The following is a 71,712-nucleotide window of genomic DNA, read 5'->3' as shown; positions in this document are numbered from 1 at the left end:
TGTGAAGACATACTGGGCGGACATGGATGCCACCGCTGTTGCATCCCGGGGTTCGGACAAGAGCCGATTACCCGCCGAGCACTATTTTGAGGAAGTCCTGCAGGGCGCTCGTTTAATAGAGTCGCAGTGCTCGAAAGATGTCATGTTCAAATGACGTGTATGATTTGTGAGATCATGTTTATAATGCAATAGCTTTTTATACTTGTGCGTTCAAGTATTGAACTATCTCCTGTGCGGCCGTATATGTATGAATAACCTGAAAGTTGCAGTCTTTGGCTTCAGCCCCCACGCACATGGTGCGGGGGTGTTTGCAAAAAAGAAAAGCGCTTTTTCACACTTAATCCAACGTCTTGGTCCTTTGAAGGAGGTGATAGCATAGCAAACTAGGCAACCGGACTATAATGCTTTATCACTTTCACTTAGCCATAGGAGCTCGATGGTGGGGCTACTATATAGCCCCTAGAGGCACCGCGCTCTCCGAACTCGGGGCGCGTATGTGCCTGACCGGGAAGCGGTCCTTCGTCAAAGCGGAGGAATTCTAAACATTCCAATAGTCGATCGAGTGGTTGACCAGTCTCTCGCTATATCATGACAGTCAGTTTTCGGCTTTCTCTACTGAGGTGCTCGCCCGGCCGAACCGGGGCACAATCGCAGTAGTTCTCCTGGTGCCGCGTTAGCCGATGGAGCGGAACGTAAGGCAGCAAAACACAGGAGCCGGGCAAACCCAACATTTGACCAAAGACATGATTCGGAGCTGATGCATATAAGGCCTAACTCGAGACGCCGAACACTCCCTGAGGTGTTCGGTCTTTATGATACCGGGCAGAACAATGCCCTAAGCCCCTAGTGTCCAGGTACAGGCGGGAACTTCTGACGCGGCCGATGCCAAAACGCCAGCCTCCTCCTCGGTTATGGTAGAAAACCGGGGGATGTGTATCAACAAGAGACAGTAAGAAAGGTTTACGCAGGGTCTTAATCTGAAAAGAATCCTTGCAACGGGTCCCTGCTGCACGTCTGCGCCTGTGTCTCCGTTGTGCTGTATCCTGGACGGGTGTAGCACGTGCTTCATCTGTAAAAGAGAAGGACTTAGTTTGGAAGAAATATCGTGCAAAGGATGTATTGAAAATAAAGTATAATTTGGAAGATGAATAAAGTTGAGCTTTATTGGCTCTCATCGTTTATACGCGCAGCCCCTTGTAAAGGGGTATGCGGCTGGGAAGCCCCTTGTTTATTTACGCCGGACTCGCCTAACCGTGTCCGAGGTCTGAATGACCTGTTTTTAGGGGCTTTGACCTGCAAGGTCGGATTAGTGTGTGGCTGTCAAAGCAGTCTCACGTTCTCCGTGGTCGAGGAACACTCGGAGTTACTCTTTAATGAGATTATGCCGCGTGGACCGGGCATTTTAAGCGTAAGAGACGCGTAATGTGGTATTGCATTAAAGCGGGCGAAAGCTTTGCGTCCTAGTAGTGCTTAAGGGCTACTATTAAATGGGGCGATATGGAGAGTGAGCTTTTCGCGGCCGAGGTTGTCGGATGAACCGAACACAACCTCTAGTGGTACAGAGCCTGTACAATTGGCTTGAAGGCCTGGCGTCACTCCTTTGAAGGAAGTGCTGCTATGGAGAATTTTGGTAGGGTCTATCCCCATTCTGCGGACGGTGTCCTGGTATGGCAGGTGCCGCACTGTGTTTTCGTGTTATCACATGAAGTGAGTTCACTGTTTTGACTTCTAGTGGGAAAGTCTTCTGTTTTCCGGTGTGCTGCTTGTGGGGTTCATCGTCGTCTTCGCTTTGTGTGTCGAGCCCCTTGCGTTCGGCGTTAAGTCGGCCGGACTGCTTGAAGACCCAACAATCTCTGTGGGTATGGTTTGCAGGCTTCCCGGAGGTACTATGTATTTGACATAGCCTATCCAGAATTTTGTTTAGGTTGGATAGCTCGTCACTGTTATCCTTGAAGGGCAGTGTTTTGTTATTCGGCCGAGAGCTTTTGAATCCGGCGTTGACCGCCGTGCTATTTGGGCCATTTTCCTTATTCCGGCGCTGATCTTTTCTGCGTCGTGATTTCCCATTTCCATCCCTGACTTTGGATGTACTCGGGTCGCTGGTGTTGCATATAGCCAGCCAGCTATCCTTCCCCTGCGCAAAAGCGGGTCATGAGGCTTGTTAGTGCGGCCATTGTTCTTGGTTTTTCCTGGCCGAGGTGTCTGGCGAGCCATTCGTCTCGGACGTTGTGCTTAAAGGCTGCTAAGGCTTCGGCGTCCGGACAGTCGACTATTTGGTTCTTTTTGGTGAGGAACCTGTTCCAGAATTTGCGTGCTGATTCTCCGGGCTGTTGAGTTATGTGACTTAAATCGTCTGCATCCGGAGGGCGGACATAAGTCCCCTGAAAATTTGCTCGAAACGCATCCTCGAGCTCTTCCCAACTTCCGATGGTATTTTCTGGGAGGCTTTTGAGCCAATGACGAGCTGGCCCTTTGAGCTTGAGGGGTAGGTCTTTTATGGCGTGGAGATTGTCTCCTCTGGCCATATGTATGTGTAGGATATAATCTTCAATCCAGACTCCGGGGTCTGTTGTTCCGTCGTATGCCTCTATGTTTACGGGTTTGAATCCCGCTGGAAATTCATGATCCAGCACCTCGTCGGTGAAACATAGTGGGTGTGCGGCGCCCCTGTATTTGGGTGTGCCGTTGTCTTCAAACGCTCGGCGGGTTGTGTTGCTTCCTGGAGTCTTCTTTTTTGGCCCATAGATAGACCTGACCGGGTCATCCTTTTTCCGAGGATCTTTATGCTGATCGCGTGCCGGCTTGTGTGCGGCGCCCCTTGCTGCTCTAAGCCTGTCATCTGGTCGTCTATCCGGCCAGGCGGCCTCTTTCTTTTTTGACTGCGGGGGCTCTAAGGCCTCCTCGTCAAATTCGGGCAACAGCTTGCGCTTCGGGTAGCTCTTTGCCTGGTTACTAGCGCCATATTTATCTGCGGTATTGAGTACTTTGCTCCATCTCATTCTGAGTGCGTCCTCTGCTGTTTTGAGCTTCCGCTTTTGCTCCTTCAAACTTCTTGCAGTGGCGACGAGCCTTTTATGAAGGTTCTTATGCTCTGGTGATGTGTTCGGCGTGAGGTCGTCTATGCTCTTGTTTTCGCCGGGGATGGGTTGCTTGTCTAGTTCATCCTGTTCGGATGGTTGCTCAGTGGCATGTTCGCCATCCACTTCTTCGCCCTGCTCTAGGGCCGGGTCCGTATGGGTGCCGTTTTTATCGAGGCGGGACTTCGGGCGGCACTTGCGTCGCTGTTTTGGTTGTTTATTGGGGGAGTTGTCCTTCGCCCCGTCCCGTTGTTCTTCATTGTCGCTTCCTTTTGGTGTATCCACCATACATACGTCGTAAGTTGGGGTGGCTTTCCAGTGCCCGATAGGCGCTGGTTCTTGGTCGTCTCCGGCATCGTCGTCCATACCGTCGATGTCTTCAGAGTCGAAGTCTAGCATGTCGGTTAGATCGTCGACAGTGGCTACTAAGTGGGTGGTGGGTGGGCGTTGAATTTCTTCGTCGTCCGCTTCCCCACCGTCCTGACCGCAGCCCGGCTAGGGCTCTCCTGATAACGAGAGACACTTTAGCGAACTCAAGATGTCGCCGAAAGGTGAGTGTTGAAAGATGTCCGCGGTGGTGAACTCCATGATCGGCGCCCAACTGGATTCGATTGGAGGGGGCGCGGGAGGCTCGGAGTCCGACGAGGAGTCCGGCACCTCGGAGTCACGGGCCTCATGAGGGACAAGATCAGTGTTCGGCTCTATCGCTGTAGAGGTTGCAGCCCCCGAGGCGGTGTCTAGCCATCCGTCCTCGATCTGCGCAGCCAGCTTCGAATTGAAGATCGGAGCGGACTCGAGTGCGGCCTCCAGGGTACTATCCGACTGCAGAGCTAAATCATGCCCATCGTGACAGTGCGGCGCGCTTGGCTGCGGCTCGAATCCATCGAGGATCAAGTCCCCGCGGATGTCAGCCGTGAAGTTCAAACTTCAAAATCTGACCTGACGGCCAGGGGCGTAGCTTTTGATCTGCTCCAGATGGCCAAGCGAATTGGCCCGCAGTGCAAAGCCGCCGAATACGAAGATCTGTCCGGGGAGGAAGGTCTCACCCTGGACTGCGTCGTTGTTGATGATCGAAGAAGCCATCGAGCCTATCGGTGACGACACAGAGGAACTCTCAATGAAAGCACCAATGTCGGTGTCAAAACCGGCGGATCTCGGGTAGGGGGTCCCGAACTGTGCGTCTAGGCGGATGGTAACAGGAGACAAGGGACATGATGTTTTACCCAGGTTCGGGCCCTCTTGATGGAGGTAAAACCCTACGTCCTGCTTGATTAATATTGATGATGTGTGTTACAAGAGTGGATCTACCATGAGATCAAGGAGGCTAAACCCTAGAAGCTAGCCTATGGTATGATTGTTGTTCGTCCTATGGACTAAAGCCATGCGATTTATATAGACACCGGAGAGGGCTAGGGTTACACAGAGTCGGTTATAATGGTAGGAGATCTACATATCCGTATTGCCAAGCTTGCCTTCCACGCCAAGGAAAGTCCCATCTGGACACGGAACAAAGTCTTCAATCTTGTATCTTCATAGTCTTGGAGTCCGGCCGATGATGATAGTTCGGCTATCCGGACACCCCCTAGTCCAAGACTCCCTCAACTGGGCTGCAGCTAAGCCCCCGAGTGGGAGGTTCGCTCTCCACTCGGTAGGATTTTCAAAAACTTAGGCGAGCACCGGGCTTCAGCTAAGCCTCCGAGTGAGAGGTTTGCTCTTCACTCGGTAGGATTTTTTGTGGCACACCTCCGAAGGAGAAGGTAACAGTCGACCTGCACCTCGCCCTCCTTGTGGGACGCACATTGTATTTGTGGCGTAGCTCGGAAGGAGTAGCAGTCGACCTGCACCTCGTCTTCCTTGCAGAGCGCACATTGTATTTGTAGCGTAGCTCGGAAGGAGTAGGCAACAGTCGACCTGCACCCCATCTTCCTTGCGGAGCGCACATTGCATTAAGTACTTAGGCGAGCACTGGGCTACAGCTAAGCCCCCGAGTGGGAGGTTTGCTCTCCACTTGGTAGGATTTTCAGAAACTTAGGCGAGCACTGGACTGCAGCTATGCCCCCGAGTGGGAGGTTTGCTCTCCACTCGGTAGGATTTTCAGATACTTAGGCGAGTACTTGGACTACAGCTAAGCCTCCGAGTGGGAGGCTGGCTCACCACTCGGTAGGATTTTTAAAACTTAGGCGAGTACTTGGACTGCAGCTAAGCCTCCGAGTGGGAGGTTTGCTCTCCACTCGGTAGGATTTTCAGATACTTAGGCGAGTACTTGTACTGCAGCTAAGCCTCCGAGTGGGAGGCTGGCTCACCACTCGGTAGGATTTGAAAGTACTTAGGCGAAACAGATTCGCAGCTAAGCCCCCGAGTGGTAGACTGGCTCACCACTCGGCAAGGATTTCTTTTACAAACTTAGGCGAAACGGATTCGCAACTAAGCCACCCACTTGGGGACTTCTCATATAAACAAAAGTAACAACAATCACTGGGAAAATTATAACACTCTTGTCTTTGATAAATAAACTACAGAAGTACTTTTATTACATCTCATCCGAGTCAACACTTAAGTATAAAAGGGGCGGAGCAGCTCCGCGTTCCAAGCTTGGGGTTCGTCAATCTGGTGAGCAACATTGTAAAGGCGGTACGCTCCATTGTGGAGAACTTTGGTAACGATGAAGGGACCTTCCCAAGTAGGAGCAAGCTTGTGTGGCTTCTGCTGATCCACTCGGAGAACCAAATCTCCTTCTTGGAAGGCTCGACAATTGAGGTTTCTTGCATGGAAGCAACATAAGTCCTGATGATAAATGGTTGATGAAGTTCTTACTCTTTCTGTTGTTTGGAAAGATCAAACACACGATGTTCCTATTTCAGTGGGAGGGGAAAGTGATCTCTGACTGCGTGCCTGTTGAAGAATGAGCCGGCGACTCATAGGCAGTGGCTTGTATTTCTGCATTAATAGAGCAGACGAGTAAAAAAAACCTATTTAGGATAATAATTGGATAAGAGAGCCTCTACCCTGTCAACGGATAGGGAGAGAACAAAATCTGGATAAATACTAATTCCTATTACTGGTAAAAAGATACAGATTAAAATAAAGAGTTCTCGTGGTCCAGAATCCACAAAATTTGCGTTTGGAACATTAAATAGCTTGAGGTGATCCAGCCGCACCTTCCAGTACGGCTACCTTGTTACGACTTCACTCCAGTCGCAAGCCTAGCCTTAGGCATCCCCCTCCTTACGGTTAAGGGTAATGACTTCAAACATGGCCAGCTCATATAGTGTGATGGGCGGTGTGTACAAGGCCCGAGAACGGATTCACCGCCGTAAAGTCCCCAAACATTCATATTGAACTTCAATCGGAACTTCTCTTGACCCAATGACGCGTTGATCCAGGTTCCATCATAGCCACAAGGGACTATCTAAACTGATTAGTTTTTGTCTATAAGCTCCCAGTGCATCATAAGAACTAGAAAAATGGGGTTCTTTATCTTTTCTATATTTAGAATTATTATTATGAACTAAATCCTTTTGTTTTTCTTCCATAAAATAAAATGTCTGATCTATAGAAATAAAACATAAAGAAAAAAGGGAATTTTTTTCTAATCCATATCTCTCTCATTCCTTTCTTACAAACAAAAGAGTTTTTCTTATTGAAGGCTAGATTATTATCCATTTTTAGTGATAAAAAATCACGACATACTAGTTATGTCACTCTCACTATACCCACGTATAATATGTGGGTATGTAGTATATGATTCGTCTATTTCTTGGAGTACGAAAGACGAATCGAATCTTCTTATGGTTCTATTTAAGAATGGGTATGCCATACACCCCGCGGGGATTGTAGTTCAATTGGTCAGAGCACCGCCCTGTCAAGGCGGAAGCTGCGGGTTCGAGCCCCGTCATTCCCGAACTAGGGTTCAATGAATGGAGAAATTTATATTTCCTTTTTCCATGAAAAAAGGGGCAGGGAGCAAGATCAAATACCCACACGGCACCCTTACTTCACTTTTTTATTTTGCATCTCTCATTAAAGAGGCAGGGAAGGCGTATAGGAATTTTTTTCACTACTCCCGCTACTGGAAGAATTCCTCTTTGGCTGATAGGTACTGTAGCCGGTATTGCTATGATTGGTTTAGTAGGTGTTTTCTTTTATGGTTCATATTCTGGATTGGGTTCATCGCACGAAAGCCAGTTAGAAAATGGATTCCTATTTGAAGAGTGCCTAACCGCATGGATAAGCTCACATTAACCCGTCAACTTTGGATCCAATTCGGGATTTTTCTTGGGAAGTTTCGGGAAGAAATTGGAATTGAATAATATAAGGCTTCCTTATTGCTTATGCTGTCAAATTGCCAATTATACCCCTACATACGTGGTTACCAGATACCCATGGGGAAGCACATTATAGTACATGTATGCTTTTAGCGGGAATATTATTAAAGATGGGAGCATATGGATTGATTCGGATCAACATGGAATTGTTACCTCATGCTCATTATCTATTTTCGCCCTGGTTAGTAATAATAGGAGCGATCAGCTCCCTACCCTGCAGAAAATAAAAATGAAACGAAAGGGACAGTCTACCTCTCCCTTCCCTTTAAAAACAGTTTGCCCGTTGTTTGTCTCAGTTAATACCCAATTTTTGGAGCTCTCTTGGCGAGTTCTATTTCTGCCTCCAAAGCGCCCTTTTTTTTGAGTGGGATGCAAAGGAAGGGTAAGATAGTAAGGGATACGACACTAGACTAACACCTAATTAATACTTAATTTAATATAAGTAGTTAAACAGTTAACTAGACTAAACTTTTTATCATAGTACTTTGAGAAATTAAGCGGGCGAGCGGCGGGAATCGAACCCGTGGAAAAATATGGGTACATATATTTCCCGACAAACCGGTATTCCCCTTCTTTTTTCTATGCAAAAAAATTCTATGCAAAAAAAAGATATAGTAAAGTAAGTGATTCCATAAATTTACGCAGTTGCTATATGACAAAGGTGGAGTCTTGGAGTATTTCGATCGATCGGTCATATACGCCTGAGTCAGACATCAAATAGCTTCGATTTGCATTATCCGTAGGACACCTTATATGTATCAAAATCGATTGAGGCTTTAGCATGGGCTCATGAATGCACACCTTTAGCTAATTTAATTCGCTGGAGAGATAAGCCCGTGGCTCTTTCCATTGTGCAAGCAAGATTGGTTGGATTAGCTCACTTTTCCGTGGGTTATTATCTTATTTTGATTTAATAGAAATTAGAAATTCTCTATAGCAAATTACTGTGGTATGTAAAATACACATAGAGGAAAAAAGAAAAAAGGATCCTAATCCTAGGGTTAATCAATTTTAGCTAGTTGATGGGAAAATACGAATTAATGGTAATGGTCTTAGGGCGATTTAGTTCGGGGAAAGGGGAAGGGGAAGAAAATTCTATGAACCTTTCCTTTTTTCGTTAAGTTCAAGTCTGACGAGAGTAATATTCTACAACTAACAACTCATTTATTTTGAGACCGACCCACTTCCTATCTAGGATTTTATTTACTAGTCCTTTATATTCCAACGTGTCAATCGCCAAATGCTTTGGCAATTTCCCCGGGTCCGATGAAGCAATATAATTTTGAACCAGAACTTTTGATCTTTGGTTATCTTTCGTAGTAATAATATCTCTGGGTTTGCAACGAAAACTTGGTATATTGACTATACGACCATTAACTAAAATATGTCTATGGTGGACTAATTGGCGGGCCCCAGGAATGGTTGAAGGAAGTAGAAGGTGCTCTGGTGCAATCCTTACCGACAGAAAAAGATTGCAGTCAGGTTGATAATACTCGACTGACATTACTTCGTCGGTCCAAACTAAGGAATATGTTAGAAATGTTTTGAAATGGATATTATTCTTCCATTTTCTTTTTCTTTAGTTGCGGGAAAACCCAAATTAAAACTGTTATTTTATAGCGAGCGCAATTTCTAGTAAAAAATCATGTATCCTTCCACTTAGATCAAAAGGAATTTAATGTCTGATCTATAGAAATAAAAGATAAGGAAAAAAGGGAAATTTTAGTCGAGTGACATTACTTCGTCGGTCCGAACTAAGGAATCTGTTAGAAATGTTTTGAAATGGATATTGTTCTCTCTTTGATCAGGGATTGCTATATGAAAAGAAGTGGAGTTTGAAAAAGGGAACGGAATGCTCAAACTGGAACTGCTAGAGGAACGAATTTTAGGTGCTCCATTTTCCCATTGAGGACGAACCTCAACCTGTGCTCGAGAGATAGCTCTCCATACACTGATAAGGGATGTATGGATTCTCGAGAAGAGAGGAGCCGTGGTGCCCCCCCCCCCGGACCGCCCGGATCCCACGAGTGAATAGAAAGTTAGATCTACATGGGATCTCACCTGAATCGCCCCATCTATCCTCCTGAGGAGAAGTTTGTTTGGTTTCAAACTCCGATTCAAACAGGAGGAGTACACCATGCTAATGTGCCTTGGATGATCCACATCTTAGGGTCAGGCGCTAATGAGCACATTGAACTATCCATGTGGCTGAGAGCCCTCACAACCCAGGCACAACGACGCAATTATCAGGGGCACGCTCTACCACTGAGCTAATAGCCCGTCGCACGGGCCTCCCAAAGGGAGGCCTGCTACGCCAAAAGCGAGAAAAACTCCATCCCTTTCCTTTTGACATCCCCATGCCGCCACACCACAGGGGGGACATGGGGACGCCAAAAAAGGGATCCTATCACTATCAACATAGATGGTACTTCAACAGCAGCTAAGTCTAGAGGGAAGTTGTGAGCATTACGTTCGTGCATTACTTCCATACCAAGGTTAGCACGGTTGATGATATCAGCCCAAGTATTAATAACGCGACCTTGACTATCAACTACAGATTGGTTGAAATTGAAACCATTTAGGTTGAAAGCCATAGTAGTAGTACCTAAAGCAGTGAACCAGATTCCTACTACAGGCCAAGCAGCCAAGAAGAAGTGTAAAGAACGAGAGTTTCTTTGAAACGCGTTCAATTGATTCATTATCCCCGAATCTCGAAAGGAGAATTGAGGATTGGAATGAGCGTATACCAAGAATTCTTGGGGTCCCTTGGGGATTCTTGATTGGAGCTGAGCTAACCATAGCCCAAAGTCGTATCTCTTTAGTTAATAAAATCCAAAAGGTTTATCGATCCCAAGGGGTACAGATCCATAATAGACATATAGAGATTATTATACGCCAAGTAACATCAAAAGTGCGGGTTTCCGAAGATGGAATGTCTAATGTTTTTTCGCCTAGGGAATTAAACGGACTATTGCGAGCGGAACGAAATGGGCGAGCCTTGGATGAATCGATCTATTATCGGGCAATCTTATTGGGAATAACAAGGGCTTCCCTGAATACCCAAAGTTTCATATCTGAAGCAAGTTTTCAAGAAACTGCTCGAGTTTTAGCAAAAGCTGCCCTACGAGGTCGCATTGATTGGTTACTCATCACCAATATATTGCAAGGTTCATCATGACAGGGGCTTTTGCTCATGGAGCTATTTTTTCATTAGGGATTACAATCCGGAACAGAATGAGGATAATGTATTGGCAAGAATGTTAGACCATAAAGAAGCTATCATATCTCATTTAAGTTGGGCTAGCCTCTTTCTAGGATTCCATACCTTGGGCCTTAGGCGCTTATGACCTCTCCCTCTATGCCTTGCGGTAATGATTCCTCTGGAATTACGACCTTTACCACAACGGTGTCGTCCGTGGATCAAACAACCCACTTTAGTAGAGGGGCGTACTATTTCTTTACACCCATTAGTGTGTAAGAGTTTCAATGCGGACTTTGATGGAGATCAAATGGTTGTTCATCTACCTTTATCCTTGGAAGCTCAGGCAGAAGCCCGTTTACTGCTAACCGCTTTTGGTCCCAAATCTTTGGTGTTGTTTTTTCCAATAAACATTGGTTACATTTCTTTATGCTATTTGTACCCGTCACCGGTTTATGGATGAGTGCTATTGGCGTAGTTGGCTTGGCTCTGAACTTACGTGCCTATGACTTTGTTTCCCAGGAAATCCGTGCAGCGGAAGATCCTGAATTTGAGACTTTCTACACCAAAAATATTCTTTTAAACGAGGGTATTCATGCGTGGATGGCAGCTCAGGATCAGCCTCATGAAAATCTTATATTCCCTGAGGAGGTTCTACCAAGTGGAAACGCTCTTTAATGGAACTTTCGTTATAAAGCCATAATATTTTATTATGCCATTGAAGGGGGGGAGATAATTCTACCACGTGGAAACGCTCTTTAATGGAACTTCCGTTATAAAGCCATAATATTTTATTATGCCATTGAAGGGGGGGAGATAATACCGATTTAAGAGTAGTTCACTACTGCAATAAAAAAAGAGAATTCTAGTTAACGGTTCCAGATGGAACTGGTATGAAACGACTTATTAGCAGATTAATAGATCATTTTGGAATGGGATGTACATCCCATATACTGGATCAACTAAAGACTCTAGGCTTCCATCAAGCCACTACTACATCGATTTCGTTAGGAATCAAGGATATACATTTGTTTCTTCTATTTTGTTTGCATATTTTCTCATTTTCTATTGAATCGGATTCTAGAATGGCGTATCCAACCCTTTTTTATTCATTAGCTCCCGACCCTAGAGGGCAAAATTGAGCGGATCATTGCCATCTCTCATTCTTCTTCTTCTAAGAGGTCGACTGTGTCTTGCGGGCTTGCTCTGCTTCATCTTCAGTGTAGAGTTCGACTCGGGGTGCGTTATGAAGCAGGTCACTTGGCAAGACTGCTTCGGCTCCGTAGACCAAGAAGAACGGAGTTCTCCCAGTCGACCGATTAGGTGTGGTCCTTAATCCCCAAAGTACTGACGGAAGTTCGTCGACCCATGCACCAGCCGCGTGCTTGAGATCGCACATCAGTCGGGGTTTCAGCCCTTTGAGAATTAAACCATTTGCTCGTTCTGTCTGTCCATTCGACTGGGGGTGAGCGACTAAAGCATAGTCGACTCGTGTGCCCTGAGATGTGCAAATGGCTCTGAATTCTTCGGAATCGAAGTTTGACCCATTATCAGTGATGATGCTATGTGGAACTCCATATCTGAATATCAACTCCCTGATGAAGCTGACAGCAGTGCCGGCGTCAAGGTTCTTGATGGGTTTAGCTTCAATCCACTTAGTGAACTTGTCGACTGCCACTAGCACATGGGTGAAGCCGCTTCTGCCTGTTCTCAGTGGTCCAACCATATCCAATCCCCATACAGTGAAAGGCCAGACGAGTGGAATGGTCTTCAAGGCTGAGGCGGGCTTGTGTGACATATTGGAGTAAAACTGACATCCTTCACACTTGTCGACTATCTCCTTTGCCATTTAATTTGCTCTTGGCCAGTAAAATCCCGCTCGGTATGCTTTAGCCACAATAGTCCGAGAGTACGCATGATGGCCACAGGTCCCCGAGTGGATGTCGTTGAGAATTATTCGACCCTTTTCCGGCGTTATGCACTTCTAACTGGCTCCAGTCGCGCTTTCTCTATACAACTGTCCCTTCATGACAGTAAAGGCCTTGGATCGACGGACGATCTGTCAAGCCTCTTCTTCATTCTCTGGGAGCTCTTTCCTTAGGATATATGCAATGTAAGGCACTGTCTAGTCGGGAGTGATAACCAAAATTTCCATGATCAGGTCGACCACGGCTGGGACCTCGACTTCAGTCGGATCCATGGTACTTTTTGGCTGCGGGGCTTCTTCGGTGAAAGGGTCCTCTTTGACTGACGGCGCGTGGATATGTTCCAAAAACACACCACTGGGAATGGCTTTTCTCTTGGAACCTATCTTTGCCAAATCATCGACTGCTTGATTCTTCAGTCGGGGTATATGATGAAGCTCTAGCCCCTCGAATTTCTTTTCCAGCTTTCTTACCACATTGCAGTAACCAGTCATGGCTGGGCTTCTGACGTCCCACTCCTTCATCACCTGATTGACCACCAAATCTGAGTCGCCATAAACCATAAGGCGACGGACACCGAGTGAAATGGCCATGCGCAACCCATACAAAAGTGCTTCATATTCTGCTTCATTGTTGGAGGAATCAAAGTGGATCTGGAGCACATATCTGAGCTTATCTCCTCGGGGGGAAACCAAAACTACCCCAGCACCGGAACCATTCAACATCTTAGAACTGTCAAAGAACATGGTCCAATGCTCCGAGTGAACCTGAGTCGGTAGTTGCTGTTCAACCCACTCGGCGATGAAATCTGCTACTGCTTGGGACTTAATGGCTTTCTTTGCCTCAAACTTGATATCAAGGGGAAGGAGTTCAATCGCCCATTTTGCCACTCGACCAGTTGCATCTCTATTGTGCAGAATCTCTGACAATGGGGCGTCGCTGAAGACTATAATGGAATGATCAGAGAAATAATGAGCAACCTTTTTCGTGGTCATGTAAATCCCATATACAAGCTCCTGATAATGAGGGTATCTTTGCTTCAATGGGGTTAACACTTCGGAAGGATAATATACTGGGCGCTGAACTTTGAAGGCTTTCCCTTCTTCTTCCCGCTTGACCGTAAGTACTATGCTGACGACTTGTCCTGTGGCTGCAATGTAAAGCAACAAAGGCTCTTTCCTGATTGGAGCAGCAAGCACCGGCTGGGTGGAGAGCAGAGCTTTTAGCTCTGCAAACGCTGCATCAGCTTCTGGAGTCCACTCGAACTTGTCTGACTTCTTCATCAGTCGGTAAAGAGGCAATGCCTTTTCACCGAGGCGAGAGATGAATCGACTTAACGCGGCCAAGCATCCAGTAAGCTTCTGGACATCGTGCACACGCACGGGGCATTTTATTCGGAGTATAGTGCCAACTTTTTCTGGGTTGGCGTTGATTCCTCGTTCGGAAACGAGAAAACCGAGTAACTTTCCACCAGGAACTCCGAATGTGCACTTTGATGGATTAAGCTTGATATCATACCTCCTGAGATTGGCAAATGTTTCAGCGAGGTCAGTTAACAGGTTGGAACCCTTCTGTGATTTGATCACAATATCATCCATGTATGCTTCCACGTTCCGACTGATTTGAGTGAGTAAACACTTCTGAATCATCCTCATGAACGTGGCTCCAGCATTCTTGAGGCCGAATGGCATGGTGACGTAGCAGAAGCACCCGAATGGAGTGATGAAAGCTATTTTGATTTCGTCGGGTCCATAGAGACGGATCTGATGGTAACCGGAATAAGCGTCTAAAAAAGACAGGCACTCACACCCGCGGTTGAATCGACTATTTGGTCGATGCGGGGGAGAGGAAAATGATCTTTTGGGCAGGACCGATTGATATGTTTGAAATCAATGCACATGCGAAGTGACTTGTCCTTCTTGGGGACCATGACAACATTGGCAAGCCACTCAGAGTGGTAAATTTCTCGGATAAACTCTGCTGCCAGGAGCCGAGCCACCTCCTCGCCAATGGCCTTTCTCTTCTGGATGGCAGACCGTCGAAGATGTTCTTTGACAAGTTTTACCTTTGAGTCGACTCATAGACGATGCTCAGCCAGCCCCCTGGGAACACCTGGCATGTCAGCAGGCTTCCATGCGAAGATGTCCCAGTTCTCATGGAGGAACTGGATGAGCGCTTCTTCCTATTTAGAGTCGAGTGTTGTGGAGATATGAGTCGGGGCAGCGCTGGGGTCGGTTGGGTGGATGTGAACTGGCTTTGTCTCACCGGACGATTGAAACGCCGACTCTGTAGAAAGCTTCTTAGCTCGCAACAAATCACTTGGGTCTGCATTTTTCTGGTGTTCCTGCCACTCTTCCGCTACCATCTGAGCATCGGCAATCTTTGAGCCTTTCTGAAAGCACTCTTCCGCCTTCTTGCGATTACTAGTAACAGTGATCACACCTTTGGGGCCGGCCATCTTCAATTTGAGGTATACGTAACATGGTCGAGCCATAAAACGTGCGTAAGCTGGCCTGCCCAAAATAACATGATAGGCACTCTGGAAATCAACAACCTCAAATGTCAGCTTTTCCTTGCGGAAATGCTTTGAATCGCCGAAAACCACATCAAGAGCAATTTGGCCGAGTGACTCAGCCTTCTTCCCAGGAATGACTCCATGGAAACTCATGTTGCTGGAACTGAGTCTGAACATCGGAATGCCCATTCCCTTCAGCGTCTCCGCATACAATATATTTAGGCCGCTGCCACCATCCATCAGAACCTTAGTCAGTCGAGTGCCTTCGACGACTGGGTCGACCACCAAAGCTTGCCTCCCAGGGGTGGCTATGTGTGTCGGATGATCAGACTGGTCGAATGTGATGGCGGTCTGGGACCATTTCAGATAACTGGGTGTCGCCGGAGCAACCATATTCACCTCACGGATGATAACTTTCAGTCGACTTTTGCTCTCAACATCAGCAAAAATCATCAGGGTGGAATTGACATGGGGGTATCCTCCATCAGTGTCCTCTTTTTCCTCAACCTTGTCCGACTCTTTTTCCTTATCCTTGGGATGTTTCCCTTGAAACTGCTGGATTAAGAGTCGGCACTGGCGAGTGGTATGTTTCAGGTAAATGAAGTTATCCTCCTCGTCTTTCTTCGTGTGGATGTGGCATGGAAAATCCATCACGTCGTTTCCTTCCTTGTCCTTCACCTTCTTGGGGTTCCAAGATCCTTTGGGCTTCCCTTTAAACTTTCCCTGAGTCACGGCCAAGGCTTCTCCAGGAGAAGCTGGCTCGGCTTTCCGCTTCTGCTTCCGACTGGAGTTCCCTCCTCTGGTTTCATGAGCAGTCGGCTTGTACTTGCCACTCCGGAGTCGATCCTCTTCTTCACCATTGGCATATTTGGTGGCAATCTCCATCATTCGACTCAGAGTCATGTCTCCGGTCCGACCGAACTTCAAACTTAACTCCCTGTTCTTAACGCCTTCCTTGAAGGCACAGACTGCTTGGTGATCAGATACATTCTCCACTGTGTGATGCCATGTGATCCACCTCTGGATGTAATCCCTCAAGGTCTCATTCGACTTTTGCACGCAAACCTGCAGCTCTGTCAAACCTGCTGGTCGCTTGCAAGTTCCTTCAAACGTCCTAACAAACACTCGGGCAAGATCTTCCCAAGTGTAAATGTTGCTTGGTGCCAACTGATTCAGCCATGCTCTGGCCGAGCCCTCCAACATAAGAGGTAGATGTTTCATGGCCACCTCATCATTGCCGCCACCAATCTGCACAGCCACTCGGTAGTCCTCAAGCCAAGTATCGGGCTTGGACTCACTAGTGAACTTACTAACTCCAGTGCCAACCTGAAGTTGGGAGGGATCACCGCGGCCCTGATGGCTCTGCTAAAACACTCTGGTCCTGAAACATGAACTCGGCTGCTGGTGGGCGCATCTCTATCATGACCGTCTCGGTGAGCTCTGTTTCGGTCGACTAAACCCTGAACGATAATGGATCTCGCATCAAAGCCTGGTTCTCTGGGGTCGACTAGAACCCTTCGTCCAACACTGTGCTGGCGCCTGTCATCTTGCTGTCGAGGGGCGTACGACCCACCCCTTGGTAGAGGAGTGGGCACTCGACGCCGATCATCGCGGTCAAATCGGTCATCGTACTGATCACGTCGACCTCCACGTCCCTCACGCCGCGGGGTCGATCTTGGGCTATTGGCCGACTGGACTGAATTCGTAGCGACGGATCTGCTGTGAATCATGTTCCGCAACTGTGATACGGCTGAATTTTGATCTCCTGTCGCCCGGAGCAAATCCCTGATCTGCATCAAGCCCCTGCCAGCCTTTGACTGGGAAGGCTGAATTGACTCTGCTATACGGGCTGCAGCCGCTAAATTCTGGATCGGAGTTTGATATACCTGAGTAGGTGGTGGAAAGAGCTGGCGTCGACTGGAGTCCGAGACCCGTTGCCATGCACGCTCGTCGAGTGCTCGCTGGAGGTTCTCCAGTCGAGTGCGCTCAGCCAGGTTGGCCAAACGCGCGTCCTCCAAGGCGCGAGCCTCGGGGGTTTCTCCAATGATAGGAGTATCCAGCGCATCCATGTTCCGGTGGCAAAGATCTTCTCTTTGCAGCAAAGTGAGTGGCTCAGGTTGATACTCCTCGTGGACCTGCGCTGGGTCGCCTCCACCGTCGCCTCCGTCAGCACGGGGGAAGCCGGGAGGACTGCACGGTCCATTGACCATCAGAACCTCCACCGCAGGATCACTGCTGTCGCACTCGGATGCAGTCTCTACGGAGCCAGTCGGACAGGCCGTAGAGAGATTCGTCGGGCTCGATTGCCGCAACTTGGGGGGTGGTTGACTGGCGAGCCACTATGTGCCTCACCACCGCTGAAGCCTCGACCGACCGGAGCGCTTGCGCCGGCGGGAAGCAGGGAGGGAGGATGACACAATGACCAATCGATACTGAGTCGACGGTTGCCGCAGGAGGACGCAGCGGACACACGCGCGAAAGTATGTCGCTCCGCGGACCGGGAGCACGTCGATGTCGAGTGGAGCCTCCTGAAGCCAAGCAGAGTCGTCGGCGATGAACGTGAGCGCGCTGAGATGGATCTCGCGGCCCTCGACCAAAACTCCGCCTGAAACCATGATGAAAGAGACCGGAAAAATTGCAACTTCTCCAATAAGTCGCTAAGACACCTGCCCCACGGTGGGCGCCAACTGTCGTGGTTCTAAGTCTGACAGTAGAAAGGGGGGTAGGTATGGAGAGGCAAGATCCTAGCTATGGAGTAGTTGTATACGCGAGAGATTTACGAGTTCAGGCCCTTCTCAGAGGAAGTAACAGCCCTACATCTCGGAGCCCGGAGGCGGTCGACTGGATTATATGAGTATGAATTACAGGGGTGTGAACCCTTTACACTGAGGAGGGGGTGGCTTATATAGAGTTCGCCAGACCCCTCCGGTCCTCAGTTATGCAGGGTTTAAAGTACATTAAGACAGGGGGTTACTGGTAACGCCCACATAAAGTGCTATGAGTACCATAAAAGCTACTTAATGATAGACCGTTGCGTGCAGAGTGACTTTAGATCTCCTGGCCATCGAGTGGTTAACTTCATGGTCGAGTGGTTATCTTCGTCGTCTTGTGTCCTCGAGTCCGTCGAGTGGAACACCTCTAGGTCGACTGACAGGTAGTTTCTTTTAGAGATGTCCTTAGGTAGGGTAGCTTAGACAGGTCCATGACCCTACCCTAGCACTACAAGAAATATGTTATCTTGTGACCTCCACTATTGGTCACTGAAAGGTCATAGTTTTTCATTTGCGACCTTTTTGTGACCAAAAACAGAAGGTCAAAAGCTGAGGGTCGTAAACTGACTATAGCGACCTTCTCTGTGAGAAGGTCGTGGACGTTTATGACCAAAATATTCCTACTGTGGCGTTTTGGTCACTAGCAGCCTCCCCAGTCCACGTAGGCATCCAGCGTGGCAAGCTGATGTGGCACAAGATTCAGCCCGGTCCGATTCGGCGTTTTACATGTGCCGAGCCCAACAATTCGGCCTTTTTATATATTTTTTCTGTCAATTTTTTATCGGCTTCATGGGCCAAGCCCAACAATTCAGCTTGTTAGTTTTTGAGGCCCTTGAGCTTTTTGCAGTCCATTTCTTTTTTCTGTAAGACTTTTCATTTCATTTTTGAAATTGTTTGATGCTTGTTGGTATGTGGCCTATTTCAGCCCAATTATTTGTCCAGTTTGGCCCAAGCAGACTTTAGCCCAATCACACACATGCATCCAACATTATTTCATTCAAATTAGGAAAAACCCCAGGTTTACATAACACAAAAAGAAAATATCTCCCAGGTCTACATAACACAAAAAATCATCTCAGGAATACATTTCCTTACACAAGAATATACAATAAGAAAATGATGGCACATCTGCTACTATCATAACAGCACAATGTACTTTTTTTAACGGAACAGTACAATGGATTTCATTGCTCTCTCTTATGCGACATGCTCCAGCTGCCACAACTTGCCATCCTACAATGAGAGAGATATAACATTAGTGGAGCAAATTGTTGTCCAGGCACATTAGTTTTATGAGAAAACTGATCCATGAAGCTATCTACAATGAGGCAAACGAGTAGCTCCATCCTCAGGGACTAGGCAAATCAATGATCGTGCTTGGCTAAAGCTAGGTAACACAATTCAGATTAAGAAAGCAAGAAAAAAAACCTAAACTAAACAAGGTTATTCCCGTAGATCATTGACAAAGAAAACAACAATCAGCAAAGGGAGATTCAGATTTTACTAAATATCTTTTTGGTATTTTCATTATACTTGACAATCTAAAACACTAACACAAAGGGAAATAATTTGACAAGGACAGTTGCATATATAACTATCAAGCATATGACAGGAGGAAGAAACAAGCTAATATGACAGGGACATAATTATATCACAACACAAACAATTATAGTAGGCATATATATCACAAACATTTATCTCACAAGAACTTGAGCTAATACATGGACTACGAATCTGAATTTATTTCTGCAGAAAAGGGAACACACCGGTGACAACACATACATGAACTAGAATTAAAAAACACAGGGTGAACTCACATATGAGCTATCAGACCACTAATTCATAGATCAAATCAAACATACCAAATGTTTTCCAAAGCAACTAGACATCAACTAGTCAGAACACATAATAAGATGCACCATATTATACAAGTACGAGACTGAACAATTATCAGGTTGCAAGATCTTATCAAATCTGAATATTACATGTACTACACGTCTCAAATTTTACAGAAATTTCAGAGAAGAGAGGGAGAAAGAGAGATAGCAGCAGCAAGATTGAGGAGAGAGCAGCAGGAAAGGGAGGTTGAGAGAGAGAGAGAGAGATTCAACAGAAGGTGTTGAAGAAGGAGAAGCAGCAGGCAGAAAGTGAAGGAGAAGAAAGGAAGCAGAGGCGTGGGGAAAGTAGCAGCAAGATTGAAGAAAGAGGAGCAGCAAGGACGTGAGGATGGGGAGCAGCAGCAGTTTTGGGGATAGAAGAAGAAGACAGCAGCAACAGTTATGAGAAAACTCATCCTACAATGAGAGAGAACTATCAAAGTGTTTTATTAACCTCTAGGTTAAAACAACCACATTTTTATTGTCACTTGTTAGTCAAAAAATATAACTATCTCTGCTGTGTAAATATGTACATGTTGGCATTAAATGAAAAAAATGGGTATGAACAAGCATGCGCTGCTGCACAATAATGAATGAGAACAATCAGGTACTGGCAGGGGTATATGGCTGCACCATCAGTCAATGCAGGACACTGCCAGGAGCGTAAATGCAGCAGCAACCCTTCCGACATTTGAGAGCACTCTCACTGTGCTATAATTAACTGCATTTTCATTTTCAACAACACTTATGGAGCACTTAGTTCTAAATAGCTGTTCTAAATATGCAGTTTCTAAATGACAAATCTCTATTTTGATCGTCCAATAGTCAGACACGACAGCAACATGGCAGTCAGACAACATCATATATGAGACAAACTACTAGAGGATACACACGTACACCGAACAACACCTATCAATGCTCAGCAGCTGCACCTTGATACACGGAGTGAAAAAAGAGGTAAATCACCTCCACAAACACCAGCACTTTGAGAAGGAATTGTACAAGGAATTGTGCCAAAACACGTATTTAATCATGCCTAAAATACATCACATCCACATCGTGCACCAAATTAACATAGGAAGCAGGGGAGTAGGTCGATGTACCAATCCATCACCTTGAGTAGGGGAAGAGAAGAAGCAGAGGAGGGAGGTCCATGGTGTCCCTCCCAAGCAGCAGCACAACACATCACGCCTTCATCTCCCATGGTGACGTCCTGGTTCGAAAGAGAGATGAGAAGGGGATCAGACAGAGAGCGAAAGAAGAAAAGACGAGGGGAGGAGAAAGGGATTCATACCTTTGAGCCCTGCGGTTGGAGCTACTCGTTCGCCATGGCCCATGGCCGGTGGTAGGAATCCCGAGAACAAGAACACGGACGGACGGAGCTGCTCCATGGCGCCGAGGCAGGGGAGGAAGCGGCCGTCGTCCATGACGTCCCGGTGCTCGAGCGAGGACGGCATCCTAGATCTGGGAGGCAGAGACGACGAACTGAGGAAGTTAGGAATGGCTGTGAGGAGGAGATGGAGTAGATGGACGCACCTGAGTCGTTGGAGCCACGCCAACCGAAACCCTAGCGACGGGAGCCGGTCGCGGTTGGCGCTGGGGGACGCGCGTGACGGATCTCGACGGGGAACGCCAGCCTCCCCAAGCCGCACCTGCTCGATCCGGAGGGAGGGAGTGGGGGTGGGGGCGGCGGCGCCTGCTCGATCCAGAGGCAGGGAGGTGGGAAGGAGGGATTAGTGCTGGATCTGGCCATGAGATGAGCGGATCTGCGCGGGGGGGGGGGGGGGAAGGCGAGGGTGGGGCTGGAGGTGGAGGCCGCGTGGAGGCGGGCGAGGACGGGGTGCATGCGGAGGTTAGAGGTGGAGGCTGCGCGGAGGCAGACGGCGGCGGATCTGAGGGAGGGAGAGGTGAGGCGGCGGCGATGGGGAAAAGGGAGCGGCAGCGGCGATTGGGAGAAGGGGCTAGGGTTTCGTGGGTAGACGAGGATGAGAGGGATACGGGGTGATTCGGGAGAGGTTGAGAGCGACGAGGGGGTGTGTGGGCTGCCGTTGGATCTGGGTGCATCCGATGGTGCTTAATTCATGATCCGCGTGAGCTGATTTTAGACCAATCAGAACGCAGTATCCCCTTTGATGATGTTAAGACCATTTAAATTGGTCATAATCGACTGAAAAGAAGATTTGAATCATGTCTCCTATTTGACGACCTAAGAAATTTATAAAAATAAATAGAAATCAAAAACCTTCGCATTGTGTCACCAAGTGTGACCTACTTTTCAGTAAAAATAATAAACTCTGAATAATATAGATATCATTAAAAAACTATTTTCCATTTTTTAGTGCTCAAAATGAGTTCTTTTTTGTAAAAGACCTACCAAATATTTGTTCAAATGATATTCTTTATATTCTTTATATTTGTTCAAAATGAGTTCTTATACTATGCAAAGGTTTACATCTTGAAATAGTAAACAGTATCGACAAAGGGATTTTTTATATTCTTTGCACAAAAAATCATTTTCCATTTTTCGAGTGCCCCAAATGAGGTTTTTTTTGTGAAGGACCTACCAAATAATTGTTGCAAAATTGGACCAAATCATTTTTATAAAATACTAGGCCATATTTAATGCACAAATGACCAAATGGTTGGGTGAAAAAAGTTTTGATCCACCTTTCGTGAAAAAGACAAATTTCCACTGATTTAGCTGGAAGCGGGTCAAATTTGAACTGTAGCTACCTCGTAGTTTGTTCTTTATTTTTTTTAAAAATAATTTCTAGGTACATAAGTATATATTTAATCAGAGAAACACCCAAAAAAAAATCCAAGATTCAACCACTAGCTAGGAACGGTCAAGCTCGCCGTTTTGACCGCATTTTGAAACGGGCATAAAAAATTCAAAAAAAATCAAAAAATTGGAAAACCTTTGCATTGTGTCATTATATATGACCACGTTTCCAGGAAAAATAATAAACTTGTAATACGGTAATTATTTTAAAAAGTGTTCTCAGAAAGGAGCTATCAAGCGTGAAGATTCATGGCTTTCAAACCAAATGATCAATCTTATGGCCACATTCATGACATAGTTTGTTCAAATGATCTCATATTGTGCACAAGGGTGCATCTTGGAATTCCAAACAATGTTGCCTAAGGAATTTTTCATTTTCTTTGCACGGAAAATTCATTTTTCATTTTCCGAGTGCCCAAAAGGAGGTTTTTTTGTGAAGGACCTACCAAATAATTGTTGCAAAATTGGATCAAATAAATTTTATAAAATACTAGGACATATTTAATGCACAAATGACCAAATGGTTGGGTGAAAAAAGTTTTGATCCACCTCTGATGAAAAAGACAAATTTCCACCGATTCAGCTGGAAGCGGGTCAAATTTGAACTGTAGCTACCTCGTAGTTTGTTCTTTATTTTTTTCCAAAAATCATTTCCAGGTACATAAGTATCTATTTAATCAGAGAAACACCAAAAAAATTCCAAGATTCAACCACTAGCTAGGAACGGTCAAGCCCGCCGTTTTGACCGCATTTTGAAACGGGCATAAAAAATTCAAAAAAAAATCAAAAAATTGGAAAACCTTCGCATTGTGTCATTATATGTGACCACGTTTCCAGGAAAAATAATAAACTTGTAATATGGTAATTATTTTTAAAAAGTGTTCTCAGAAAGGAGCTATCAAGCGTGAAGATTCATGGCTTTCAAGCCAAATGATCAATCTTATGGCCACATTCATGACATAGTTTGTTCAAATGATCTCATATTTTGCACAAGGGTGCATCTTGGAATTCCAAACAATGTTGCCTAAGGAAGTTTTCATTTTCTTTGCATGGAAAAATCATTTTTCATTTTCCGAGTGCCCAAAAGGAGGGTTTTTTGTGAATGAACTACCAAATAATTGTTGCAAAATTGGACCAAATCAATTTTATAAAATACTAGGCCATATATAATGTACAATTAACAAAATGGTTGAGTGAAAAAAGTTTTGATCTACCTCTGGTGAAAAAGACAAATTGCCGTCGATTCAGTTGGAAATGGGTCAAATTTGAACTGTAGTTGCCTCGTAGTTTGTTCTTTATTTTTTTCCAAAAATCATTTCTAGGTACATAAGTATCTATTTAATCAAAGAAACACCAAAAAAATTCCAGGAATCAACCACTAGCTAGGAACGGTCAAGCCCGCTGTTTTGACCGCATTTTGAAACGGGCATAAAAAATTCAAAAAAAATCAAAAAATTGGAAAACCTTCGCATTGTGTCATTACATGTGACCAGGTTTCCAGGAAAAATAATAAACTTGTAATACGGTAATTATTTTTAAAAAGTGTTCTCAGAAAGGAGCTATCAAGCGTGAAGATTCATGGCTTTCAAGCCAAATGATCAATCTTATGGCTACATTCATGGCATAGTTTGTTAAAATGATCTCATATTGTGCACAAGGGTGCATCTTGGAATTACAAACAATGTTGCCTAAGGAAGTTTTCATTTTCTTTGCACGGAAAAATCATTTTTCATTTTCCGAGTGCCCAAAAGGAGGGTTTTTTGTGAATGAACTACCAAATAATTGTTGCAAAATTGGACCAAATCAATTTTATAAAATACTAGGCCATATATAATGCACAATTGACAAAATGGTTGGGTGAAAAAAGTTTTGATCTACCTCTGGTGAAAAAGACAAATTGCCGTCGATTCAGTTGGAAATGGGTCAAATTTGAACTGTAGCTGCCTCGTAGTTTGTTCTTTATTTTTTCCAAAAATCATTTCTAGGTGCATAAGTATCTATTTAATCAAAGAAACACCAAAAAAATTCCAAGAATCAACCACTAGCTAGGAACGGTCAAGCCCGCTGTTTTGACCGCATTTTGAAACGGGCATAAAAAATTCAAAAAAATCAAAAAATTGGAAAACCTTCGCATTGTGTCATTACATGTGACCAAGTTTCCAGGAAAAATAATAAACTTGTAATACGGTAATTATTTTTAAAAAGTGTTCTCAGAAAGGAGCTATCAAGCGTGAAGATTCATGGCTTTCAAGCCAAATGATCAATCTTATGGCCACATTCATGGCATAGTTTGTTAAAATGATCTCATATTGTGCACAAGGGTGCATCTTGGAATTACAAACAATGTTGCCTAAGGAAGTTTTCATTTTCTTTGCACGGAAAAATCATTTTTCATTTTCCGAGTGCCCAAAAGGAGGGTTTTTTGTGAATGAACTACCAAATAATTGTTGCAAAATTGGACCAAATCAATTTTATAAAATACTAGGCCATATATAATGCACAATTGACAAAATGGTTGGGTGAAAAAAGTTTTGATCTACCTCTGGTGAAAAAGACAAATTGCCGTCGATTCAGTTGGAAATGGGTCAAATTTGAACTGTAGCTGCCTCGTAGTTTGTTCTTTATTTTTTACAAAAATCATTTCTAGGTACATAAGTATCTATTTAATCAGAGAAACACCAAAAAAATTCCAAGATTCAACCACTAGCTAGGAACGGTCAAGCCCGCCGTTTTAACCGCATTTTGAAACGGGCATAAAAAATTCAAAAAAATTCAAAAAATTGGAAAACCTTCGCATTGTGTCATTATATGTTACCAAGTTTCCAGGAAAAATAATAAAATTGTAATACGGTAATTATTTTTAAAAAATGTTCTCAGAAAGGAGCTATCAAGCGTGAAGATTCATTGCTTTCAAGCCAAATGATCAATCTTATGGTCACATTCATGGCATAGTTTGTTCAAATGATCTCATATTGTGCACAAGGGTGCATCTTGGAATTCCAAAAAATGTTGCCTAAGGAAGTTTTCATTTTCTTTGCACGGAAAATTCATTTTTCATTTTCCGAGTGCCCAGAAGGAGGTTTTTTTGTGAAGGAACTACCAAATAATTGTTGCAAAATTGTACCTAATCAATTTTATAAAATACTAGGCCATATATAATGCACAATTGACAAAATGGTTGGGTGTCAAAAATTTTGATCCACCTCTGGTGAAAAAGACAAATTCCCGTCGATTCAGATGGAAGCGGGTCAAATTTGAACTGCAGCTGCCTCATAGTTTGCTCTTTATTTTTTTCAAAAATCATTTCTAGGTAAATAAGGATCTATATAATCAGAAATACATGGTTTTATGGCGAGACATCGAGGTTTGGACGGTGGCCGAGGGCCCCAACTCTAGAGCGTGTAAGCTCGCATGCCCGCCGAGTGGTCACCGCGTGATCGTGGCGTTGCCATGTGTTCTGGGCGGCCTAGGCATGTCTAGTGGGTTGGGCACTCCCCAGGTAGGTGCTAGGAAGAAAATCACAACATAAGATTCTCACGAGGAGACCGATCGATGCTCAAACATGAATAAGCAGCCAAGTGTTTGATTTGCGGTACGGGAAATGCACATGGCTAATGGGCGTGAGTTTTGGCTGAGGATGATCAGTTACTGAGAAGACCGTCTTCACAAATTTTCACCTCAAAAGGAGGATCCTAGGTGGTACTTGCTTTACAAACTACCACACTGGACATAAATACGAATGTTGAAGCTGGGCTCAAAATAATGAATGTATTGAGCTGGCATTTGGTGGAGGATGGTTATTTGGGCATAGGAAAGCACTGTAGAAAATGGATACCATTCGGACATGCCAAAGTGGTACTTCCTTCACAAAGTGCTACTCTGAACAGAATAAGAAAATGAATATTGTTGAGTTATTTTTGAACTAGGCAAGGAAGGTTTTTGACATATTTGATGAAGATATTATCCAAACAATTTATGAGATTTTTTTTGGGAATTTTTGGAATGACGGAAATATAGGTTGCTTCACAACCTAGGGCAAAAACTGCCACATGGACATGACACATAGGCAAAACTGATGAGGTGGCGCCTAGTCATCACAACCAACCACAATCTACAAGGCTATGACCATCTATTTTGGTCATTAACAACTAGAAATAAGGCAGCGGACCAGCCCTGTTTGCTTTGTGACCATTTGGTGTAAGGAAATTACGACCTTTCTGACCAAAATGGTCGCAATGGTTTAGTGTTTGGAGTCCCCCGAACAGCTTTTGACCAATTGGTCTCAAATGGTCATAGGTCTATGACCAATTCTTTCCGGGTCACTGACAGAAGGTCACTAGTTGACATATTTCTTGTAGTGTAAGTACATAACATCATCACCCCTCCCCCAAGGGGAGTCCGAATAGGACAAGGGGAGGGGGCGCGACCCCTCTTTTCCTCTCCCTCTCCCTCTCCCTCTCCTTCCTTCTTCTCCTAGTTGGACTAGGAAAGGGGGGGCTATTCCTACTTGGAGTAGGATTCCCCCACTTGGGCGCACCCCTTTAGGCCGTCCGGCCTCCTCCTCCCCTCCTTTATATACGGGGGAGGGGCGCACCCCATAGACACACAAGTTGATCTTTTAGCCGTGTGTGGTGCCCCCCTCAACAGTTACACACCTCAATCATATCGTCGTAGTGCTTAAGCGAAGCCCTGCGCCGGTAACATCATCATCACCGTCGCCACGCCGTCGTGCTGACGGAACTCTCCCTCGGCCTCAGCTGGGTCAAGAGTTCGAGGGACGTCACCGAGCTGAACGTGTGCAGATCAGCGGAGGTGTCGTGCGTTTGGTACTTGATCGGTTGGATCGCGAAGACGTTCGACTACATCAACCGTGTTACTTAACGCTTCCGCTTTCGGTCTACGAGGGTACGTGGACACACTCTCTCCGCTCATTGTTATGCTTCTCCTAGATAGATCTTGCGTTATCGTAGGAAAAAAATTGAAATACTACGTTCCCCAACATAATGCCCATGGGGAAGCTGGTGGGTCAAATACCATACCCAGTGCGTAGGACGGGGATGGGGATGGGATGGCATTACCCGTGCCTGTTACCCACCTTACCCGTTTGGGGACAGATTCAGCTCTTCGGAGCCGGTCGTGCTGCGGCTCACTGACGACACTGTGCAAGGGGTTCCTTCAACTCCAGGCGAGCTGCTCATCCGTGTTTTTTCTGGCCTCCGACGATGGTGGCTGGCCTGGACGTGGCGGAGTGACCGGAAACAGAGAAGTCCAAGGATGGGTTTGCAAAATTTCTTTGTTTGGGGTCCTCTGTGATGTATGGCGGAGCCAGCCATAGGGCTTGTATCCTCTTTGTATTTCCGTATTTGTACTCTGTAATGTTTTTCTGACTCGTATAAATACAAGTAGCGTATGCCTACGAGCATACAGTTTCGAAAAGAAAATCACCGGTTTTCGTGCTAAACTTCTTCAAGGTTTCGTTGAGCGCTTGCATGGTGGTGGCCAGAAATGTGCGCACATGTTTTTTGAGTGAAAGTTTATTTTACTGAAATTATTTTTCTAGAATAGCAATTCTTTAAATGAGTGAAATACTAAAAGTGTGTGGAGAGAAAAGGAACGTTGTGCATGGTTCGTGTACAGAAGGTCTTTGTGAGGGTTCCTTCCTTCACATCCAATGGTTAACTTCGATGGTGAGATGCAAACTATAAAAGACGGCTTGATGCAGAGGGATGGTGGTGCAGCGGCATTGGTGCATATCGCATTTTGTTGCTGGGATCGCGAAAAGTGGTGGTCACGATATATGTGTGATGTCGACGGTCATGCTACTCGAGCTACCGGCCTCGAGATCCGGGGTGAAAGCCTAGGTCTGACCTGAGTTGGTTATACCTGGCAATGGCGATATTAAGTCGTTACCTTGTTGAAGGCATTGCTCGGTTTTGCTCAGACTGATTCTTCAGGGTGAAAACCTAGATTCTTGCCTTTGGTGGTTGGATCCGGTGACGGTGAGGCTTGAGCGTTGCTCCCTTTCTAAAGGTGTTGCTGTTGAAGAACTTTGTCATCCATGTGGTGTCAGTAAATGGTTGGTGCGGATATGGTCTTTGTTATAGCTTGCTGATTGCAGAGCTGATCGCTTTAGGTGTTTTTTTTTCATCGTCTATGCATAGCTTTGGTCTTATTTGACTTTGTTATTTGCTGACGTATTTTTGTGTGTGTGTGTTGGTGTTGGCTGTGTATATCCTAGCTATGTAGAGGCCGGGTGTGTGTGCTTGTTTTGTTTGTATCCTTTTATGTGCTTCATTCTGAGCTAATAAAATCCATCATTTATCGGAAAAAGAGAAAAGGAATTAAGCAATATATGGATTCTTAATGGTCGCCGGAGAGAACAGGGGCAAATATCCCAGAATCATCGTGCTCGACACATATAGTTATGAAATATGATGATTCTTTATACAGTCAATTATTCACATTTAATGTATTCTCTAACTAATACATTTTGATATCCAAGCAAACAGTACCAGCTTGCTGTACATTAGCTAATCTATGAATCCAAACCCACGGCTAACTAGGCAGCTAGTGGCAACTCATCAAATAGCCTTCGAACTAAAGAAGGTTCGTCCTCTGGTCCTTTCTTGGGCCTTTCACTCAACATAAACATCTGACAATACTCCTTTTTCTGGCCCTCCCTTCCACACAAAAAACCTCCGTTCCTAGGGTGCCAAATCCCAACTGAGCCCTTGCAAAAGGCACATTTTCCTTTAAATTGGCAAATCGGTTTTTCTGATAAATACAGAAGAAACAAGAAAAATTAGAATGCATGCATGTCAAAATGTTTAAACAACATAATAGATGGTCAATACCAAAGAATGCTCTAACAATTTGTGGCAAACAAATGGCAGTGCCATATGTTTTCGTGCATGCACAAATTGAAGTGTCAGTGGTCATGACCGACAAGTACATGCATGAAATTGTAGTTGCAACATAATCAGCAAGTGCAAATGCAAACTATAAAATATTTACACAACATCAATCTTTCACTGATTATATGCACTCTGCTAGTAAGCACATCAACAAATAATGATATTAATATGATCCCATATAAGAATAATTAATAATATAAAATTTCAAAAGGGAGACACCGATTATATATACACTATGTTTACCATCAAAATACATACCTGGTCTTTGACTCATTAGTCACCAATTTGTTGGATTGTATGGACTAGATATTGCATGTACAATTATGTTTATGTGTTGCAGCCAGTTGGTTATGTAAAATTCATATTAAGGAACTATCTCACAACATGTATGGCCAAGCCAAGGATATTAGGTGCACAATGAGGATATCTGAAACCAAGAATTCAGAAATCTCGGAACTGAAAACCTGATCGACTAATTCAAAGCCCAGACACACAATACTAGTTCAATCACTAGCAATCGGCAAGACCATACGTTTAACAAGAGAATAGTGAATCAGTGTAATGTCATGAAATGCTAGGGTCAGCCAAGTCTAACCATTGGTAGCCTTTTGTAAGAACTACCCTCCCGAGGGTACTGCTGGTTGCTCTTAAGGTTGTGCATTGAAGGTTCTCACGTAGAGTAGAGCAAACTAGTGAATGTTGATTTTCGTTTTCTTTTATCAATCAGGATGTACCGAGACATGGAATTCATAAATTTATATACTTTCGAAAAGAAAACTACTAGTAGCCTCCATTCTGAGAGTCGATTTTCGACTCTCGGGTGTACTACACCCGAGTTTGCAAAAAAATCAAAAAAAAATAATATCAAACGTGATCCAAAAATTCTGAAATTTTGCAACATCAAACATGATCAAATGTTTTAGGTTTTTGCAAAGTTTCATCATAAATAACAAGGAGCTCTCACAAAAAAAAAATCATGTACTCAAAACGTGCGCAAAACATTGACCCGTGATTTTTTTTGGCGAGAGCTCTTCGAATCTTATTTGTGGATGAAATTTTGCAAGAACCTAAAACATTTTATCTTGTTTGCCGCTGCAAAATTCCAGAATTCTTGGATAATGTTGATATATGTTTTTTTTTCCTTTTTTTGTAAACTCGGGTGTAGTCACCTGAGTGTAGCCACACCTTTCCGATGCTGATACTCCCTCCATATTCGACCAAGTTTATAAGAAAAATATATCAATAATTGCAATGCCAAATTAGTATCATTACATGGATAATAAATAACATTTTTTTATTAATTACTCCCTCCGTTCCTAAATATAAGTATTTTTAGAGATTCCAATATCGACTACATATGGGACAAAATGAGTGAATCTACACTCTAAAATACGTCTATATACATTCGTATGTAGACTATGCTGAAATCTCTAGAAATACATATATTTAGGAACGGAGGTAGTATATTTATTTAGTATTGTGGTTGTTGATGGGTGTTCCTATAAATTTGGTCAAACTATGCACCATATGACTTCCGACAAAATTAGTGTGCATTTTTTTTTTCAAATCAGAGGGACTACTAGACAGCTAGCATAAAACTATGACAAATGTAGGGATTAACATATGTTGGAGCAATTCAAGTAGTTAATTGTATAGTTACCCACCCAATATAGTGCACGTTTCGACAACTGGTTTGCCGAAGCGGTCATAGTGTAGCTCAGCGAAGAAATACTGGTCAGAGGTATCTGGTTCTGGAGCAACCCTCCCGCGAGCCCAGAAATTGTGCTTTTTGAGGCACCGGCGAGCTAAAAAGTTGAAGTGAAACCAAATCTCGTCCCTGAATCCGACACGATTGCACGACATAGGACTGACAGGCTCGAACTCTGCACCCTGAAACATAGAACACAAGGAAGGCATAGGGAAATATTTTAAGGCCCATCAACAAACTTGTTCAGCAAAAGAAATATTTTTCTAGTATAAAATCGGACAAAACTTGTTCAAACAACCAAGCAAGGTAATGATCTATTACCGGGTTGTTTGAATTGTAGTGGCGAAGGGCGATCTGGACATGTGGGAGAACTATGGCTCTGTTGCGCTCCCTGCATGCGTGCATATGTGAGTACATGTTAGGACTAATGATCACAGCATCTTAATATTACTAGCGAGTAGATCATCCTACTATCAATATGGAACAGCTAGCTAGCGGATGTATAGGAGGGAGGGAGCAATACACTTCTGATCTCGGGCCGTACAACACAAGGTTGCGGCGACGCTTGCGCTCCAACCTGTCCATGAAGCGTTGGACACGGCGTTGTTGCTGGTCGAGGGGCAGCTCGGAGAGCAAGGGCCCCCGGTGGGGATCGTCCTCGTCCACGATCTGCCCCTCAAGGTGTAAAAACTCCACTGCTGCGTCGGCGATGGCGGAAGAGACGGCGGATCCCATCGCTGCAATTGAGTCGCAAGGGAAGGGGTCGGATAATAACGAACTAACAAAACAGAAGAGGAAATCTTGCCTGTACTACAGATATATAAACCGCAAACTGACAGAGTCTACAGGAAGATTGGATTTATGTTGGGACGGCGGCGAGATCGGGTTCTATTCGGAAGAGGAATCCAAAGCCTTTCTTAACCCTAATCAGAACAGTAACCCGAATCCAGCATACTCTTCTTTGGCGTCTGTCTAACTGAACCCAAATCAAATTTGCAATCCGGCACGGCGTCTTGTCAGCCGGGGATAACCGAAAGGCCCGAAACGGGGACTTCGATATAGTACCACCTTTTGTTTTGACAGCACCGATACAGGGGCGAACCCTATTTGCCGCCCGCGTGCGTCAAACTGCTGCACTGCAGCTTCGCCGAAGCGCACGCGGGTGGCCGGCCCAGTTCGCGACCGAGCGCCCTGCCCGTTCGCTGCTTTGTGGTTCTTCGTTCGTTTTCTTCTGTTGCCTTTTGGTTTTGTTTTATTTATCTTTTCGGTTTTTCCTCTCTAGTTCTTTTGCATTATTTTTGTTTTATCTTTCTCTTTCTCTTTCTCTTTTACATTATTATTAAGGAAATGTTTCATCATGCATTTTTTCATTAATAATTTTCATATGGTGAACAGTCTGTGTTTCTTCTGTTTATTTTAAATTTTCTTCCTTTCTTGTGTATTATACAAGAGTTCATTTCGTATTACAAAAATGTTCATTATCTATTTAAGAATATTTTCACCACATATTAGGAAATGTTTGTTGTGTACTTAAAAAAATGTTCAGCGTATATCAGAGAAATGTTCAATGTATATTTTCAAATTGTTCAGGGTATATAAAAAAATTAATATGTATTTTAAAATTGTTCAGCATTTAACACAAAAAAGTTTCAATATGTATTTGAGAAATGTCAAACTGATATTACGAGAATGTTCAACATATATTAAATATTGTTCAATGGTCGAATTTTTATTTTCAGATCTGCCACGACATATATAGTTCTTAAGTATTACGTAGCAATACTGATTGCAATCACACAGCAGCTGAAATGGTAAGGAACGCTAACTCTCTGTCATAGGGATCATAGTTCGATTCATCAATACAGCATGCTTTTTGGGGGGGTATCACCAAGTTTTATTGCTCAAACTCCACATGGAGTTGGATTACAAAAGGATCGTGGGGCTGGATCATCCAGACATGTCTCCCCAGATCGAGAGAATTGAAAAACTTGGCTAACCTATTTGCATCGCTATTAATAGCACTACCTTCAAAAGTTATATTACAACTAAACATAGCAGCCATGTTCTTTACTTCTGTGATAATATTTCCATATGTTCCACAGTTGCCATGTTGGATGTCGTTGATTACCTGCTTCGAATCTGAGGCGATGATAAAGTTCTGCACCAATAAATCGTATGCGAGGGATAAGGCTTCCCGGCAAGCAATGGCCTCCAATATAGCAACATCGGTAACTCCATGAACTACCAATGCAATGAAGAACTGCCCATGTAATTGCCTGATGTGTGTCTCCATAGACTGCCGCTGCCGCTCCCCTGGACTGGTTCCTTGAGCTGCTCGCATCCACATGGATCTTCATAAACCCAGGTGGAGGTGATTTTGGTCGAGCCGGACCTCGCGCCGGAGACCCTTGCATCCCTTACTGATTTTTTAGACAGGATTTGTAGCCCCTTAATGAAATTGCATATAAACTGATGGGTTGCTGCTGGGCTGTAAAAACTTTCCTCGTGGATGGCCTTCCGACGCGCCCATCATATTGCCCAAAGGGTTGTTCATAATCTCACAAAGGCTGCATGTGATAACGAATCTATCATTGAGAAGATCCATTGTTTAGCACTCGGTTCCAGTGTCTCGCACAAGTCTTCTGCCAACTCATTGTCAATGAGTGCCCAAACACATCTGGCCATAGAGCACTCCATCAAGGGGTGGCGCCAGGAGTCTTCTGCGCCGCATAATCCACAAAGGCTAGTATTGGACATGTTTCTCTGGTGCCTTATATCCTCTGCAGGAATTGAGTGTTTAGCTAATCTCCAAACGAACATCCAGATTTTTCCTGGCACCGGAACTTTCCATAGGAGCTTCCACGATGCCGCATCTCTGTCCAAACTAGAGGACCCTGCTACTCCATCTATCCATGCTTCTCTTTGCATCTTAGTATTCACCAGCATTATGTATGCTGATCTCACTGAGAAAATCCCACTTTTTTCAAAGTTCCAAGCCCAGCTGTCAACAATATTGGATGTGCACAAAGGAATAGATAAGATGGGGGGGATGTCGATACAGCGTGCTTATTTGGGAATTTTAGTACTGGCTCGCTTTGACGCCAGGAAATGGGTCGGCCCATTCAATCACGCCTACGCGAATGCTCGTCTTCTTGACGCATGTGTGTCTCAAACTGTTCGCTTTGACGCCCTGCGCGAATCCTATTTGACGCCCGCGTGCGTCAAACTGCTGCAGCTTCGCTGAAGCCCACGCGGGTGGGCCGGCCCAGTTCGTGGCAGAGCGTGCTTCCCGTTCGCTGCTTTTGTTTTTCGTTCCTTTTCTTCTATTGCCTTTCTTTTATGTTTTATCTTTTTGGTTTTTCCTTTCTAGTTCTTTTACATTATTTTTGTTTTTTTTCTTTCTAGTTTTATTTTTCTCTTTTACATTTAAGGAAATGTTTCATCATGCATTTTTTCGTTAATACTTTACTACGATGAACAGTTTGTGTTTCTTCTGTTTATTTTTAATTTTCGTTATTTCTTGTGTATTATAGAAGAGTTCATCCCGTATTACAAAAATGTGCATCATATATTTACGAAAAAGTTCACCGTGTATTAAGAAAATATCCATTGTGTATTTCAAAAATGTTCAGCATATATCACAAGCATGTTGAATGTGTATTTTCAAATTGTTCAGGGTATATCAAAAAAATGTTAAATATGTATTTTCAAATTGTTCAGCATATATCCCAAAAAAGTTCAATGTGTATTTGAGAAATGTTCATCATATATTACAAAAATGTAAAGCGTATGTTAAAAATGTTCAATGGTTGAATTTTTTATTGTTGGATCCGTCAGTACATATAGTTCTTAATTATCCATGGAGCCTATTGATCGCAATCAAACAGCAGCTAAAGTGGTAAGAAACGCTAAACTCTCTACCGTAGGGTTGGCAGTTTGATTCCTCGATATGGCGTTGTTTTTTGGGATTTTTAGTACAGGCTCATTGTGATGCCAGGAAATAGGCTGGCCCATTCAATCGCCCCCTGCGTGACTACTCTCTTCTTGATGGAGGCGAGCCTCAGCTAGGGGCTCTCCGATACAGGGGCACCCCTATGTCTTGCTTTAAGCGAGACAGAGAGATGCGCTCATGTTGGGTCGAGCCCCAGACAGACCGGCCTAGCCGCACAGGAGCCACAGCTTGGTTTTTTCATTCTGTTTTCTGTCCTCATTTTTTGTTATTTTGTACTTTTAAATTTTTGAAAAGATGTTGAATAAGCATTAAAAAATGTTGAACAAGAATCTGAAAAATGTTAAACAAGTATTTGAAAATATAAAATAAGTACGAAAATTGTCGGAGTAAATGACCACGGGTAGACTAACCGGCTCTCTTTGGCCATCAGAAAAAACAACAGGCCGATTGGACCTCGAAGCACCGAAGACGTGGGGCCGCCTTCCTCCGGCCGGCTATCGCCTAAGCCGGCTGGTGAAAGCCGGCCCGGCCATAAAACAACCTTTGGGAGGCGCCATGATCGGGCCGACTCCACGAACACGGCCCATGAAGGACCGACTCCAAGAAGGCGGCCCGCGAAGGGCCGACTCCAAGAGGCAGGCGGCCGAACGCCGCATTCTAAAAACCATCACCCATAACAGTGACGAGACGGGGCGTGGCTACAGCAAACCGTGCCACCCCCGAATCCCGGAAGATACATGGCCGCAGTACGCCGTACGGGGCGGCCATCCCTCGTCCGGCGTGGCACTGTTGCCATAAACATCATGACGCCATCCACGATGGGGTGCCAGTACGGCCCGTAGGCGGCGGGCCCCTTCGGTCAGAGAGACATCCGAAGGCGGCCCGGCCTCCCCCAGCCGGCCCAAGGCCGGGCCGGCTTCCAGTAGCCCGCTTGCTCCCCTCGGGGCGCACGCACCATTAAGCAGATGAGACGTGGTATGGCTATAGTGGGAGCCCGCAAGGCGGCAGCACTGTAGCCATGCTTACCTCGACAGAACCCTCGTCATCAGAGGCGAGGCTACAGTAACCAGCCCCCGACGGGACCCACCAGTCGGCGGGCCCCAGAAGCCGGTGCAGAAGACGGCGGTTGTAGACACTGACGGCCTGGGCCCGCGCCCAACCGGATTACCATTGTACCCCCGGGGGGTAGACCTATATAAACCCCCCGGGACACCCATGCAAAGGGTTGAACACTGAGAGTTTTAGACACCACCATCGGGAGAGGAGAGAGCTAGCCTTGCCCTTCTTTCTCCTGCCACCGAACAGCTCAAGGAGCATCTTGTAGCTACTTATTGATCTAGTGATTATGCGGAGACCCCGCAGAGCAGCAGTAGGGGTGTTATCTCCACGGAGAGCCCCGAAGCTGGGTAAGATCCGCCGGCATGCATGTCTTCGCCTCATCCCGCTTCCAGGCACCGGCGATGTCTTATTGGCTCCCACAATGATAAGCCATCCGTTGGCATATGTCGCACCCACCACCCAACATTTGGCGCCCACCGTGGGGCCAGGTGCACCGTCGTCCGGAGACCTGCTCTGGACGGGAACCCTTTTCCTCCCCCGCGAGCGTAGCCAACCCGGCACGCCCGATGGCGCTTGCCCCGACGCGCTGCAAAGCGTCGACGACGCCTGCGCGGTAAGCTGCCTCGCTGATCTCCTTGGCGAGGTTAGCATCTCCGACGAGCCCGCATCCGACGCGGGCACCGGCTGCCTCGAGAGCCACCTCGTCTGCCTCCTCGACCAACTTCGCGTCTCCGGCGAGCCTACCGCGGACTTGGAGTCGGTCGGCTCCACCGACCTGATGCTTGTCGATTCCGACACGGCATCGCTTGACGCCTTCCCCTCCAACGTGATCGTCTTGGACGACCCCCTCCCGCGAGCTGACAGTGGCGGCAGCACCGTCACTGAGGTGCTAGTCATCAGCCACGGAGCCGCCTCCGGCGAGAACACCCACGACGCCCTGCAAGCGGTGTTGCAGGACTTGTTCGTCCCCATTCCAGCCGACGCCAACGCCGAGGCGCTGGAGGCTCGCCGCCTTGCCCTCGTCGCGGAGGGCCAGAAGATAAACACCATGAGACGCCTCACGGAAGCCCACCAACGCGAGGTCGACCATGCCGCCTTCGGCACGCCGCCTTTAGAAGGGCCAAGCCGAGTCGGCGCCGTCAAGAAACGCGGCGCAGCCATCGCCAGCATGCTGGGTGCGGAGCGCCCAGTCTACGCCACGCCCCTTGAGAATCTACGCGCCGCCCAGTCGATCGTTGACGAGCTCAACGGACTGGGGGCCGATGAGCTCCCCTACATGACTAGACGCATCCAGCAACTGATCGACGCGGCCGCAGCGCGCCACGAAGCCGGCGTCCGAGCTGAAAGCCCCCCTCGCCGAGAACATGGCGCGATGTCGCATACGCCGACTGCGGGCGGCGCCCGTGCGAGACAAGAGAAGGAGTCGGCTGCTAGCCGCAGTCGGACACGAATCACCATCGAGCGCGACGCGTAAGGCCGTCCCCGAGGCATGGAGAGACGAGGCGACTTGCCCCCTCCTCCACCTCGCGGGGAGAGATACCCTACCCCGCCGCCTATCGAGCATCCGACTCTCAGCGGCCGACTTGGTCGCCGCAAAGGAGTCGGCGAGAACGATGCCCGCCATCAGATCGACCGCCTTGCGCAATCCCTGGCCCTAGAAGAAGAAGATGATGTCGGCCCGCCTTGTTTCGGCCCCCGCATCCGCGACGAGCCCTTTCCCAGAGGGTTCTCGCTCCCAAGAGACACGCCCAAGTATAACGGCTCCGTGAAGCCGGAGGACTGGTTGATCGACTACTCCACCGCGGTTCGCATAGCAAACGGCAACTGGCGCGTTGTCGTAAAGTATGTCCCCCTGATGCTCCAAGGCACGGCGCGCACCTGGCTCAACAGCCTCAAGCCCTACAGCATCAACAGCTGGCTCGACTTCACGGAAGCCTTCATCCGCAACTTCACTAGCACCTACAAGCGGGCACCCAAGCCCCGACAGCTCTCTTTGTGTGTACAAGGACCCAACGAGTCGACTCGTGACTACCTCACACGTTGGGCCGAGCTCCGAAACTCCTGCGAAGGGGTGCATGAGGTTCAGGCGATCGAGTACTTCACGGTCGGGTGCCAAGAGGGCACCCTCCTCAAGCACCGGCTCCTCTGCGACGAGCCGACTACCCTTGACGAGCTGTTGATCATCGCAGACAAATACGCCACGGCCGATTCCTCCATGAAGACCGAGCTTCGAGTCGACGCTTCGGGGAAAGTGCTTGCTTGGCTCCCAAGACGCCGGCTGGAGAGTCCACTCGGCGCCCGTATCAGAACGACAACAAGCGCAAGGCCCCGATGCCGCCTTCCACTAGCCGGCAGGTCACAACGGTCGAAGAAGAGCAGCCTGAGGAACGGCCGGCTCCCAAGAAACCGAAGGGCGGCAGGCCGGCCTGGCAACCGGCTTTCTCGTACGAGCAAACTCTCGATGCCCCCTGCAAGTTCCACAGCGGCGCGAAGCCGTCCAACCATACGACCCGGAAGTGCCATTGGCTCACCCGAATCTCCAAGGGCGAGGGGCTATTGCCACCTCCGCCTGCTGGCCAGCCGCCTCCTGCCCCCAGCAGCCGGCCGTTCGACCAACAGTCGGAGCCGTCCGTGACGAATTCACTGACGAGCATGCCGCCTATGTCGTCTTCACGAGCCAACCAGACGATCGGCGAAGTCGGCGCCGACAGCAGCAAGAAGTCAACGCGGTCGCCTCCAGTAACCTTGAGTTTATGCACTGGTCGGAGAAACCCATCAGCTGGAGCCGGGACGACCACCCAGCGGTGATTCCGTCTCCTGGCTCCTATGCCCTCGTTTTGGAGGCTACCCTGACGAGGAGAGGCACGCCGCTCGTTTCTCCCGCGTGCTGATAGACGGCGGGAGCAGTATTAACATTCTATACCGAGATACCATGGAGAAGCTCGACATCAAGCCGAGGCACCTCATGCCTAGCCGGATCATGTTCCATGGCATCGTACCTGGCCTGTCCTGCGCACCAATCGGCAAGATCAAGATGGATGTCCTCTTTGGAGACAAGGATCATTTCCACCGAGAGGCAATATGGTTCGAGGTGGTGGATTTGGAGAGCCCGTACCACGCACTGCTTGGCCGACCAGCATTGGCCAAGTTTATGGTTGTGCCCCACTATGCCTACCTCAAGATCAAGATGCCGAGTTCCAAGGGCATTATCACCATAGCCGGAGACTACAAGAAGTCCTCTGAGTGTGCAGCGGCCAACAGTCGCCTGGCTGAGTCCCTCGTGATTGCCGAAGAAAAGAAGATGCTGGACCGAGTTGTGGCCTTGGCTGGCAAGTAGCCGGTTTTGTCTCCTGACCCCAAAGAATGTGAAGCTCAAGGTTTCTTCCAGCCAGCCAAAGAGACAAAGAAGATACCCCTAGACCCGGAGCACCCAGAGAGGCACGCCGTCATAGGCACAGGCCTCGACAGCAAATAGGAAGGCGAGCTCATCGATTTCCTCTGTGAGAATCGGGACATCTTCGCATGGTCTCCCAAAGACATGTCGGGTGTCCCGACGGATTTCGCCGAGCACAAGCTACACGTCCGATCTGACGCAAAGCCAGTCAGGCAGCCCTTGCGCCACCTGTCAGAAGAGAAGAGAAGAGTAGTCGGAGAAGAGATAGCCCGGCTTCTGGCAGCCGGCTTCATTATGGAAGTGTTCTTTCCAGAATGGCTTGCCAACCCGGTCCTCGTACTGAAGAAGAACAAGCAGTGGCGCATGTGCATCGATTACACCAGCCTCAACAAAGCCTGCCCCAAAGATCCATTCGCCCTGCCAGGATTGACCAAGTGATAGACTCCACAGCCGGATGCAAGCTGTTGAGTTTCTTGGATGCCTATTCCGGATACCACCAGATAAAGTTGAACCCGGCTGATTGCTTGAAGACCGCCTTCATCACCCCATTTGGAGCTTTCTGTTACCTGACTATGACGTTCGGCTTGAGAAATGTCGGCGCCACTTTTCAGCGTTGCATGCAGAAATGTCTCCTCAAGCAACTCGGCAGAAATGCCCACGTCTACGTAGACGACGTTGTGGTGAAGACGGAGAAACACGGCACCCTGCTGGAAGACCTCAAGGAAACCTTTGAGAACTTGCGCTGGTTTCAGATCAAGCTCAACCCGGAGAAATGTGTGTTCGGAGTACCAGCCGGCCAACTTCTGGGCTTCCTGGTCTCTCAACGCGGCATTGAGTGCAACCCAGTCAAGATCAAGGCCATAGAGAGAATGAAGGTCCCTACCAAGCTGCGAGACGTCCAAAAGTTCACTGGATGCCTGGCATCTTTGAACCGTTTCATGAGCCGGCTCGGAGAGAAGGCTCTCCCCCTCTACCGACTTATGAAGAAGTCGGCTCACTTTGAATGGAATGACCAAGCGGATCAAGCTTTCCACGAGTTGAAGAAGATGTTGTCCATGCCGCCTGTCTTGGCAGCCCCAACCGAGAAAGAACCCATGCTCCTCTACATCGCCGCCACCAGCCGGGTGGTCAGCACAGTCATTCTGGTTCAGCGCCCAGAGGAAGGCCGAGCTCAGCTAGTCCAGAGACCAGTGTATTATTTGAGCGAAGTATTGTCCACCTCCAGGCAGAACTACCCGCACTATCAGAAAATGTGCTATGATGTGTACTTTGCCTCCAAGAAATGCAAGCCCTACTTTTAAGAGCATCCCATCACGGTTGTATGCACTGCCCCGCTTGCCGAGATCATAGGCAGCCGGGACGCATCCGGCCGAGTGGCGAAATGGGCCATTGCGTTGGCTCCATACACGATCTTCTATCAGCCCCGCACCGCCATCAAGTCCCAAGCACTGGCCGACTTCCTCATCGACTGGGCCGAGACCCAGTACCTGCCGCCGGCTCCGGACTCCACTCATTGGCGGATGCATTTTGACGTGTCCAAGATGCGCACCGGCTTGGGAGCCGGCATTGTCCTCACCTCTCCCAAAGGCGACAAACTCAGATATACATTGCAAATCCACTTTGCCGCCTCCAACAATGTGGCTGAGTACGAGGCACGCATACACGGGCTCCGGCTAGCCAAGGAACTCGGCATCCGCTGGATCCTGTGTTATGGCGACTCGGACCTAGTGGTTCAGCAATCATCCGGCGACTGGGACGCCAAAGACGCAAACATGGCGAGCTACCGCTTCCTTGTCCAGCAGCTCAGCGGATATTTCGAGGGGTGCGAGTTCCTTCACGTGCCACGAGCCGATAATGAGCAAGAAGATGCCCTGGCACGGATAGGCTCCACCCGACAAGCTATACCAATTGGCGTCGCCCTCCAACGCCTCCTCAAGCCATCTGTCAAGCCGTCTCCGGAATCCAGTTCCATCTTCGTGTCGCCTGACCCCGACGCAGTCGGATCCGACTTCGGGGACCAGACAGGCGGCCCGGGGACTTCGACAGCCGGCTCGGGGACTGCCATAGTCGAACCCGGCCCGGGGACTGCCGTAGCCAAACCCGGCCCGGGGACTGCAGTGGCACAACAGGCGGATGCCGACTCCAACTCCTCACAACCCAGCCCGCCCACCCTGGTTGCAGTAGCCGTCTTGGCAGTAGAAGAAATCACAGCTCCATCATGGGCTCAGCCCATCCTCTGGTTTCTGGTAAATGGAGAACTACCAACTGACGAGATCTCGGCCAGACAAGTCCAACGCCGAGCCGGAGCCTACACAATAATGAATCAAGAGCTAGTTAGGCGCAGCACTACCGGAGTCTTCCAGCGCTGCGTCAAACAAGAGAAGGGCATAGCAATCCTCGAAGACATCCACCAAGGCGAATGCAGCCACCATGCCGCCTCCAGGGCGCTCGTAGCCAAAGCCTTCCGCCTTGGATTTTTCTGGCCAACTGCATTGGAGGATGCCAAGGAACTAGTCAAACACTGCAGAGGGTGCCAAGTCTTCGGCTCCAAGCAACATCTGCCGGCTTCTGCACTCGAGACCATCCCCATCACTTGGCCCTTTGCCATCTGGGGACTGGACATGGTCGGACCATTCAAGACGGTGCGCGGCGGCATGACACATCTGCTTGTCACCGTAGACAAATTTACCAAGTGGATCAAAGCAAAGCCGATCAAGAAGCTGAATGGCCCGACTGCTGTGACATTCATTGCCAACATTACAACCCGGTACGGCATTCCACACAGCATCATCACCAACAACGGCACAAATTTCGCCAAAGGAGCATTGGCATGTTTCTGCGCGACACACGGTGTCCGACTGGACTTAGGGTCCGTTGCCCATCCGCAGTCAAACGGCCAAGTCGAGCGAGCAAACGGCCTCGTTCTCTCCGGCATCAAGACCCAACTGGTCGTGCCGCTGGAGCGTTCAGCCGGCTGCTGGCTCGATGAGCTGCCGGCCGTCCTCTGGAGTCTGCGCACTACTCCGAACAAATCGACTGGCTTCACCCCCTTCTTCCTTGTATATGGTGCTAAGGTTGTCATCCCAACTGACATCGAGTTCAACTCACCTCGAGTCACCATGTACACGGAGGCGGAGGCCAATGAAGCAAGAGAAGACAACGTTGACTTGCTGGAAGAAAGTCGGCTGTTAGCCCTCAGCCGGTCCGCCATCTACCAGCAAGGACTACGCCGGTACCACAGTCGGAGAGTGAAGCCAAGAACCTTCCAAGAGGGAGACCTTGTGCTCCGGCTAATCCAGCGAATAGCCGGCCAGCACAAGCTCTCGGCCCCTTGGGAAGGCCCCTTTGTCATCAGCCGGGCTCTGGGAAACGACTCATATTACCTAATCGACGCACAGAAGCCGAAGGCACGCAAGAGAGACGACTCCGGCAAGGAGTCGGAGCGCCCGTGGAACGCCAATCTTCTTTGAAGATTTTACAGTTGAAATGCAGTATGTATCATGCTATCTTTTGTATTAATTATGAGACAATGGGCCCCCGAGGAGTTCTCGGGGACTGCCCTATTTTATCTATGTATGCCGGGTATCACTCCCACGATTACCCTACTGCACTTACTTTCTCTGTCCGGCACCGGGTTCGACTAAAGTCGGCCCGGGGACTTGCCGCCTTGAGTTATGTCCAAGTTCCACCTGCAGTCAGATAAGTAATGTGCCGGCACCCAAGCCCTCTCTTGCGAGAGTCACAGCTCGAAGAATCAGCTGCCCGACTAGCAAGAGCTAAAGGCGGAAAGGATGCCCACATGAAAAAAATGGCTAACCGACTATCAAAGCAGTCGTCAACCGACTATCAAAGCCGGCTTCCCCCCCTCACCAACCGACTATCAAAGTAGTCGGCTGGCCGGCTTCCTTTCCTACTCTGCCAAAAATCTAAGAGAGCTCGAACCTTTGCCTTCCTAGGCGGCCGAACTCCTTACCCAGCCACAGAATGCAGAGCAGCTGTCCGACTGGGAAGGCGGCAACCAAGGGAAGGCGGCAAAGGAAGAAAGCTGAAAGATAAAAAGCAAGTCGGAATGGAAGCTAAACGCATGCATAATAATATTTACATCAAAGAGCCTTCGAAAGGCCGGCATTCAACGAAGTTTGAATACACCCCCAGTGGGTGGAATTGCGCAAAATTACTAGTTTGTCCAAAGAGTAACTAGCAGGGAAATAAATGATAAATCAAGCCAAGGGAGCGCCTGGAGCTTCGGGGAGAACGGTAGAGACAGCGGTGTCGGCTGGAGGGGTGGCCGGCTGGCGAGTCTCGGCCTGGTCGTCGCTGGCGGCAGGCGGAGCGTTCGCGCGTGCCTCGTTGCTGGAGGCACGGTCAGGCTTAGGCTGGCCGGCCGCTCCGACATCCGGCTCAGCATCTTCGCCGTCTTCCTCCTCCTCCTCCTCGCCCTCGTCGCTGGAGTCAATCTCCTCCCCCGAGTCCTCACCATTGGCCGGGTTCAGCCCGAACCAGTCCTCCGGCTGCGCGACGCCGTCTTCGTTCACCTCAGGAGCAAAGATGCTGGTATCGGTGAAGTCGGCGATCGCCGAGGCACGCTGGATGATAGCCGGCCGCACCACCTCCAGCTCCTCGTCGGCCTCCTGCCGCCAGGTGCGCAGCTGATCCAAGTTCAGCCCTGGGTACCAAGCCCGGACGAACTCCAGCGCCCGTCGAGCACCGGATCGAGCTGCTGAAGCCTTCCAGGCCTCGAGGCGGTCGACGGCTACCTCCAGCCAGTCGGCAGTGCGGCTGGGGGTGCGAGGGATTACCTCGCCTGGCCAAAGGGAGGCCAGCACCTGCGCCCCGGCATGCTGGAGCCGGCGGAGCATGCGGTAGGTCGGCTGGAGGCGGGCCTCGATCGCCAGAAGCTGCTCCTCAAGCGACCGGTTAGCATTTGGCGCGACCTCAACCCCAGCCTGCCGCCGGGCCTCTCGGTGGGCTTCGATGGCTTGGTTGGCAGCGACAGAGTGGCCAGGAAAGTACTCTATACAAAGAAGAAGAAACAGAGCAAGTCAGGAGATAAACCGACTTGCAAAAACAAGCAAAGAGTGAAGAAGAAGAAGGCCTACCATCGACCAGGTCCTCGACACGGCCATAGCCTTCGCTCAGGGCTTGCCTAGCCTCAGCCCAGCCCGCCGCCTCGGTCTCAAATTCGGCCTTGAGGGCAGCCTCGCTGTCCTGGGCCGCCTTTAGGGCCGCTTGGTGGCTTTCCTCCTGGTCGGCCAGCCTCTTGGCCAGGCGGTCACGTTCATGGGCCAAGGCATTGAGCTCGCCCTCCTTGGTGCGAAGGGCGGTCTAGGCGACACCCAGCTGCTGCCTCAAGTCGGCATTGGCGCCTGCCAACATGGAAAGAAAAAAAAGTTAAGAAAGAAGTCGGCAAGCAAATCCGACCCGACTGCTCAACAGTCGGCCCGAATCTCGGGGACTACACCTAGTGGGTGCGCTGACGCGCCGCCACATGAGATGAAAGACAAAAACACTCACACCGGCTCTCCGTCAGATCGGCAGCCCTCTTGTCTGCCTCCCGGACCTGGGAGTTGAAAGTGGCAGCATGGAGGTTGTGGTAATCCTGCAAACAGGACGAAGAAGCAAGCAAGAGCAAGTCAGTAAAGCAAGTCTTCGAAGAAGTTCCAAGCCGCCTGCTCAGCAGCCGCCTCGGAACTCGGGGACTACACCCAGTGGGTGCGCTGACGCGCCCCCACGGAAAGAAATCAAGAACAAAGAACTCACCCGAACGACCGCCCACGTCGTGAGAAATTCTCGGGTACATTGTTGCAGCGCGGTGGCTTGGGCCTGAAGCCGGTTGCGGACGTCTTGCGCCGCCAAAGTCAGCACGGCTGTCCCACCGCCCTGCGTCCACCCTAGCGAGCTAGCGGTGGCCGACTCCAGCTCATGCGACAGCGAGTTGGAGGCCGCCGCCCTCTACGTTTCTGGCTCCAAAGCCGCCCTCGCTGCACGCCGGCGACGGAACCACAAGATCCGCCTACGCGGTCGGCCGTTCAGGCGGCACCTCAGGCTGTCCGCCTTGGCCGGTCCCGGCCGACGGAGGCGGCACTACTCCTCCCTCCAGGACGATCACGTCGCCCTCCTCCCTCTCCGCCATCTGCGGGTCGCGATGGACCTCTTCCGGCGGGGGCTGCGGGACGTCCGGGGGCGCGGAACGGAGGGGGATGACGAGCTGCAGAGGCTGCCTTCGCAGGGCCTCCGCCGCCCTCTCCGCGGCCTCGGCCTCCGCCCGGGCCCTTGCCGCCGCGTCGGCCTACGCCTCGGCCGACTCCGTCGTCGTCTCTAGGGCCGGCTCGGCGGCAGCTACCCTTCTCTCCTCCGCCTCCCGTTCCTCCCGCGCCTCCCGCGCGTTCCGCTCCGTCGCCGCCTGAAGCTCGGCGCGGGGATCCACGCGGCAGGAGCCCGCAGACCCTCCCACTCCACCGACTATGGATGCGGCAGTAGTTTGCTCAAGGGTGAGCGGAGCCCTGGTTGACAAACGGAAACAAGACTCAGAAGAGCACCAACTAAAGAAAAGTAAGGAAGTTGTGTAAAGATCAGAACTTACGCCGAGACTGCCTGCGGCTGCTTCACCACTTTGTGAAAGTGAGCCGCCTTCGTGGCCGCCTCATCCCGCTTGGTTGCCGCCACGGGCACCCTAGGCCTCTTCGGTCAGCCGCCGAAGGAAGTCGGTGCCGCTCGGTGCTTCAGCACGCCGCCTCGTGCAGCCGGCCCGCCAGATGGACCGGCGCCTTGGGGGTCAGACATCGGCTGGCGGCGTGGAACGGGGTCGGCCTCGTCAACATCGGGCCAGTCGTCAAAGCTGGCGGTGAAGCCGGAGCCGCCCGTTTCGCCGCCGCCCCCCGCGACGTCTTTGTCTAGGGCGGCTGCCCCCAGGTCGGCGTCGTCAGGATCATCCGCCACGCGGTCGGGGGCGAACTCACGTTCCGGCCTCGCGGTTTCGGCCGGAGGATGAAGAAGGGGATTCTGGTTCAAGACATACCGACGGATCAAGAGTCGGCCCGGAAAAGGATTCGGCAACAAATAAAGGAAGAAACTTACCATAGGTGGAGGATTGGCGCGAGAGAACGGCGCCATGCCATACTGCCAGTACGGCTTGAGCTTGCAGTTGGCGATGTGGTTCACCATATAGGACACCTCGTCGTGAGGCATATCCCTGGTGCTGAGCCGGCTTGGGTCGAAGCGGCCGCTCATCTGACAGATCAGATGAGGGTGGCCTTGAAGCGGAAGGACCCGGCGCTCGACGAAGGCGGCGATCAAGTCGGGCCCGGTCAGGCTGTCCGACTGGATGAGCACCCGAAGTCGAGCGATGGCTCCGGCTCCAGCCGGCGTCAGCTATCTGGCCCGGTAGGACCACGTGGCCGGCCTCCCAGCCGGCGGGCCGGCTACGTAAGCCGGCAAGTTGACGTAGTCGCCATTCGGGGCAACATTCTTTACATAAAAGTAAGACCATTCCCAGAGCTTCATCGACTGGATCAGCGCGATGGCAGGAAAGGGGTTGTCGGCGATGGACCGCCTTATGGCGATGAAGGCGCCGCACTGAGTTGGCACGCCGGCGACGGCCGTGCCGAGCTTGGATTGAAAGAACTCCCCCCAGAGCTCGATGGTGGGGAGGACACCGAGGAAGCCCTCGCACAAAGATACGAAGGCCGACAGCAGCACCACCGTGTTGGGAGTGAGGTGGTGCGGCTGGAGCTGGTAGAACTCGAGGAACGCACGAAAGAAACCGCTGGCAGGGAGGCCGACGCCGCGCATACAGTGCGAGTAGAAGATCACTCGCTCGCCTTCCTCCGGCGCCGGCGAGATCTCCCTCGCTAGCGCGAGGCGGACTTGCACGAGATCTTCGCTCAGCAGCCTCCGTGTCTTGCGGAGGAACTCGATGTGGTCGTCGCGGATGGTGGAGCCATCCCAAGAACTCGACGTCGGAGCCATGACGGCGAGCGCGACGGCAAGAAGCACCCGGCGCGGAGGCAGCGAGCCTACGGCACGCTGGAAGGAAGAGGGTGCCGAGGCAGAGGCGCGACGAGGGGCTGCTGCGGCGAGGCGGAAGAAGATGGAGGCAGGGCGAGGGCGAGAGTGCGAACTACTGCTGCTCCCCCTCCCCGCTCCTACTTATAGCCTCGCGCGGCAAAGCCGAGGAGGCAAGGCGCGGGAGGGGCATGGGATTAACTGCACCCACTCCCCCATGTCCCGTGGTTATCGCGCCTTGATGGCGAGTGGGAACCGCCACCGAAAGACGTGCGGTCGGTTCGGGCCACAAAAGTTCCGCGCACAGGCCGAGGCGCGGGAGTGGCGGGCCCCGGCCTGACACAGCGTCCCGTCACGCGCGTGGGCTGGCAGGCCCTGCCAGCTGAGGGGTGTCGCGTGGCGCGCAGAAGGCGGGCGATCAGCCCGCCGTTCGGTTTTCGCAACCGCAGGTTCCCGCCTTCGAGTTTTGAGGAAGCTTCGCCGAGAAGGCACGCAAGGAAGGCTGGCTCCTGGCAGCCGGCTCCTCGGGATAGGAAGCTGGCCGAGCTTCACGATTCCCTCTTCAGCTGCGAAGCCCAACGAGCTTCAGGGACTACTGTCGGAGTAAATGACCACGGGTAGCCTAACCGGCTCCCTTTGGCCATCAGAAAAAACAACAGGCCGATTGGACCTCGAAGCATCGAAGATGTGGGGCCGCCTTCCTCCGGCCGGCTATCGCCTAAGCCGGCTGGTGAAAGCCGGCCCGGCCATAAAACAACCTTTGGGAGGCGCCATGATCGGGCCGACTCCAAGAAACCGGCCCATGAAGGACCGACTCCACGAACACGGCCCATGAAGGACCGACTCCAAGAAGGCGGCCCGCGAAGGGCCGACTCCAAGAGGCAGGCGGCCGAACGCCGCATTCTAAAAACCATCACCCATAACGGTGACGGGACGGGGCGTGGCTACAGCAAACCGTGCCACCCCCGAATCCCGGAAGATACATGGCCGCAGTACGCAGTACGGGGCGGCCATCCCTCGTCCAGCGTGGCACTGTTGCCATAAACATCATGATGCCATCCACGACGGGATGCCAGTACGGCCCGTAGGCGGCGGGCCCCTTCGGTCAGAGAGACATCCGAAGGCGGCCCGGCCTCCCCCAGCCGGCCCAAGGCCGGGCCGGCTTCTAGTAGCCGGCTTGCTCCCCTTGGGGCGCGCGCACCATTAAGCAGATGAGACATGGTATGGCTAAGTGGGAGCCCGCAAGGCGGCAGCACTGTAGCCATGCTTACCTCGACAGAACCCTCGTCATCAGAGGCGAGGCTACAGTAACCAGCCCCCGATGGAACCCACCAGTCGGCGGGCCCCAGAAGCCGGCGGAGAAGACGGCGGTTGTAGACACTGACGGCCTGGGCCCGCGCCCAGTCGGATTACCATTGTACCCCCGGGGGGTGGGCCTATATAAACCCCTCGGGACACCCATGCAAAGGGTTGAACACTGAGAGTTTTAGACACCACCATCGGGAGAGGAGAGAGCTAGCCTTGCCCTTCTTCCTCCTGCCACCGAACAGCTAAAGGAGCATCTTGTAGCTACTTATTGATCTAGTGATCATGCGGAGACCCCGCAGAGCAGCAGTAGGGGTGTTATCTCCACGGAGAGCCCCGAAGCTGGGTAAGATCCGCCGGTGTGCATGTCTTCGCCTCATCCCGCTTCCAGGCACTGGCGATGTCTTATTGGCTCCCACAATGATAAGCCATCCGTTGGCATATGTCGCACCCACCACCCGACAAAAATGTTGAACAAGTATTTGAAAAAGGTTGAATAGGTATTAGAAATGTTGAATGAGTATATGAAAAATGTTGAACAAGTATTTAAAAATGCTGAACAAGTATTTGAAAAATGTTGAACAAGTATTTGAAAAGTGGAATAATTATTAAAAAATGTTGAATAAGTATTTGAAAAATGTTGACATAGGTATGAAAAAAATGTTGAACGAGTATATGAAAAATGTTGAACAAGCATTTGAAATGTTGAACAAGTATTTGAATATGTTGAATAAGTATTAAAAAAATTTAACAAGTATTTGAGAAATGTTGAAATAGGTCTTAAAAAAATGTTGAACAAGTATATGAAAAATGTTGAACTAGTATTTGAAAATGTTGAATAATTATTAAAAATGTTGAACAAGTATTTGAAAAAATGTTGAATAACTATTAAAATGTTGAACAAGTATTTGAAAATGTTGAAATAGTGTTGGGCAAATGTTTAACGTGTATAAAAAAATGTTGATCACTTGTTAAAAAAATGTTTTTCACATGTATGAAAATGTAGAATGAAAACAAAAACAAACATAAGAAAACACAAAAGAAAAAGAAAAATGAAGAAGAAAAAAGAAAAAGAAAACCAAACAAAAAATGGAGAAAAATAAAACAAAAAAGAGTGAAACAAATGTGAGAAGAAAGGAAAAAAGAATGAAAAAGGAGAACAAAAAAGAAATGAAACAAAAGAAAACGAAAAAGAAAAGATGGAGAACGGTTCGGTCACCTCTAGTAGATCTCGATCCAACTACTACTCTACGAGGCATCGTCGTGTCGTATACTTAATTTTGCATATGATCTTGATCTCCTATTTGATTAAGTTTGATCTCGCCGGGGCTAGGTTAGGACAACATTATTTGTCTCTAGAGCCTGGGGCTGTATTGTTAAGGCTGGTCATAATGGAAGTATCATAGGTAATATTATGCATGCCAACTAGACAATTTTACTGAGGTTGGTATAGAATTATCAATGAAGAAATAGAGGGATGAGTATCATATCAGGATACTATATCATAATTAATGCTATGATATTCTGTGTCATGTATGGCAATAAATAAGGTAATCTATGATATTAATATATGATACTATGCATTATGAAATTGGTATCATACACTACTATCACTAGTATAACGCTCGTGCGTTGCTACGGGCTATAATCTGTAAGGTGGAAGCTCATTTCTTTCCCGTACGCCCGGGCATGTTCGGACATCAAACGGTCACCGGACGGGCTCCCCAAATTCAACCGGCCAGACAGCCTAGGCTTCCCAAAAAACATACCATATATGGAGGAGAACTGTGGTTGTTCGGACTATCTGCTATGTTATCTCCAACACGCGGCCCCAACACAAAAAAAAACCCCACCACCCCTTGTCCTGCCAGACCATCCCCTTCCCGCTCGATTTCCGTCGTAGCGGAACATTTCTTGCCGGAGCCCTCTCCTTTAAAACTAGATGAAACCCACCTCACCTTCACCATGGTGTCCTCTCTCCTTTATACTGTACCTCCCCACAGACCGCCAAGGAGTCCGCTGCCAAGCGCCCCGCCACTACAAGAAATATGTCAACTTGTGACCACCACTATTGGTCACTGAAAGGTCATAGTTTTTCATTTGCGACCTTTTTGTGACCAAAAACAGAAGGTCAAAAGCTGGCGGTCGTAAACTGAAATTAGTGACCTTCTTTGCGATATGTAAAAGGTTGTTGGTTCCACGACCAAATTTTTGGTCACAAGCAACCTCCCAAGACCACGTAGGCATCCAGCATGGCAAGCTGATGTGGCACAAGAATCAGCCTGGTCCGATTCAGTGTTTTACATGGACCGAGCCCAACAATTCAGCCTATTTGTGTTTTTTTTGTCTGACAATTTTTGGTTGGGTTCATGGGCCAAGCCCAATATTTCAGCCTTTTTTATTTTCTAGGTGTTCGGCCTTTTTGCTTCCATTTCTTATTTGGGCCTTTTTACAATCCATTTTGGACCAGGTCCCAGGTCATCCAATTAGGTCCCACTTGTCAGTTTTCTTTTGTTTCTTTCCTAATTTAAAGGATCCACTAGTGAAATGGACCAGGTGTGTTGTTTAGGTGCCACACGTCAATTCTATATTTGTGCAACAACCAATAACTTGATTCAAACAGAGCCAATAACACATAAATTTTCAAACGACAGCCAAATCATGGCAGGTACTTTACAATCACGGCAGCACAAATCAGGTATTGAAATATAAAATACAGCTAAATATTAACATGTCCAGCTCCAGGGAGCTAAAACACATGTCCAGCTCCTGTAGTTCCTTGTACAGCAACTTTTGACGAATTAAGGCCAAAATCTGCGAGTTATAAATCAGAAAAGTTAGGAATATAATCAAGTGAAGCCGTGTATATAACACTCTCCTAACAATGAAAGATAGCTGCAGAATTTGAGATCTAATAAGAAACCATGCATATAGCATTCAAACTGAGATATATTTGGGAAGGGAAAATGACAAGTATCAACCCAGTGCAAGATAACAGAGCAACTATGTCAAAGTTATTCAGATTTCATGATGTGTGAGTCACATTATACATGCATCAAGCATCAGGCGACCAAGCAAACTGTTCTGGAATAGATACAAAACAAGCATGTATTGACCATCCTACTGGTAGCAAGTACATAAAGGTAAACTGTGTAGTAGACAACAGTGCATATAACATTCACTTTTTGTTAAACTGACGAGACTAAACAACTAGCATGATTTTAGAAATGATCAAACTGTGTAGTAGACAGACATATCATGTGACTGGTGCAGACTAAACCTTTTTATACACACATGGCTGCTTGAATACAAGCACAAGCAGGACCGAACAGAGACAATAGAGACAATATGAATATGCATGGCACAAGTGCAGGTCCTGGTTACTGGCTACACATGTAACACCAATAAAATGGATAGAACAATAACACGAACAACTCCAGATTACACACAAAGCTCTATCGATAGTGCCAGTAATGGATAAAATCATGCACACAGTATAATTCTGACTATAATATAACCAGAGAACTAAAGATTCGACATACTTAGAACTCAACTAATAAGTGAGAACGATCTGATTGTATGCAAACAATCTTTCTTTATTTGTTTATATTACTAAAACAGACATATCTTCCTTTATGTGAAGAAGTCTGCTTCCTTCTTTAGTTAGTAGTAACCGTTCCATGCAAATCAACCGTGTGTGTATGCTTGATCATGGTTTGGAGATTACATGCATAGAGGAACAGAATCCTAAACAAAATAGCATCAAACAGCGGTGGGTGCTCAACCTATTTACCATACACAAGCAACACTTAAACCATAGCATGTGCATATACTTGTGTCACATTAGGGGGTTCAGAATGTACACAGTATATTCTAACATATTGGTGTGAGCACTTAAACCATAGCATGTGCATCGCCCTGTTGGTCAGCCTCTGGTACCTGGCAACAGTTCACAAACTTGGTGTGAGCATTTTGATGACATTAACATGCAGTACAAGCAAAGATGGCATGACTGAACCTTGCATAGTAAAAACTTGCAAGTAAATAAGAACAACAATGCTGAGAAGATAAAATAGTGCATTATCTTGGAGTGTCACCAGCAGCAAGATAGCACTACTCTTCTAGTACTCTAGCAAGAAAAATAAAGTATATAATGCACAGGCAAGGCAGACTTGGTGCTCATAGAATACAAGAAGCAAGGAGTAGCACAGTAATTAACAAAGAGAGCAGAGCAAAGTGAAAGAATCTGCTCTGCTTTGGTGCCTTTGTAACAGTAATTAACAGAGGATGAACACTACTCTTCTCTGCTTTGGTGCCTTTGAGGCCTAAAAGTGTAACCACCCCCCCCCCCACACACACACCCCTGATAACCCACAAGTATAGGGGATCGCAACAGTTTTCGATAAGTAAGAGTGTCGAATCCAACGAGGAGCTAAAGGTAGAATAAATATTCCCTCAAGTTCTATCGACCACCAATACAACTCTACGCACGCTTGACGTTCGCTTTACCGGAAACAAGTATGAAACTAGAAGTACTTTGTAGGTGTGACGGGATAGGTTTGCAAGAAAGTAAAGAACATGTAAATATAAACTAGGGGCTGTTTAGATAAAGACACAACTAAAGTAAATATAGCGAGTGTGGAAAAGTGGTGGTAGGAGTTGTGAAATTGTCCCTAGTCAACTGACTATGTTACTAGACCGGTAATCACTATTGCAATTCTATTTGAGGGAGAGGCATAAGCTAACATACTTCCTCTACTTGGATCATATGCACTTATGATTGGAACTCTAGCAAGCATCCGCAACTACTAAAGATTCATTAAGGTAAAACCCAACCATAGCATTAAAGCATCAAGTCCCCTTTATCCCATACGCAAATATCCCTCTTACTCGGGTTTGTGTTTCAGTCACTCACCAACCCACTATAAGCGAATCATGAACATATTGCAACACCCTAAAGCGGGAATCCCTCACGCTTGCGCGACACGGAGGGCACCATAGGACAGCACCAATAATAAAACATGCTACTCAAACCAATTATAGCAATTCATCAATCACCGATAGGACAATAGGAATCTACTCAGACATCATAGGATGGCAACACATCATTGGAAAATAATATGAAGCATAAAGCACCATGTTCAAGTAGAGGGTACAACGGGTTGCGGGAGAGTGGACTGCTGGATATAGAAGGGGGAAGGTGATGGAGATGTTGGTGAAGATGGCGGAGGTGTTGGTGAAGATCGCGATGATGATGATGGCCCCCGGTGGCGTTCCGGCGCCACCGGAAGCAAGGGGGGAGAGCCCCCCTTCTTCTTCTTCTTCCTTGGCCTTCTCCCTAGATGGGAGAAGGGTTTCCCCTTTGGTCCTTGGCTCCCATGGCTTGGGAGGGGCGAGAGCCCCTCTGAGATTGGATCTATATCTCTGTTTCTGTGTTCTCTGCGTTGGCAGATTCTACCCCTTCACTGTTTCCTTTATATCTGGAGATCCGTAACTCCGATTAGGGTGAATCTTTCGCCCAGATCTTTCTCATAAAATTAGCTTTCTTGCGGCAGAAGGAGAGCGTCAACCGCCTTATGGGTGGACCACGAGGGTCAGGGGCGCGCCTGGGAGGTAGGGCGCGCCCCCTACCTCGTGCCCACCTCGGATACCGTTTCGCGTTGATTTCACTTTCCAAAAATCATAAATATTTCAAAAAGAATCTCCATCCGTTTTTTTCCCGTTTGGACTCCGTTTGATATTGGGTTTCTGCGAAACAAAAAACATGCAACAGACAGGAACTGGCACTGGGCACTGGATCAATATGTTAGTCCCAAAAATAATATAAAAAGTTGCCAAAAAGTATATGAAAGTGAATAATATTGGCATGGAACAATCAAAAATTATAGATACGACGGAGACGTATCAGCATCCCCAAGCTTAATTCCTGCTCGTCCTTGAGTAGGTAAATGATAAAAAAGAATAATTTTTGATGTGGAATGCTACCTAGCATAATCTTGATCATATGTCTAATCATGGCATGAATATTAAGACACGAGTGATTCAAAGCAATAGTCTATCATTTGACATAAATAACAATAATACTTCGAGCGTACCAATAAAGCAATCATGTCTTTTCAAAACAACAAGGCCAAAGCAAGCTTATCCCTACAAAATCATACAGTTTGGCCATGCTTCATTTTCGTCACACAAAATGCTCCCATCATGCACAACCCCGATGACGAGCCGAGCAATTGGTTCATACTTTTTAACGCGCTTCAGCTTTTTCAACCCTCACGCAATACATGAGCGCAGGCCATGGATATAGCACTATAGGTGGAATAGATATAATGATGGAGGTTATGTGGAGAAGACAAAAAAGGAGAAAGTCTCACATCGACGCGGCTAATCAACGGGCTATGGAGATGCCCATCAATTGATGTCCATGCGAGGAGTAGGGATTGCCATGCGACGGATGCACTAAGAGCTATAAGTGTATGAAAGCTCAACAAAAGAAACTAAGCGGGTGTGCATCCAACTTGCTTGCTCATGAAGACCTAGGGCATTTGAGGAAGCCCATCGTTGGAATATACAAGCCAAGTTTTATAATGAAAATTCCCACTAGTATATAGGAAAGTGACAACATAGGAGACAATCTATATGAAGAACATGGTGCTACTTTGAAGCACAAGATATGAGACTCACTACATGAAGAACATGGTGCTACTTTGAAGCACAAGTGTGGAAAAAGAGATAGTAACATTGCCCCTTTTCTTTTTTTTGGTGGGCTTCTTTGGCCCCCTTTTTTTATTTAGGCTTCTTTGGCCTTTCCTTTTTTTTCTTTTTTTTCTTTTTCTTTTTTTATGGGGCAATGTTCTATAATGATGATCATCACACTTTTATTTACTTACAACTCGATACTGGAACAAAGATATGACTCTATATGAATGCTTCCGGCGGTGTACCAGGATGTGCAATGATCTAGCGTAGCAATGACATCAAAAAATGGACAAGCCATGAAAACATCATGCTAGCTATCTTACGATCATGCAAAGCAATATGACAATAAATGCTCAAGTCATGTATATGATGATGATGAAAGTTGCATGACAATATATCTCGGAATGGTTATGGAAATGCCATAATAGGTAGGTATGGTGGCTGTTTTGAGGAAGATATAATGAGGCTTATGTGTGAAAGAGCGTATCGTATCATGGGGTTTGGATGCACCGGCGAAGTTTGCACCAACTCTCGAGGTGAGAAAGGGCAATGCACGATACTGAAGAGGCTAACAAAGGTGGAAAGGTGAGAGTGCGTACAATCCATGGACTCACATTAGTCATAACGAACTCATATACTTATTGCAAGAATTTATTAGCCCTCGCAGCAAAGTACTACTACGCATGCCCCTAGGGGGATAGATTGGTAGGAAAAGACAATCGCTCGTCCCCAACTACCACTCATAAGGAAGACAATCAAAGAAACATCGCATGCTTCAAATTTGTCACACAACGGTTACCATACGTGCATGCTACGGGACTTGCAAACCTCAACACAAGTGTCTCTACAATCCACAACCACCCACTAGCATGACTCTAATATCACCATCTTTATATCGCAAAACTATTGCAAGGAATCAAACATATCATATTCAGCGATCTACAAGTTTATGTAGGATTTTATGACTAACCATGTGAATGACCAATTCCTGTCATCTCTCTAAAAAGATATAAGTGAAGCAAGAGAGTTTAATTCTTTCTACAAAAGATATGCCCACGCTCTAACAAATATAAGTGAAGCAAAAGAGCATTCTACAAATGGCGGTTTTCCATGTAAAGAGAAACAGGCAATCCAACTTCAAATGATATAAGTGAAGCACATGAAGCATTCTATAAAGCCACACTCAAAAGATTTAAGTGAAGTGCAATGAGCATTCTATAAATCAACCAAGGACTATCTCATACCAGCATGGTGCATAAAAGAAAAATAAAAACCTAATTGCAAAAGACGCTCCAAGACTTGCACATAATGCATGAACGAAACGAATCCGAAACATACCGATACTTGTTGAAGAAAGAGGGGATGCCTCCCCAGCATCCCCAAGCATAGACTCTTGAGTCTCCTTGAATATTTACTTGGGGTGCCTCGGGCATCCCCAAGCTTGAGCTCTTGCCTCTCTTCCTTCTTCTCATATCGAAACATCCTCGATTAGACACTATATCCACACAAAACTTCAACAGAAAACTCGGTAAGATCCGTTAGTATAATAAAGCAAATCACCACTCTAAGTACTGTTGCAAACCAATTCATATTTTGTTTTTGCATTGTGTCTACTTTAATATAACTTTTCCATGGCTTAATCCACTGATATAAATTGATAGATTCATCAAAACAAGCAAACTATGCATCAAAAACAGAATCTGTCAAAAACAGAACAGTCTGTTGCAATCTGAACATCCACCATACTTCTAGTACCCCAAAAATTCTACCACAATTAGGAAAAATAAACAAGTTGTATAGAAAGACAGTGCAAAAAGAATCAGAACCAATTGACGTTCCAGTTAAAAATGTAAAATCGCGCACTACAGCCAAAGTTTCTGTCCTGCACCGTACAAACCAACAAGCATTGTAAACATCCTAAAGGCAAACCTTGGCACATTATTTTTATAATACAATGGAATTGTACAAGGGGATAATTATTTTTGATGAAAAGTTTCTGTAATTAAGATTCACAAAGTTTCCGTGAGCATGAACAAAGTTCAAGGAGCTCTCCCACTTCAACAATGCTTGTCTTTCTCACTTTCACTTTCCTTTTTGAAAAGTTTTTAGGTTCCCCTCTTTATTTTTTTGTTTTTAAACTATATAAAAGCACTCAACAGAAATAAATGACTCTCTAAAACTTCCGGGTTGTCTCCCTGGCAGCGCTTTCTTTAAAGCCATTAAGCTAGGCATTTAGTGCTCAAGTAATGGATCCACCCAGATCCCAAGGTATATCAAAGCCAATTTTAATTAACAATGATTTGTAACTTAGTATTGAGCACAAAGTAACATATATCATGCAACAACAAAGTCTAACTCTCTTCCTATGCATCGGCATGTCATAAAAGAACAATTCATGCATACATAGTAAAGGCCAATGCATTGTATAAGCAGTTTCTTGCAATTTCATAGTATGGGAAACATAAAGAGGCGGAGATAGAGTTCCTCTCTCATAATAATTGCAAGTAGGAGCAGCAAGCACATGCATATTACATTCATCAAAATCATCATGTGCAACGATAAAAGGCAACCCATCAATATAATCCTTAATAAGCACAAACTTCTCCGATAAAGTGTAGTAGGGAGAATTCAAAAAGATAATAGGACTATCATGCGTGGGTGCAATAGCAACAATTTCATGTTTAACATAAGGAACTATAGCAAGTTCATCTCCATAAGCATAATTCATATTGGCATCTTGGCCACAAGAATAGCAAGCATCATCAAAAAGGGATATTTCAAGATAATCAATGGGATCATAATAGTCATCATAGCAATCATCCTTCGGTAAGCACGAAGGGGAATTAAATAATGTATGAGTTGGAGGGTTACTCTCATTAGAAGGTGGGCACGGGTAGCTAATCCGCTCCTCCTCCTTTTGTTCTTCGCTCTCCTCATCATCTTTTTCATCCAATGAGCTCACAGTTTCATCAATTTCTTCTTCCATAGTTTCCTGCAAAATATTAGTCTCTTCTTGGACAGCGGAGACTTTCTTAATAAATGCATTAATGTAGTAATTGTATTTATAATTTGCATAGCAATATCTAAGTATAGCAAGATTTCCAGGCCTATAAACATCATCATCTAAAGCTTCACACTTTTCAAACAAAGCTTCAATTTCATAAGCAGCCTTAAAAGCAACAAATTCTTCTATTTGTTCCACATCATAGTAATCATATATACCATTAGCATAAGAAGCTAATGTTTCATTATCATTAAATTCACATGAAAAGGGAAGGTATGGAGCCTCCATCCTAGAGCAACAAGTAACATCATATGTCAAGCATAGATCCCAGGCATACCAACGCAACATAATAAATTGATCCCATAATAGTTTCCCTTTTTATGTCGAGCGATAATCCCTAAAGTATTCACGTTGATCCAACGTGTCTCCCATTATAAAGTTGAATGGGGTTTTCTCAGGCTTACCAAAGTAGTATATAATATCTCTCACATAATGAGAATCGAGGGTTTTAGGAGTTACCCCATCCTCATGAGTAGCAAGTACAGCTAATTTTTTTGGTATTTTGCGTTCCATATCCATAACTAAAGATAGAGAACAACTAAGAATAGCAAATAAAAATTACTTAGTGATAAAGCAAACAAGCACACACGAAAATATTCACCCCACGCTATGACTCCCCGGCAACGGCGCCAGAAAAAGGTCTTGATAACCCACAAGTATAGGGGATCGCAACAGTTTTCGATAAGTAAGAGTGTCGAACCCAACGAGGAGCTAAAGGTAGAATAAATATTCCCTCAAGTTCTATCGACCACCGATACAACTCTACGCACGCTTGACGTTCGCTTTACCGGAAACAAGTATGAAACTAGAAGTACTTTGTAGGTGTGACGGGATAGGTTTGCAAGAAAGTAAAGAACACGTAAATATAAACTAGGGGCTGTTTAGATAAAGACACAACTAAAGTAAATATAGCGAGTGTGGAAAAGTGGTGGTAGGAGTTGTGAAATTGTCCCTAGGCGACTGACTATGTTACTAGACTGGTAATCACTATTGCAATTCTATTTGAGGGAGAGGCATAAGCTAACATACTTCCTCTACTTGGATCATATGCACTTATATTGGAACTCTAGCAAGCATCCGCAACTACTAAAGATTCATTAAGGTAAAACCCAACCATAGCATTAAATCATCAAGTCCCCTTTATCCCATACGCAACAATCCCTCTTACTCGGGTTTATGTTTCAGTCACTCACCAACCCACTATAAGCGAATCATGAACGTATTGCAACACCCTAAAGCGGGAATCCCTCACGCTTGCGCGACACGGAGGGCACCATAGGACAGCACCAATAATAAAGCATGCAACTCAAACCAATCATAGCAATTCATCAATCACCGATAGGACAATAGGAATCTACTCAGACATCATAGGATGGCAACACATCATTGGAAAATAATATGAAGCATAAAGCACCATGTACAAGTAGAGGGTACAGCGGGTTGCGGGAGAGTGGACCGCTGAATATAGAAGGGGGAAGGTGATGGAGATGTTGGTGAAGATGGCGGAGGTGTTGGTAAAGATCGCGGTGATGATGATGGCCCCCGGTGGCGTTCCGGCGCCACCAGAAGCAAGGGGGAGAGAGCCCCCTTCTTCTTCTTCTTCCTTGGCCTTCTCCCTAGATGGGAGCAGGGTTTCCCATCTGGTCCTTGGCTCCCATGGCTTGGGAGGGGCGAGAGCCCCTCCGAGATTGGATCCATCTCTCTGTTTCTGCGTTCTCTGCGTTGGCAGATTCTACTGCTTCACCGTTTCCTTTATATCTGGAGATCCGTAACTCCGATTGGGGTGAATCTTTCGCCCAGATCTTTCTCATAAAATTAGCTTTCTTGCGCCAGAAGGAGAGCGTCAACCGCCTTATGGGTGGACCACGAGGGTCAGGGGCGCGCCTGGGGGGTAGGGCGCGCCCCCCTACCTCGTGCCACCTCGGATACCGTTTCGCGTTGATTTCACTTCCCAAAAATCATTAATATTCCAAAAAAAATCTCGATCCGTTTTTTTCCCGTTTGGACTCCGTTTGATATTGGGTTTCTGCGAAACAAAAAACATGCAACAGACAGGAACTGGCACTGGGCACTAGATCAATATGTTAGTCCCAAAAATAATATAAAAAGTTGCCAAAAAGTATATGAAAGTGAATAATATTGGCATGGAACAATCAAAAATTATAGATACGAAGGAGACGTATCAACCCCTAAAACAAAACTGGAACTCAACTGTGCTAATAATCATTTGCTAGCAGGATATCAAAAAAGTATATTAATTTACTATGCTAAGCCACTTGCACAGACAAAATTCATCTAGTAATTTCGGATGAACATGCAAAGTTGCAATAATTAGTCAAATATATGGTGTTTATGAACTTGCAAAGTTGCAATAATCTACATTACCATATTATGCTTAGCCAGTTCATACTGACTAAAAATAAATCAAGCATTTCACAGTAATGTATTCCACTAATGTTCTTCAAATGGTTAATTAGTCAGAGATGGCAAAGCAATTGCAGATTCCCCATCATTTAACTGCTTGCAGTGTTGTGATAGCCAGCAACATTTCTAGTGCAGATTGAACTTGCAAGGTTTGACGAATCTAAGAGCCAACATACATAGCAATGGCCACAGGAGCCAGTCGGAACCTAGTTTTGAAGGTCTTCCTCCCCCACCTCAGATCTTTGCACACCTTTTCGTTCACAGCAACCCAGTCAAAACAAAAGTATTAGGACGGCACACTGAGATCCAAACTCGAAATGCTGGGAGGGAGGAAGAGAGAAGGCGCTGTGAGAAGGAGTGGAGGGACTGACCTCATTCGTCGAACCCAAGCTGATCTGGAGGGGGCGCTGTGACGACGCTGATGAGCGTGGCCGGTAGGATGCCGAAACAGATGCTGCAGCTCCGAGGCGGGCGCCGTGGTGTTTGTGCCATGGGCCAGGCGCGCGAGGACACTCGGGCTCCTCCCGCTTCTCCTCCAAGGCCTCCTCCGTGCGCTGCTCCCACGCGAGCCCTGCAGGAGACCCAAGGAGAGGAGAGGAACGCGTCTGTTAGGAACCATGGGCGAGGGAGGGGAGGCGTGGGAGAGGGAGGGAGGGAAACACACTGCAGGAGACCCGAGGACCCCGTTGACATCGTCGCCATCCGGCGTATAGCATCGCAACCGCAAACCCTAAGCAGACCACGGTCCGGCCACGGTGTGGCCAGCTCGACGGAGCGGCGCGCATCGAAGCAGCACGCGCACCAGCGAGAAAGCCTGCCTTGACGCCATGTCCGAGAAGGAGGCTGGGGCTGCGTGTGGACTGGTGGATGTGGGGGATGAATGGTGCGGTGGTGGTGGTTATCTCGATTGGATCTGGAGAATGGGAAAGCGGGGGCGGGGGCGGCGGCGGTGGGAATCGCGGGAGGGGGAGGAAGGCGGGGGCGGCGGCGGTGGGAATTGCAGGAGGGGGAGGAAGGAGGGGGCGGTGGCGGTGGGAATCGCGGGAGGAGCCATGGCAGACGAAGGCAGGGGCGGCGGGGTCTCGATCGGATCTGGAGAATGGGAAAGGATGAGGGTGGGTGGGTGGGTTAGGGTTTGGGTTTCTCGGGAGAAGCTTCACCGTTGATGTGTGCGTGATGGATGGCTCAGATCGCGTCCGACTGGGCGATCCGCGTGAACGTGGTTCCTCGCTTCTCACTGGCTAGTTGTCTCGCGGTGGAATCTTTAAATTTTGGACCCAAATCACCGACTTTTAAATAAAAGACTACAAATCTGTGTTGTAAAAATGGGCCACATCCTTTTTTCAAAAATATTAGTCCACAATTTATGTACAATTAACTAAAAATAATAATGTCAAGATGTTTCCATCCACCACACATATCTATCTATTACAGAAAAAAGAAAAATCTAACTGTTTATTTAATGGATTAGAAAATCACAACCATTTATTATGCATGTCGATGTCGACGACGACAAAAGGACACCCCTCCCCCCCCCACACACGCACGCACGCAAAGGAGAAGACGTTGCATGTGAAGAAGAGCCAATGTGATGGCAACATTTTTGGCATAGTTTTATTCAAAAGATATCATATTTTGCAAAAGTTTGCATCTTGGAATGACAAACAATGTTGCCTAAGAATTTTTAATTTTCTTCGCATGAAAAGTTCATTTTCCATTTTTCGAGTGCCCAAAAAGAGTTTTTTTGTGAAGGACCTACCAAATATTTGTTGCAAAATTGGACCACATCAATTTTCTAAAATAGTAGGCCATATTTAACGCACAGTTGACCAAATAGTTGGGTGTCAAAAGTTTTTGATCCACCTCTCGTGAAAAAGACAAATTTCTGCTAATTCAGTTGAAAATGGGTCAAATTTGAACTGCAGCTGCCTCATAGTTTGCTCTTTATTTTTCTAAAAAATCATTTTTAGGTACAAAAATATCTATTTAATTAGAGAAACACCAAAAAAATACCAAGAATCAACCACTAGCTAGGAACGGTCAAGCTCGCCGCTTTGACCGCATTTTGAAACGGGCATAAAAAATTCAAAAAAATCAAAAAATTGGAGAACCTTCGCATTGTGTCATCATATGTGATAAATTTCCAAAAAAATAATAAACTTGTAATACGACAATTATTTTAAAAAAGTGTTCTCAGAAACGAGCTATCATGTGTGGAGATTAATGGCTTTCAAGCCAAATGATCAATCATATGGCCACTTTCATGGCACAGTTTGTTTAAACGACCTCATATTCTGCACAAGGATGCACATTGGAATGGCAAACAATGTTGACCAAGGAAGTTTTCGTTTTCTTTGGACGAAAAAATCATTTTCCATTTTCCGAGTGCCCAAAATGAGTTTTTTTTGTGAAGGACCTACCATAAATTTGTTGAAAATTTGTACCAAATCATTTTTATAAAATACTAGGTAATATTTAATGCACAATTGACCAAATGGTTGGGTGTCAAAAGTTTTGATCCACCTCTGGTGGAAAAGACAAATTCCCACCGATTCAATAGGAAGCAGGTCAAATTTGAACTGCAGCTGCCTCATAGTTTGCTCTTTATTTTTTTCCAAAAATCATTTCTAGGTACATAAGTATCTATTTAATCAGAGAAACATCAAAAGTTTTCCAAGATTCAACCACTAGATAGGAATGGTCAAGCCCGCCGTTTTGACTGCATTTTGAAACGGGCATAAAAAATTCAAAAAAAATCAAAAAATTGCAAAACCTTCGCATTGTGTCATTATATATGACCAAGTTTACAAGAAAAATAATAAACTTGTAATACGGTAATTATTTTAAAAAAGTGTTCTCAGAAATGAGCTATCATGCGTGAAGATTCAGGGCTTTCAAGCCAAATGATCAATCTTATGGCCACATTCATGGCATAGTTTGTTCAAATGATCTCATATTGTGCACAAGGGTGCATCTTGGAATTCCAAACAATGTTTCCTAAGGGAGTTTTCATTTTCTTTGCATGGAAAATTCATTTTCCATTTTCTGAGTGCCTGAAATGAGTTTTCTTTGTGAAGGACCTACCATATATTTGTTGCAAAATTGGACCAAATCAATTTTCTAAAATACTAGGACATATTTAATGCACAATTGACAAAATGTTTGGGTGTCAAAAGTTTTGATCCACCTCTGGTGAAAAAGACAAAATTCCATTTATTCAGTAGGAAGCGGGTCAAATTTGAACTGCAGCTGCCTCGTAGTTTGCTATTTATTTTTTCCAAAAATCATTTCTAGTTACATAAGTACCTATTTAATCATAAATACATGGTTTGGTGGTGATACATTGAGGTTTGGACGGTCGCCGATGGCCCCAACTCTAGAGCGCGTAAACTCGCATGCCCACCGCATGGTCACCGCGTGATTGTGGCGTTGCCATGTGTTCTGGGCGGCCTAGGCTTGTCTAGTGGGTTGGGCACTCCCCAGGTAGGTTCTAGGAAGAAAATCACAACATAAGATTCTCACGAGTAGACCGATCGATGCTAAAACATGAATAAGTAGCCAAGTGTTTGATTAGCGGTACGGGAAATGCACATGGCTAATGGGCGTGAGTTTTAGCTGAGGATGATCAGTTACTAAGAAGACCGTCTTCACAAATTTTCAGCTCAAAAGGAGGAGCCTAGGTGGTACTTGCTTTGCAAAGTACCACACTGGACATAAATACGAATGTTGAAGCTAAGCTCAAAATAATGAATGGATTGAGCTGGCATTTGGTGGATGATGGTTATTTGGGCATAGGAAAGCACTGTAGAAAATGGATACCATTTGGACATGCCAAAGTGGTACTTCCTTCACAAAGTGTTTTTTTGAACAGAATAGGAAAATGAATATTTTTGAATTATTTATGAACTAGGCAAGGAAGGTTTTTTACATATTTCATGAAGATATGACCCAAAGAATTTATGAGGATTTTTTGGAAATTTTGGGAATGACAGAAATATAGGTTGCTTCACAACCTAGGGCAAAAACTGCCACATGGACATGACACATAGGCAAAACTGATGAGGTGGTGCCTAGTCATAGCAATAAGTACTAATGCATCCACGTTCACAACCTCATGACCATTTATATTGGTCGTAATCAGGTAGAAATAAGGTCATGGACAACTCTTGTCTGCTTTATGACCATTTCGTGTAAGGCAATTCAGGGTTTGAGCCCTTCCAAGCGAAATGGCCGTGGATTTATGACCAATTCAGCTTGGGTCACTAAGAGAAGGTCACTAGTTGACATATTTCTTGTAGTGCGCTCTCGCCCCCCCCCCCCCTCCCCACCCCCGCCCGTGTTCATGTTGATCCACCACCGCCATCAAAGGGAGAGGAGGTGTGCGCTGCCCCCCCCCCCCCCCCCCCGAGCCAAGAAGGCGGATCTAACGTCTCCTGAGCCAGGCCACAAAAATATGATGTCGTTATTCGGCATGCAACTGGTAAACCACTCTATCCGTTATTAACTCTTGAAGCAACCAACCAGTGCATTTACCCTTTTATCCTAACAAAAAAAACAACTTGATGAAAAAAATGAACCGCACGCAGATGCAATTTACTACCAAGCCATCTCTAATGAAATGCAATTTGACAAAAATTTTAAAGTAGGAAAATTATTTCGCTCAGACAGCGATAATTGAACAAACCAACCCCAAACCCCATTCACATATGCTACATAATATAAGTGGGAGGCCTATATGTGTCCACATATTTTTTTTGTATGAACCAAGTGAACATCCCACGTACTCTCACGTCAATGATAGACTCGGCTAAACCGTTGTCCCGGAACAAAATACTTAGACGAACACTTCAAAGTAACCTACTACTAATATATCGTAGTTAATTCTTACTAAGCAATTGGATATAACTTTAAAAGATTAATCTTAGTTTTACAACTTATTGTTGCATCTAAAAATCAGCTCATCTCAATGCACGCATGAAATACTGTCCATTGTTTTCTGCCTAGTTCCTTCATGTTTATGTCCGATCACACTATCATACACAGATCCACCGGGAGCTATAAGAAGGCAATTAGCAAGGTAGCGAATGGACCAAAGAGAATTTATTCACATATTTGAACAATAGAAAACCAGGAACTGTGATTGGATTGATGATATTGATACAATCTGGCAAGTCAATTATGATGCCATCTCTTCATAGCAAGAAAAAACAAGATTTCACCCTGTCATTTTAGGGACGTTTGTGTTAAGAATTTTAAGCCTGCTTCTTCAGGTCAACAGAGGACAAGCTAATAATAAAGAAATACAATGTCAGTTGCTGCATTTTCGTGATCATCGTGCAAAATTAGATCATCGCACTATTAGGGAAAACCCTATAGGTAGATAGGTAATAGCAGGCGGGGTTAATGGGAAGCGCTACAGCTACTTAGTAGCAGCGATGATGTGTAAACCGCGCTACAGGTAGAGTGTAGTAGTAGCGTGGGCAGGTTCAACCAATGCTGCTGCTAAGTGGGCCCCAAGACATCTCACGTGTCAGATCATAGTAGTAGCGTGGGGTATAACACAAGTATGCATATAGTTAAGGCATCGAGGAAATCTGTTGGATGTTGAATCCAACATAACTCATCGCAGTGTGCTGATCAGTAGTTAAAGTTTAGCTAGAGATCATTTAGTTTAGCAGATAAGTGGAAGTAAAGCTACATCGCAAAAATAATGACAAAGATCAAAACCATGGCTATTCCTGGCAATTGATCATCCTACACAGGACGATCTAGTTGTTAGGAGCTAGGGTTCTACCTGGTCTTGGCCGTAGGCAGTAGTGGAAGGAGGGGGCTGGGCGTGGCAATGAGCGGCCGCGCCGGCGGCTGGGTGCCGTCGCGGGAGAGGAAGATGTCGGCGGCAGCACAAGAGGCAGGGCGGCTAGGGTTCCGGCTCCTCTAGGAGCCGGGAAATAGAGATAATCTTCTTATTGCTTAATTCCAAAAAGAGTCTTACATCCTATATTTATAACCTAGATAACTTGCATAAGAATTAACCTAAGATAACTTGCATAAGAATTAACCTAAGATAACTTGTGGGCTAAGATTGCCCGGTGGGCCTCTACGGCCGTAATACTTCTCCCCGTCTGCACAAACAGCTCGTCCTCAAGCTGTAAGGTGGGGAAGCGCTTGCGGAACTCCTCGAGGCGATCAACCAGCGTAAAACACCTTCTCAACAGCTGGGGCGGCCAGGTCGGCGGCGACGGCGTCCTCTAAAATGTAGTCTGCAACCTCCAGGTAGAAGAGTCGCGAGCAGGCATGGTCGGGCGTGTAGGGCTCGTCGCAGTTGAAGCACAACCCTTGGCAGCGACGCTCGAGGAGCTCGGCTGAGGTGAGCCGGCGGAACAGGCGTCCTGCGGTTGCGGCGAGGGGTGCCGCAGAAGCCTGCACAGGCCGAGCCTGCGCGGAATCCGGCTCGGGTAGCGACCCAGCGGTCCGGGACGGTGTTATTCCTGCTGGATGGCCACCGCGCGACGCTCGAACGCGCGGGCGTAGTACATGGCCGACTAGAGATCCTCGGGTCCACGAAGCTCCACGTCGACGCGAATGTGATCCGGAAGGCCGCCGACGAAGAGCTCAGCCTGCTGCAGGGCCGTCACACCTGGCGCGTGACACACCAGGGCCTGGAAGCGGTCGGCGAAATCCTGCACCGTGGAGGTGAAAGGTAGGCGGCCAACTCGGCCAATCGGCTCCCGCGTAATGGCGGTCCGAAGCGAAGAAAGCACAGCTCGCGAAAGCGCTCCCACGGGGGCATGCCGCCCTCGTCCTGTTCGAGGGCGTAGTACCATGTCTGGGCGGCCCCGCGGAGATGGTAGGAAGCCAGCCAAGTGCACTCCAACACGGGTGTGCGCTGCCCGCGGAAGAACTGGTCACACTAGTTGAGCCAGTTAAGCGGGTCATCCGAGCAGTCATAAGTGGCGAAGTCGAGCTTGGCGAACCGGGGCGGCTGCTGATTTGGCGCGCCATGGCCCACTTCCTCGGCGGTGCGGAGAGCTGATGACGGTGCTCGGTCCATGGTGGAAAGGCCGGCGTAGGCCCCCGTGGCGCCCGACGCCCCGGGCTGCAACTGGGAACCCGACGGCTCTCGGGCCTCCGGGTAAACCGGTGGAGGCGATGTCCCGTGGAGCCAGCCCGGAAACGGAGATGGTGACAATGGAAACCGAACCTCCTGGATCGGAAGACCACCCGACACGGACCGGCCCAGGCTAGGGCTCGACGGTGGCGGCGGCGGAACCTACACTGTGGCCGCCTGGAGGGACGGCGAGGCGAGGGGTGGCGCGAGCCAGGCCGGCCACTGCGGGCCCTGGGCGGCTGCTAGCGGCGCGGGTGGCGCCGCGAGCGCTCGCGTCGGCCACTGGGGCCAGGGCGGCGTGGAAGCGGTCGGCGATGGTAGCGCCGGGTAGCCCCCGGCGATGGCCGCGGGGACGGAGTACCACGGCAGTGCCGGCTGTCCCGAGGGTACGGCCGGCGATAGCGGCGGTGGCGGCCTGTACGGGCTAGCCAAATAGAGATGGATGCCCTGAACCGCGATCACCAGGTCATTGAGCACACCGGCCATGGCCTCCGGGGAAAACTGGTTCGGCATGGGGGGAGGAGATGGCGGCGAATTGTGTATGGGTGGCGGTGGCTGACCCTGGCTCGGCGTTGTGCCGGGGGCGATGGCGATCGATGCCGACGGGAGGGTGAGCGAGGCTGTGGCGCTCGGCGATAAGGTGGCGGCGGTGGTGGAGTTGGTGGCAGCGGCAGTGGGGGTGCTGGTGGGCAGCGGTGGCGGTGGTGGCGGCGGAATTGGTGGTGGCGATGACATGGTCGAAACTCAGGTAGCTGATACCAAGGTGTTAGGAGCTAGGGTTCCGCCCGGTCTTGGCCGTAGGCAGTAGGGGAAGGAGGGGGCTGGGCGTGGCGATGAGCGGCCGCACCGGCAGCTGGGCGCCGTCGCGGGAGAGGAAGATGGCGGCGGCAGCGCAAGAGGCATGGGGCGGCTAGGGTTCCGGCTCCTCTGGGAGCCGGGCAATAGAGATAATCTTCTTATTGCTTAATTTCAAAAAAAGTCTTACAGCCTATATTTATAACCTAGATAACTTGCATAAGAATTAACCTAACATAATTTACATAAGAATTAACCGAAGATAACTTGTGGGCTAAGATTACCCGATGGGCCTCTACGGCCTTAACGCTAGTGCATATACCATCAGTAAATAATCTAGGCATACAGGTACAGAAGAGCCACAAGGTTGATTGGACCTTCAGTTTAACATTAACCAGTTGCTTACAGTCCAGAACAGAGTCGCAAAATTGCATCAATAATAGGATCTGACACTTGCATTGTGGTGCTTTTTTCACTCTATATCTGACACACACTACATGCATTTCGTAGATAGGTGACTTACCAAGAGGTAGGTTATGAAATTACCTAGAACTGCTAGGAAATGGAAATAAAATGAGGGGGAAGCAAGAAAAACTGTCAGGAATTAAACTCACTTGCATGTCCAAATCATAAATCTTGGTATTGAATCTCCCCCTGCATACAAAATCAAATGAAGTTAGATAAGCAAACTACTGCTATTTCATGTGAAGAACATGAGGCGAATTAACCAGCAAGCAGTTTAATCCTGAGAGTGGACCCAGTATTGCAGTCTCATATGCTCACCAGATTGGTAAAATTTACAAATTGCATTAGAAAAGTACTGTGGTAATTTACCATCAGGTCTCACCGGCTGGTTATCCGCAACCTTTACAAATCCAAAAAAAAATATTTTGAAATATCATGCCCAAGAGCAACCTAGTGAGTTTACTTGTCCTCGATGCTAGGTTAGAAGTAGGACGAAATTAAGTTTGTTACTGATCAATTGTACTTTTTAAAATGTATTACTTGCGCATGAATGAGGTAATTTCTTATTTGAATATTGAATCAAGTTGTTTTTTAGCATTAGTATTTGATATTTGTCTAAATATTGCACAAAATAAATCATACTTGGATTCATATAATAAAGTGAAGGTATACCTTGGTTATATTATTTTCCTTCTTAAAAAACAATTGGGCCTTTTTTATTTTTCATCCCGCCCTGAATTTCTGGAAAAGGCCCTTGCTTAGGACATTCTAATGGATTATACACATTTGAGTCCCTGATGCATGCGGTTGTGAGCAACACAGTCATAATACATTGTAAATTCTATTAATTCTACAGATCAACGTTAGGTTTGTTATCTAACTGTACGATTGAACTTCTTTCAATTACCAGTGTATCTGGGTAATCATTCCGACAAAAATGCTAAATGTATGGACAAATACGGGATTTTACAGTTATGCTTAAGTATGCTTTGAGACACATAATTCTTACAATAAAGATAAGTAAGATTTCCATTTTATCCATCATAATCTCCAGCAGCAAACTTGTCCTCAGGATAGAACACAGCAAACACCTGCCTCCCCTCAAACCACATCCAATGCAACATCGTCTTGGAATATGCTGCGATATCGATATCGGCATATGCCAGAAACACCTACAATACAACAAAACGTTGATTAATTCCCCTCTATGTAATATATCACCTCATCCGACAAAACAAACCAGGAGGACACATGTAACGCACGTACCTTGCCAACTCCGGCGACCGGAGGGCCGCTGGGGTCTGGCCGTGGGACGACGGTCCTCCTGAGTTTACCGCCGGATCTCTGTCCTTCTGCCGTCATCCTCCGGCAAAGCTTTCGGTAGTACTCGTCGTCTTCTAGCTGGTCTGGGGAAAACATTTGGCTCAAGCATAGCACCCTTGTCGTCCCATCTTCGTACACGGGCCTCTGCTTAATCAGCCAGAGTCAGAAACTGATTTTAGTCAACAATTTATAGCCCAGCGTGAAGACACAAAAGGAGAGCAAATGAATCAGTACTAATTACCCGAAAACCTCCGAGAGGAACTGGCCTGTAGTAAAAAAGCCATGAACATGGAGGACCCTGCACACAGAATGTCGTTAATTATTTATCAAATTTGCGGGGTGATTAATTTCCTACATAAATAGGACAAACAAATAACCTAAATAAATAGGGAAACAAGCCATATGTACCTGCGGTGTCATGCTGTATGGCGACTGGTAAATGACTGGAATCAGCTGGTCCATACAAATTAGATAGGGAGAATATATTAGTAGGCTAAAATAAGATGATAATATTAAGGGTTTGGCAAATTATTAAGCGAACGGATGCAGAAAGATATGGATTTTTCTTTCTCCCGTGGCGAAACCCTTAGGAGTGGAAGTGGAACCCTGATCAATCAACAGAGATCATATAGTACGCGGGATCGGCGGGAGGCGCAAACCTCCTGGGAGCCTCCGTCGGCCGGCGGGGAGAGGTCGCCGTGGCTGGCCATAGGACGCGTCGGCGATTCCGTGCGTACGGTGCGGCGCTGTTCGGTCCTGATCGCCGTGGAATTTGATGGCCTCGGGTCGGGGTGCGCTCGTCGGGGTGGGTGTGGAGACAGGGGATTTGGGCTGTATATATACGGGCCGTAGCCCGTAGGGGCCGTGCGGGTCCGATTTCAGATCGTGGTCAGCTCTCCTTAGCTGTTTCGAATATTTCTCGGTCTCTTTCTAAAAAACTCTCTCGAAAACACAGTGCTGAATCCCCTTTTTTTTATGGCGGCTGCTACGAATCAACCGACTGATTTCTCGAGGAAATCAGTCGGGT

At 47.2% G+C, this 71,712-nt stretch overlaps 2 protein-coding genes across 3 annotated transcripts; both read right to left on the bottom strand.

Moving 5' to 3' along the window:
• Nucleotides 1–28,885: 28,885 nt before the first annotated feature.
• LOC123040749 (uncharacterized) lies at nt 28,886–32,271 on the bottom strand. 2 transcript variants are annotated; one of them, XM_044463511.1, is made up of 5 exons: nt 31,931–32,271; nt 31,617–31,830; nt 31,415–31,484; nt 31,050–31,275; nt 28,886–29,245 (listed from the first exon to the last, which is right to left on the bottom strand). In XM_044463511.1, exons 2-5 carry the CDS (start codon nt 31,826–31,828, stop codon nt 29,031–29,033), a joined length of 723 nt encoding a protein of 240 aa, XP_044319446.1. In that variant the 5' UTR covers nt 31,829–31,830; nt 31,931–32,271; the 3' UTR covers nt 28,886–29,030. The 2 variants fall into 2 exon arrangements, with proteins under 2 accessions (XP_044319446.1, XP_044319445.1); XM_044463510.1 differs by having other exon boundaries at nt 31,617–32,267.
• Nucleotides 32,272–69,264: 36,993 nt separating this feature from the next.
• On the bottom strand, nt 69,265–71,482 carry LOC123040748 (splicing factor U2af large subunit A). Its single transcript, XM_044463509.1, has 6 exons — nt 71,345–71,482; nt 71,094–71,138; nt 70,927–70,983; nt 70,629–70,829; nt 70,372–70,534; nt 69,265–69,551 (listed from the first exon to the last, which is right to left on the bottom strand). The coding sequence occupies exons 1-5, from the start codon at nt 71,393–71,395 to the stop codon at nt 70,397–70,399; spliced, it is 492 nt and encodes a 163-aa protein (XP_044319444.1). The 5' UTR covers nt 71,396–71,482; the 3' UTR covers nt 69,265–69,551; nt 70,372–70,396.
• Nucleotides 71,483–71,712: the final 230 nt, after the last annotated feature.

Source organism: Triticum aestivum, chromosome 2B, assembly GCF_018294505.1.
Source record: "Triticum aestivum cultivar Chinese Spring chromosome 2B, IWGSC CS RefSeq v2.1, whole genome shotgun sequence".
Lineage (NCBI taxonomy): Eukaryota > Viridiplantae > Streptophyta > Magnoliopsida > Poales > Poaceae > Triticum > Triticum aestivum.
The sequence above is the reverse complement of the archived record's forward strand: the minus strand, read 5'-3'. Positions and strand labels throughout refer to the sequence as shown.

What these genes read in the sequence shown, in the direction of transcription:
- LOC123040748 (XM_044463509.1), bottom strand. Translation starts at nt 71,395, where the DNA reads ATGGCCAGCCACGGCGACCTCTCCCCGCCGGCCGACGGAGGCTCCCAG. An exon ending in CCGACGGAGGCTCCCAGGAG is followed by an intron (nt 71,139 to 71,344) that starts GTTTGCGCCTCC and finishes TGTATGGACCAG; the next exon opens with CTGATTCCAGTCATTTACCA. An exon ending in CATACAGCATGACACCGCAG is followed by an intron (nt 70,984 to 71,093) that starts GTACATATGGCT and finishes TTCTGTGTGCAG; the next exon opens with GGTCCTCCATGTTCATGGCT.
- LOC123040749 (XM_044463511.1), bottom strand. Translation starts at nt 31,828, where the DNA reads ATGGGATCCGCCGTCTCTTCCGCCATCGCCGACGCAGCAGTGGAGTTT. An exon ending in ACTACAATTCAAACAACCCG is followed by an intron (nt 31,276 to 31,414) that starts GTAATAGATCAT and finishes TCTATGTTTCAG; the next exon opens with GGTGCAGAGTTCGAGCCTGT. An exon ending in CGAAACGTGCACTATATTGG is followed by an intron (nt 29,246 to 31,049) that starts GTGGGTAACTAT and finishes TGTATTTATCAG; the next exon opens with AAAAACCGATTTGCCAATTT.